The sequence below is a fragment of the Macaca nemestrina genome, chromosome 9, assembly GCF_043159975.1.
Source record: "Macaca nemestrina isolate mMacNem1 chromosome 9, mMacNem.hap1, whole genome shotgun sequence".
NCBI classification, from domain to species: Eukaryota; Metazoa; Chordata; class Mammalia; order Primates; family Cercopithecidae; genus Macaca; species Macaca nemestrina.
Genome location: NC_092133.1, coordinates 141,437,643 through 141,509,731, shown reverse-complemented (window position 1 = coordinate 141,509,731; position 72,089 = coordinate 141,437,643). Strand labels below are relative to the sequence as shown.

Here is a 72,089-nt window from a genome sequence, read left to right as displayed (position 1 = left end):
CAGTGAAGCCCTGTCTCCACTAAAAACACAAAAAATTAGCCGGGCGTGGTGGCGGCGCCTGTAGTCCCAGCTACTCAGGAGACTGAGGCAGGAGAACGGCGTGAACCCGGGAGGTGGGCTTGTAGTGAGCCGAGATGGCGCCACTGCACTCCAGCCTGGGCAACAGAGCGAGACTCCATCTCAAAAAAAAAAAAAGAAAAAAAAAAAGTAGAAATGTGAGGTTAACTTGTGATAAACACAATCAGAGTGCATCTGCAGAGACTGGGCTGTGTAGGCTCTACATACAGAAGGAGAAGGCTCTGTATGCAGTCTGGGCATGGAGAAAACTTAAACTCAGCTTTTCCTTGAAACTCAAAGACCTTCTTTTTTCCTATTTTATATTGAGATAATTTCTGCCATGTTACATTTTCCCAGAACTGAAATGACCATGACATTGTTTCATAAGTACACAATTTTGTTTATACATTTTTGACTTTTCCTTATGAGGTTGCCCATTACAAAAGTATCTTTTTTGGGGGTGAAGGTAGAGAGAGCTGGGTTCGGGCTTCCACCTCTGCACTTTTCTGACATGCCAAGAATATCTTTATTTGCCACGTTGGTCTGTAACTGTGTTCATCTCTGCAGTCGGCTGGAATGCTTGAAGGAGAAGGCTGTGACTCATCACACTGTCACTTTGGTACCTGGAATACTGTAACAGCTCAATAAATATTAATTGCTATTATAATGATTAGCATTGCTGTTACCAGTGTTATTCTTCTCCACTGTAGCATAATACTTGCTATGATCCAGATCAGGTTTTTGAAGCAACTTCACGCTTGGCATTTCAGGGACAGAATCATTTAGAAACAAACACATGTTTTAGCCTGCTTAAAAACAAAAGAAAAAGGGCATGCTTCTTCTGTGCTTGTCTGGAAGGCAAAAAACAATGAAGCTCCAAAGTTGTCTGAAGAAACAACTGCAGACAAAGACCTTGCTACAATCCGATTTGATTAGTGTCGACATTAGCTGGAGGGGAAGACCAAGGATGTGACCAGGGAGTGAAATACAAGTTTTCCTGGTGCTTCCCTAACTAATATGCAGTTAGAGCTATGTCCTATGAGGACCATTAAATAAGGCTTGGCTAAAAATACTTTCAGGTAGTACTTGCTTTCACACATTAAGGAAGCAAAAGGGCAACTACAATAATAATTATTATATATATATATACACATATACATATATATATATATATATATTTTTTTTTTTTTTTGAGACGGAGTCTCATTCTGTTGCCCAGGCTGGAGCACAATGGCACATCCTCAGCTCACTGCAACCTCCACCCAGGTTCAAGCAATTCTCCTGCCTCAGCCTCCCAAGTAGCTGGGATTACAGGTGCACACCACTATGCCTGGCCAATTTTTGTAATTTTTTTTTTTTTTTTTTTTTTTTTTTTAGTACAGATGGGGTTTCACCATGTTAGCCAGGCTGGTCTCAAATTCCTGACCTCATGCTCTGCAAGCTTTGGCCTCCCAAAGTGCTGGGATTACAGGCATGAGCCACCGTGCCCAGCCCAACAATTATATTTTTATTTTCATTGCCTAAAACTAGCAGTCCAGGTAGATTGTACTCATCTGCATCTAAGAGAGTCAGTATAAATACTTATTTATAAATTTCCTCCCCACTCTGAGGGGAGAGAACTTAAAGGATGGGTCAGGTGTAGCAAACCACCATGCACCCGTACACCTGTGTAACAAACCTGCACGTTCTGCACATGTACCCCGGAACTTAAAGTAAAATTAAAAAGAAAAAAAAAGAATAGCTTTTAGCTGGATTGCAGTGCCTAGACCAGGGCCTAGCATGCATAGTAGGGGCTTAATAACTATTTGTTGAATGAATGAATGGAAAAATTACATCCAATCTGAAAATTAAAAAAAAAAAAATTCACTCTGAAAATTAATTTTGAATGATATATAATCAAATAAGTTATAATCCCAGATGTATACTAAATTCAGAAAGAGTAGACAGCATTTTGTTATTAGAATTATTGAGTGTAAAACCAGTAGATTTTTTTAAATTAAAAACATGAAGATGAAAAGGCTGCTCCTTCTGGCATCAAGTATATTTGGAAGCAGTTATTAAGTGACTACAAGGTTGACAAAGAGAAAGGAAGTTAAGAAATAACTTATGTTTCTGCATCTTCCTTGCGTCAGTCTGCGTTTTACTCTGGCTCTGTGAAACCCTGAACCTAACGATTGGTTTCACTGCACTGACTGGATGCAGGATCCGGCAGGTGAGGCCGTGCTCCCAGCTAAAGCGCCCCCTCGGGATGTGCTGATGCATTCGGCTATCCATGATGGCACCACTTGCCATCCAGCCTAGTGTAGACTCAGAGTCCTTCTTCAGCCTCTGACACTCATTCATCTTGGGCCTAGAGTTGACATAAGGCATTTGGTTATGATTTTAGCCACAAAAGCTAGTACAGGAGAGGAAGCAGACAGTGTACTAAAATTTATTATGAAGTCACTACATATGTGTCAGGCACCTCTTAAATCCCAACCCCCCAGTGTTCATCCATAGTAACCCAGATGTCTACATTGTGGTACGTGCACACAACGGAATAGTATGAAGTGGTGAGCGTGAATACTCTGCCGCTTCCTGGGCGCGGAGAATGACACTCACAGGAGGGACCAGACAAACCAGCGCAGAAGGCTGCATCCTGTAGGCTCATTTACAAAAACAGGAATAGGGACGCCGTTACTCCATCTGTTAGATTTTAGGCAGTGGTGAGGTGTCCTTGTGGTGGGCATGGCTGGAAAGGGATGTAAGAAATGCTTTTTGGCTGATAATAATCTCTGTCTTGTTCTAGGGGCTGGTTAGAAGTGCTGTTCGTTTGTGAAAGTTCTTTACGTGATACACTAAAAAAATGGTACTGTTGAATTCTGTCAATTAGATCCCAGGATTTTGGTGGATTTTATTATTTTCCTCTCCTCTTGTCTACCTAATAGGGCCATCTGTCCCTTTCTTGATCCTGTGGTTCACTTGCTGCCTTTAGGAGAGAAGATCTGCCACACGAATGCAGCACTTGGGCCACATGACTGGTTTGACCACTGGAACAGGGTCAGGTATTATCTAAATTCTGCCCATGTAGAAGATGCCCACATGATGGCCTGGCTTGCTTGGCCTCTCTCCTCTTCTGCCTCCCTGCCACAAGGTGGGTGAGATTCAGATCAGAATGCAACTTCCTTCGAGTGCCAGAGTCCCACGAGAGCTGGGAACAGACCCACAATTTAGAGCAATCCACCAGTGAGCCTGGGCAGAGCCTCTGTCTGAAGCAGACCCATAGCCAACCCATGGCCCCCTTGTAAAGCGAGTGAGAAATACATATAGATGTTGTCGAATGCCACTAAGATTTAGGCGTTGTTTGATACCAGAGTAAAGCAACCTAATGTAAAAAATTGGTAATACGAATAGGATACTGATAAAACAAAGAAGCTACAATGTTGAGATTGGCTTCAGGGTCAGACAAAAGGTGGCAAAGAAACTATTATTAGAACCTAAACACTGACAACCCGGCAACAGAAAAATATTTGGTAAAATTGTCATGGGTGCTAACCAGAAAGGTAGACACTGTACCCAATTGACTTATGGATTTGGTTGAAGATATTTTAAAAACAGAATATTATTGCTATAATTGGTCAATATCAGCCACAGTAGTTAAGGTACTCCAAGATATATGAACTCAGAAAAGAAGAAGCCTATTTGCAAGAAGAGATACATGGAAAACCAATTAGACTACTTAGAAACACTGGGAATTTCATAATTGGAAAATGAAATTATCTCTAATAAGAAAATAAAATTAAATGAAATAGGGAATTCTTTGAGTCAAAAAGTCTGGCTAAGATTCAAATACAAACACAAGATTAAAGCAAAGAGCAATTCAAGGGTCTAGCTCTTGTATCTTTGTTTAACCATCTTTGTTTGAGGTGGTCCTCAGGAAGTACTTTCAACTGGAAAAAAGCAGCTCAAGCATTACAGTCTTATGCAAGTCTGATAAAGTCAAGAAAACTATAATTAAAATAAGAGAGATAGAGAGAGACAGAAAGAATTATTGGAAAGAATTGTGATGGCAGACATTACACATAAAGCTGACTAGAATTGAACTAATTGAAAGACCGAGAGAGTCGCGCTGTCAAAAACCTGGTTGTCCTTGATTAAATCACACTGCTGCTGTCTGAGCTCTAAATCAGGTGAATAAATCCTCTCAGCAACCACATAATCAGTGCTGTTAACACGTCTACACCCAGTGCTGTTCCTGCACGCCTGCCTCAGTGAAGGATGAGCCCTGAGTGAGCCTGGAACAGGTGGTAAGTGGAATGCGGCAGGAATGAGATATGCGGGATTAAACTGTATAGACGATTTTCGATTTCCTCTCTTACTGGCCCTGAGGGTTGCTGCGTGTCCTGGGACACTGCCATTTTCTGGGAGTAGCTATACCACAGCAACAGCGGTCCACAAGCCACTTTAATACAGTTCTTGAAAAATCACGAAGCAGCAACCAATAAATCAGTCCATTTGCCCCATAGAACTGCCCTGTGAAATACAAAAATCTATTATTATTGTACTTGTCCTACACTACCTTCCAGATGAGATTCTTGATTAGCTGAATTCATGCAGTATGTGGTAGACAAATCACAGGGCCAGGCTTGCTGACCCTAAATATCACAGCGATTCAGCCACACCTTTCTGTGAACAAAGTTGAGGCTGGACGAACATGTCCGACCTCCAGCAAAATCCCCAGAAACTGCTTTTCAGACTTTCTAATATTCAGTCAATGACAATTATTTATTGAGAGCATACTCTATGCCAGTGACTGCTCTAATAAGCAAACAGACAAAACCCCTTCCTTCAGAGAGTTCACAGCCTTAGGAGGAAGCAGAAACCCAGTTAGATAAATAAGTAATATAAATACCATATTAAATGTGACACATATTCCATATGAAAACAGTACATAGTGAGATGATTGAGTTTATAGTCACGAGTAACTTTTTCCTAGCTACCTAGTGTGTGCATGTGAATGTGCATTATGTAGACAAATGTAAATGCATATTTATCTATCTCCCAGAGTCCAGTAACCATGGAGATCTGATGACTAGGATTCCAGTTCAGGGGATTTTTTTCATACTGTAAATACTTGTACACAACTGATATATAAATCAAAGTCTTAGACAAATCTGAACAACTAATTTCTTAACATTTTCTGGTCCTGGAAGAAGAGATGCATGTAAACTTTAGTTCATTTTTTATTGCAACCACAGCTCTGACTCAGGTAAGAAATGCCCATCATTACAATATTCACCAGCATGAATTGCTCATTTCCTGTAAAATGCTCTACAGTCAGGCCAGCCACATTATTCACACATTTCTGTTTCCACTTGAATACGATAAAAAGGGATTCCTCCTACAAGATCTAGAAAAAGTTGAGCAATTAAAATTCTTTTTATTTTATTTTATTTTACTTTAAGTTCTGGGATACATGTGCAGAACGTGCAGGTTTGTTACATAGGTATACATGTGCCATGGTGGTTTGCTGCACCTGTCAACCCATCATCTAGGTTTTAAGCCCCGCATATATTAGCTATTTGTCCTAATGCTCTCCCTCCCCTTGCCCCCCACCTCCCAACAGACCCCAGTGTGTGATGTTCCCCTCCCTGTGTCCATGTGTTCTCATTGTTCAACTCCAACTTCTAAGTGAGAACATGCAGTGTTTGGTTTTCTGTTCCTGTGTTAGTTTGCTGAGAATGATGGCTTCCAGCTTTATCCATGTCACTGCAAAAGACATGAACTCATTCTTTTTTATGGATGCATAGTATTCCATGGTGTATATGTACCACATTTTCTTTTTCCAGTCTATCGCTGATGGGCATTTGGGTTAGTTCCAAGCCTTTGCTATTGTAAATAGTGCTGCAATAAATATACATGCTCATGTGTCTTTATAGTAGAATGATTTATAATCTTTTGGGTATATAAACAGTAATGGAATTGCTGGGTCGAATGGTATTTCTTAGTCTAGATCCTTGAGGAATCACCACACTGTCTTCCACAATGGTTGAAATAATTTACACTCACACCAACAGTGTAAGAAGATACCATACATCTCCAGAGTAGAGTATAGCAGATGAATTATCCATAAAGCATAGCAAATGCTTATAGCCTCAAAAAGTGAAACAGAAACTCTGCTGTGGGTGTAAGGAACTTCAGTTAAGTCAATCCTCTCTTTTCTCCTCTTTTTTGTTAGGTTTTTATGGGACAGTGTTTGTGAAGAGAATACTGAGTGTTTCCAAGAGACAGAACTCTATCTTTATTTCACACAGAAGAGCAACGCTGGACTTTGTCTACACATAAAAATTACCTTGGAAGCTTTAAAAATTGCCAGGCAGGCAGATTCAACTCCATAATCCCCAGTTGAGAATTAGACAGCTGTGGCCTTCTAAGCTCTCCAGGTTGAGAGTCACTGACTTAAACCAGGGGAATGATCATTTCCAATAGCATGTAAAAGCTGGGTATTGCCCACAAAGCAGACACATGATTCAGATTTCTTTATCATCTTGAGCATTTATGTATATCCCATTTGGATTCCACTGGAGGTATGGAATGTGTGGCAATGGAAATTACCAGAGTAACTAGAATAGAAGATTGTTAGTAACCTCAGTTACCCCAGAGGCAGAGTGCACATATATTCTATGTTCATATTCATAGAAGGCATATGTGGGTGTCTTTGTTCATGTAAAGTATATGTTCTATATGGGCCTTATATTCTAAAACAACTTTGATTTCAAGTCATATGCTCTATTACCCCCTTACAACCACCAATCACCCTGTATTTAATGTAGTTAATATTTTTCTTCCATATTATTTCTTTTATCACAAAATAAGCACAAAAATCCTGCTCTGGTCAGACCAGCTTCTTAATTTGGGGTGCAGAAAGCACGATTACCACAACTAACCATCTTTATGAGGATGCATGAGTGAAGAAGAAATTTCAGACATTTTTGAAGGATGTAAGTTGAGATGGATTCAAGTTCTTTTTCATGGATATGAGAGCTCTTCTCTTTTTATTCCACAATCCAGGAAGGTCATGATTCACCATCACGTGCTGAAAGTGGTGCAGAATGAAGTCAGCCTTGCTGTAGTGGCAGCGATAGCTGTTAGTAATTTACAGCAGAGAAATCTAACCGGAGAGTTTCCTCTGAATGCTGTGGAGCTTACTATTTGGAGAATTGAGGAGTCTGAGTCTAGGACCCTTGGCTCCAAGTGGCTAGACTGCATTGCTTTGACACTAAAGCCCAACAGGAACGTCTTGGTTCTGCAAAGAAAAGGGGCAGGGATCAGATCACCTAAAAGCACTGATCTTATCATGCAGCTATCAACCATGTGAACCATATCCTAAAGGTCAGACAACACCAGAGGACCTCTGGGCTGTGATCTGACTAGAACTTGCATGCAAAACTTGAAACAAAATTTGAGATAGTATAACTGCATCTCTGCTCGGGAAAGGTCAAAGTCACAGAATATCAACCCTGCAAGAGACTGCAGAGATGACCTTTCCAGTCCCTACTTTCTTTTTTTTCTTCTTTATTGATACATAATAATTGCACATATCAAAGGCTGCATTTGATATTTCCATATTGTGATAAAATGTGAATCAAATTAGCATATTTAGAGTATCCATCATCTCAAACATCATTTCTTTGTGTTACAATCATTTCAAATGTTATCTTCTGGATATTTTGAAGTACACAGTAAATTACTGTTAACTATGGTCACCCTACTATGCTGTTGTACCCCAGAACGTATTCCTTCCATCTAACCGAATGTTTGTACCCATTCACCAGCTTCTACTTGTCTCTGACCCCACCCTTACCAGCGTCTGGTAACCACCATTCTGTTCACTATTTCCTTGAGATCAACTTTTTTAGTTCTCACATATGAGTGAGGACATGAGATATTTGTGTTTCTGCAGCTAGCTTATTTTAACATAATGACCTCCTGGTTCACCCATGTTGCTTTAAATGACAGAATTTCGTTGTGTTTTTATGGCTGAATAGTAATTCATTATCTATTTATGCCACATTTTCCTCATTCATTCATTTATTCATGGACACTTGGGTTGATTCTGCATTTTCACGACTGGGAATACTGCTGTGATAAAAGCACAAGTGCAGGTATCGTTTTAGCAGAATGATTTCTTTTCCTTTGGGTAGATTCCAAGTAGTGGGATTGCTGGATTGAATGGTAGTTCTATTTAAGTTCTTTGAGAAATCTCCACAGTTTCAGATCCACAAAGTGTTTGGAAAATATCAGCTTTGAAGCCTTTGAAGCAGCAGTTTGGTCTTTCTGTTCAAGAAGCAAGCTGATTTTCCTTCATCAATATCTTAGGTGGTGCCTTTGCAAGGGGCAATGAGAAGTGGACCTAGAAGATATCAAGGGTCCCTCCCAGTTTTTTTCTTTTCTTTTTCTTTTCTTTTTTCTTTTTTTTTTTTTTTTTTTTGAGACAGGGTCTCACTCTGTCCCAGGCTGGAGTGCAAGATATGATCTCGGCTCACTGCAACTTCCACCTCCCAGGTTCAAGTGATTCTCCTGCCTCAGTCTCCTGAGTAGCTGGGATTACAGGCATGCGCCACCACGCCCGGCTAATTTTTGCATTGTTAGTAGAGACGGGGTTTCATCGTGTTGGTCAGACTGATCTCGAACTCCTGACCTCGTGATCCGCCTGCCTCGGCCTCCTAGATTCCCTCCCAATTTTAAGATCTTTAATTAGTTTTTGTCATAAATATTTAGAAGAGCTCATGGATCGTATGCTTGGTCCTCTTAGCAAGTAAACCTCTCTGCAAATGGTCATATACTTACCAGCAAAGCTCCCTGAGCCAAGAGAGTTCTCTTCCCAACGACACTTCACTAAAGTAGAAAATGTTGCAGTCGCTTACAACGAGACTTATTTTTCCTTGGGTTTTAATCATATGACAAATTAGGTTGAATTTGCATTTACACAGCATTTTATGATGTAAGCTTTCTAATAACGCTGCAGCCGGCACGGCAGTGAATTGCATTATCCCTAATGGTTCATCAGTTCTGAGATTTAGTATTTGATCTTGTTTTATTATCTTCTCCAGCTATATTCTATACCTATTTTTTCCCTGAAATGAACATTATTGATTTACTTATTAAATATTGTCTGCCTACTGTGAATTTTTCACATAAGCAGCATGATGAATCCTTCTTAAAAATAATGATTATCTGCAACACAATGCTAGAAATGCTGGTTTTATAAGGAAGGTTTGAATGAAGTTGAACTAAATACAGAGAATGAAAACCTTCCTGGGCTTTCTTAGATAAAGGCTTATACACTGATTCTATCTCCCTGAGAAAAAGAGTAATCAATAAGTGATTATATTCTTAAAATAAATTACATTTCGGGTTTGTTCTGTCCGGAGCAGTTAAGAAGTGATGATTACCATAGGTTAAGCCTGAGGGCAAAAAAGGGAACTTTATGAGTTATTTGTAAGGAAATGCTTCAGAATAATAATAAAGTCAGGAGTAAAATTAGCTTTACCTTGGTTCAAGGTATGTTCTTCCCTGAAGTATGCTTCTAGCTAAATCTAACCCTAAGTGAAATTGGAAAAAGAAGTCTGTTCAGCATCTTACCTGCTCCACACTCGTGCCTGTCCCCTCAAAGCTTGGACTAATCTGGGGGTCTCCTGACGTCCCCAGAGGTCCAGGGCCTTGTCCGCCACCCTCCCTCCCCTGAGACACATCTGTCACCTCCTCCCTCCTTTCCTCCTCCAGGATTGCATCCCCTCTCAGTCCGCTATTGCTGGCCCATGGACCACCCTTAAACCCAAGAGTCTAAAACACTCACAAGCGCCTTTCTCCCAGTCTACAGACAGACTGACTGGCCGATTGTAAGACCAAAAAAGGCACCTGCTCACTTGGCCTCTTTGACATATTCCAGGGATAGAAAAATCAAGCTACCTGGTTCATTTCAGAAAGATAATACAAGCCTAATATTACCCCTGGTCACAGGGTATAAAAGAAAAGTAGACATTTATTTTATCCACTCTCCCTGGCAACTACCTGTCCCTGGAGAGGAGTCGAAAAACCTAGGCAGCTGTAGCCAGGGCCCGATGGCATCTAATCCTGGACCAACAGGCAGTGCACACCCATTGAGATTTTGCACCTATGACCGTGAGTGTGTGTGTGCATGTGTGTGCATGCGTGTATGTGCATGTGTGTGTACATGAGTGTGTGTGTGCATATGTGTATGCACGTGTGTGTGCGCGCAGTTTGTGTGTGCATGTGAGTGTGTGTCCCCATCAATTAGAAACTCAGCCAAGATGCTGCAACTTAATCACAAACAACAACAAGCAAGTTGGGAGGCAAGAAGTACAGACCGGGTGGGCTTATTTGCAGCAAATGCATAAAAAAGAATTAAGCATCATAACGTATAAAGTGCTCCCACAAAACAAAGGAAAAAAGGGTAAAAAAGAGAGAAAATAGTCAAAGTCTAAAAAGCATAATGAGAAAAAGAAATACCAACAGCCAATAAATACATGAAAGATGATCCAGGTCACCAATACAAAGGGGATTACAAAATGAAACAAAATTGAGATTTTTTTGCAAATCTTATTGTCAGAAATTGGGAGGACTAATAGATTCTGGTGGCACCAAAGCTGAGAACCTGGAGGCTGGACCACTGACGGTTCTGGGCAAGGCAACTTGGCTATCAGTACCAACATTTCTAAGTATATGTCTAAACCGTGGGATTCTACGTTGGTGCCTCCATCTGACAACAGTCTGCCTCCGCTTAAAGACGTGTTTGTGGAGGAGCTCCTTACAATAGTCAAAGAAAAAAATCAGAGACCACACACTGTCCACCAGCAGCAGATGAAATAACTCCAGCTGTGGTACAATAGCACACACCCACGCATACCCAGTGATCACATACGAACAAAACAACACATCCACATCAGCACTAAGAACGGGGAGGGCAGGGCAACAAGAACGGGACTCAGCAGATTTCTGAAGCACAGAAGTCAGATAAGGCCAGGGCAGTAACTCATGCCTGTAATCCCAGCACTTGGGAGGCTGAGGCGAGAAAATGGGTTTAGCCCAGGAGTTCAAAACCAGCCTGGGCAGTATAATGAGACCCCATCTCTACTAAAAATAAAATGTTTTTAAAAACCTAGCCAGGAATGGTGGTGCAAACCAGTAGTCCCAGTTACTTGGGAGGCTGAGGTTGGAGGATCCCTTGAGCCCAGGAGGTCAAGGCTGCAGTGAGCTGAGATTGCACCATTGCACTGCACTCCAGCCTGGGGAATAGAGTGAGACCCTGTCTTCTCTTACAAAAATGGATGATATGAGATAAACTGGTGCTGAGAAGGCGGTGCATTGTCCTGGAGTTGGCAGGAGGAAGGACTCTGGCATCCGCCAAGGGTCTGCCCTGGAGCAGAGAGGGCGCATTGAGGCCTCAGGACAAAGTCACAGGATGCGGCTGGAGCGTAGGGAGGGGCGTAGGTCTGATGCCAAGCGCTGGAGGAAAGAATTTCCGCTGTCATTCTTTCTATTTTCCAGTGAAATGGGAAGTATGGGTGTCAGTGGAGGGGGGGCTCAGGAAACAGGAAATGGAGGTACAGAAAGCCAAGGTGTAGAACTCCCCTAGGAAAGTGGAAATGCATGGGGCTGGGAAATGCACCGCTTTGGGGGTGACGGTCACTTGAGGTTGACACAACTGATGTTCAACCTAACCTGTAGGTTGGCTGTGTGTTCCCCTCAGGCTGGTTGGCCCCAGGAGGAGTCTGAGCTGAGTCTCACTCAGGCAGGTGAGGGGAAGGAGCATGGCTCCAGGAGGGTGAAAGGCCTGCAAAGGTGTGGTTGTCTCAAGGGAACTTCTAGGTCGCTGGGCAAGGAAGGAAGGAAGGGTGTGAGCATTGGGAAGGAGGGTGATCTCACTCTTGGTCTTCTCTTTGCCCAGAAATCTTTTCTCCCTCAAGATAACTCCTTGTTTGCCTTGGAAATATTATAATGCAAATGATGCTGAAATGTCGTCTTTTCTCATTTTTGGAAATGACATAATTTTATATTAATATATATCTTTATTAGCACTTCACACACTGCATTTGGATTTTTTATGGTTTCCTGAAGATTTTTTTTATATTGATGGCTTCCTTAAGATGTGAAACATGTTAAGTCACTTCTGTACCTTAATGTGGTGTCCATCATTGGATGGGCATTCAGGAAATGTCAGTTAAGAGAATGGGTGGATGCTAAGAAGGAAGGTAAGAAACCAATATCCATCATCTCCAAATGAGAGAAATAGAGGAAGAAAGGAAGGCCGGAGGAAGGGGGGAAGGAGAGAGAGAGACAAGGATGGCCAGAGGAGAGAAGTACCACCCACAGAGCTGTTTTTGGATAATGTAGACAAAGCCATCTACTTTCTTTGCACCCTGCTTGCAGCAACATGCTGTCCCCCATATCCACATTTTTATTCAGAATGTGATAGGTTATCTTGTTGTTTCAAAGGTAGCAAATTAACCCGGAGATCTCAGTGATTTACAAGAAAGGCATATTTCATGTTTACAGCTTGTCTCCAGTGGGAGTTGATGAGGAGGGCTCTGCTCCACACACTCTTGCAGGGATCCAGGCTGATGGGGATGCCACTGCCCAGTCAAGCCCGTGAGAGTGTCTCTACTCTGTCCTATGCACATTTCTGCTCAAGCCCACTGGCCAGAATTAGTCACAGTGTCCCGCAAAAGTGCAAGGTGACTGGAGCTGGGTGTGGGGGGAGGCATGGGCATCCAGTCAGCACTGGGCGGTTCTTCCATGACTAAGTTCCTGGCACTCAGTTGGCTGCTCCACTAACCATTGCTGAGGCCTGGGCTGTCAGCCAGGAGAGCTTTAGTGTAAAACACAGCTCTCCCAGCGGTCATTCACATGCTACAAGTGGGCCTGTGATGAAGAAAGCAAAACAAAACTACAGCTCCAATGGCCGGGCGCGGTGGCTCAAGCCTGTAATCCCAACACTTTGGGAGGCCGAGACGGGTGGATCACGAGGTCAGGAGATCAAGACCATCCTGGCTAACACGGTGAAACCCCGTCTCTACTAAAAAATACAAAAAAAAAAAAAAACTAGCTGGGCGAGGTGGCGGGCGCCTGTAGTCCCAGCTACTCGGGAGGCTGAGGCAGGAGAATGGCGTGAACCCGGGAGGCGGAGCTTGCAGTGAGCTGAGATCCGGCCACTGCACTCCAGCCTGGGCGACAGAGCGAGACCCCGTCTCAAAAAAAAAAAAAACAAAAAAAAACAAAAACAAAAACTACAGCTCCAAATAACAAGACGCCTGATGAAGGAATGGCAGGATGTAGGGGTGCAGATCTGGGAGATCAAACTGCTTCTCTTTAAGTCTCAACACCCAAGCTGACTGCACCCGTGCCCACCTGTAAGTCCAGCTGTTCGTGTTTACGTGAGACCACGAATGTGACAGGAATACTAAGGTGACAAAGGGGCACAGATCGAGCTGTGATGCGAATTCTAAACGAAAACTCCATTTTATACTACCTTGTACCGAGGACTGCATCCTTTCATGGACATTAACCAATTAACTTGCTTGGCACCTCTATAAGATATCAATTATTAAGAGCTAAGCAATTAGTGTGCAGGAGAAGGAAGGCATTCAGCAAAAGCCCAGGCAGCGTGAAATTAAGGACCAGAGTAGAAGAGAACGTAATCCCTAATCCTTTCAAGAGAGCACTGAGGAAAAACACCCGAGCTATCAAAGACTAGGAAGAGATGCAGCTAATCTCCAAGCAATTCCACGACATGAAAGTGTATTTTAAGTTTAGAGATCATCAGAGAGGAAAGACTATCTTTTGAGAACAGAATGGGATGTATCCTGTGCTTTTTCCACACCTTTCTCCGAGGTTGGAGCATCACCTACCAGTCTACATTCAGAGCCTGCTGGGAACATAGCACTATTTCCAGGAAGGACCAGCCCTTGGGAGCCACACATCCGGGGAAGACTTTCCACTCAGCACCCACACCTTTGTGAACTCACCTCCGCCCCTTCCTGTCCCTTCATCCCAGCCCGTCTCCTGCTTCCTGAAGGCCCCCAGTTTACTGAACTCTTCCTAGTGTCCTGCCACCCCCAGCATCACTCCCCACTTGAGGAAAGCAACATCCCAGAGAGAGACAGACGTCCCCACAGAGGGCCATGGAAGACTCCCGGGCATAGTGAGGACACCCAGAGGGCAGTGGTTACACCTGGCTGAGGGTGACCAGTACCAAAGGGGTTTGAGTTTTATTCTGTAAATAGGGGAGTCTGTAGGCATCACCTGCCCTCAGGTAGGAAAGCAATAACCTCAGTTTACCTGCCAAGGGTCACTCTCTGAAGCTGGGAGGGACCTGGCGCCTCTGAGACCCACCAGGGGACTGAGGTGCCAGCCTCAGAGGGGTGGGGCAGCCCTGGAGGGTCCACTGTGCATGAGGCCTGTGATGGACATGGGAAGCAGGACCCTGGAAAGGGGGGCTCCGGGGTGAAGCATGCACAGAGGGGCTTCGAGAACAATCCAAGGCGTTTTCTGGGACAATTAGAAATAGCGGGCACTAATGAAAGAGAAAAGGCTGGGCACGATTTCCACTTCCTCTACTGCATTGGCCTGCACTTTACCCTCTGGCCTCTTTAGACCTCCTCTCCTTTCCCAGCTCTACGCTGGTGCCACCGTGCCAGGATCTCTCTCAGTTCCCTGGAATTGGCGTCTGTTTTTACATATCCAGCTCCAGCAGAACATTAAAATTCTACCTGTCATTTTTATTCCACACTCTCACCACGGCACCGAGCGTGGGCCTCAACCAGCCTCCCTGAGAAATGACGTGAGTGGACTTCGCCTGACAGCCTGGATTTTGGGGGTCAAGAAGAGTCATCGGGTACGGGTGAGGAACGTTCCAGGACCTGACCCACTTGGTTGAAGACATTGATCTACAACCCTTAGTTATAGGAAACCGTTTGGAAATTATTCTGAGATAACATTTTACGCATTTGCACACTGATGATGTGTATAGTTACGTGTATAGCTTGTAACTGTTAGTTACTTTCGTTGCTGCCTGTGGTGTGAACATACATTATGTTTGTACACCCACAGTGATTGATGTTTTGGTTTGGAAAACAATCTGAAGTTTCGGTGGATAAAAATGCAATTTTCTAATTAGGACTGAGCATTGCAATAGAGCCACCTCCATTACGGTACTTATTTTACTGTGCAAAAATATATGTTTGCAGTCCTATTGTGAATTTAAAATAAGAATGGCAAATCGATATTCTAAAAACCCACACACTGAGATATCCTGCATACTATTTTTATGCACATATGCAATATAAAGAGTTTCTTCAAATTGTCTTGAAGATCTCCACGCTTTTTGTTTCCAGAGACAAGGTTAAACACAACTTAGTTATTGTTACTGGTCGTTTACAAAATGAGCCATTTAATTAAATGATCTAGGCAAATCCTTGTGGCTTACAGCTTCCCTGCAAAAAAAAAAAAAAAAAAAAAAAATCACTAAATGATGTGTAAAATGGAGGCCATATTATGTAATCAAAGAGAAATTAAAAGTGCATTGAATCTGTAAATAAAATGCAAGCTATTAGCCCATCAGGTACAGTTCTTGCTTTCAGGGAACTGCTACCTTCTGCAAAAAGCAAACCCTCCTCTCTGCGCCATCCATCTCTCAGCACAACGAAGCTGTCACAGGACGTTTCTCCTCCACCGTGGTACTCAGGGCCGTCTGTGTGGCTGACCCAGAGCCGCCGTGAGTAATTTTAAAAAGGCTTATCATTATCCTGACAAAATGCTATGTAGGTGTGCGTGATTCATTTTTTAATAGTGCAGTCAGGAAATAAAGAGCGGAGCCAGGGCGGACGATAACACCGGCCCCCGCGTCCCTGTGATATTAATTACTCAAGACACGTGCATGACATGCTGCTCATTTGTTCCTCACCGCCAGCTATCTTATCTCCACTGACGACCGCTGATGAGTGCGGGCAGCCTCCAGACATCCTCAGACAGCCTTCGATCCTTCATTGTTTGTTGCATTGATGGAAAATAGCAGAGGTTGCTTTTCCCCATGATGGCCTGCATGCTAAAAACACAGTTGTGCTCTTTCGCCCTTGTTTTTGCTCTCCCTCCTTTTGTGTGTGTGTGTCTCTCTCTGTGTGAGTCTGTCTCTGTCTTTCTTTCTTCTTGTTCTCTTTCTCCCGTGTCCTTTCCTGAATGTCCATCCGTGGAACTGCGACTCAGGGTGGATCTTAGGAGGGCCCTTTCTTTGAGGGTTCTGCCTTTCTCCTTCCTGTAAGATGACCTCAAAAGCCTTGCCTGTGGCCCATTACGGGGCCACAGGTAATGCTGGAAGTTGCTATTTTAAAAGATCTCCAGTCCCTTCATTTCTTCTCCAGAGAATAATATTTTCTTTGTAGTGTGTTCTGAGGATTTAAAGCAATGTGTGTGAAACACTGAACACAAAACCTTAGTGTCAGAAGCACTCAGCACCTGAGAATCATTATTAGCTGTTATCATTGAAAATTATCTGATTATGTGAAAATGTGTTCGTCCAAGTGACCTGTGTGTGATCATCAGTTTAACAGATGACCCATGTAGAAGCCCAGCTCCATGAAGAGAAACTGACAATGGATTGTGGAGCCGTGCAATAAATGGACAAAAACCACTATTTGCCTCCCAATATTTGTGATAAATTCTAGACAATGTCCCGACATGCAGTGAATTGGTGCTGCTTACTTTTCTTGCCAGACTCTGGAGCCAGGCTGCTGGGGTTCAAATCCTGATCTCGCACTTAACTTTGGGAGAAACAATCATTTTGTGCCTCCATATCTCATCTACGCAATGGAGACGGCAATGGTGCCCAACCCTGCAGGATGATTCGAGGATTAAGCGGCTCGATAGGATCGATGCGTGAGAGTGCAGAGGGAAGAACGGGTGTGATCGCTGTGGCTGTTATTATTTCTGCTCGAAAGAAGTCCTAAACAACAGTGGCCTCCAAGGCTGTGGTGTTCAGGCTGTGTGTGGAACTCATTCTCCTTCCCTATTTGTGCAATTTCTCCCATTTCACAGGGAAAGCAAGGAAAAATGGCAGTGGGCCTGCTGCTCTCCAACTGCCTGTCTCTTATCTTTTTCCTCTAGAATAATACAGCAGTGAGGCCAGACATGGTGGCTCATGCCTGTAATCCCAGCACTTTGGGAGGTCGAGGCAGACAGATCACCTGAGGTCAGGAGTTCGAGACAAGCCCGGCCAACACGGTGAAACCCCGTCTCTACTTATAATACAAAAGTTAGCTGGGCATGGTGGCATGCACCTGTAATCCCAGCTACTCGGGAGGCTGAGGCAAGAGAATTGCTTGAGCCTGGGAGGCGGAGGTTGCAGTGAGCTGAGATCACTCCACTGCCCTCCAGCCTGGTGGACAAGAGCTAGACTTTGTCTGGAAAAAAAAAAAAAGAAGAATACAGCAGTGAAGACAGGAAAATGAAGTGAGAGAAAGGGCTATTAACTAATGCTACAACTCTGTACTAGCCCAAAGTTCATAAATCAGTGGCACACTCTTTATCTGGGTTGTATTGTTATTCAGGAATCCAGGAAGTTAGCTACTTACGGAGCTGCTTGTGTACAGTTGAGCAGGTTGTGGCCTGTCCAAGGACACCTGGCTGAAGGAGGGAGTGGCTATGAAATTCCTTTCTGCAACTGACTGATGGAGGAGCACGGACCTGTAGCTGACTGGAGGAAGAGCGGCCTGAGGAAATGAGGCAGCCCCCAAACCTGATCTGAAGTAGAGAAGACGCTGACCCTGGGACCAACAACCAGTTCCAGTGTGCACAGTCATGTAACTCAGCAGCTGACCCTGGGACCAACAACCAGTTCCAGTGTGCACAGTCATGTAACTCAGCAGCTCAGTGTGGGTCAGAATTTGTAAGAAGTGCAGCAAAAAAAATGGTAATAAGTAAAGCAAAGATGTTTGAATATGAAAGCTATATGATATAAGGGATACAATGAAATTTTAAAAGGAAAAGAAAGGAAAAAGAAAAAAAAGAAAAGAAATTAAATCAGCAAAACCGAGGAGAAAGAGAGCACTGTAAGCAAGGACTCACATCTTTGAAGGATAAACAATCTTTTTGTTAATGTGCACTAAATAATTACAATAAATATATTGTGTAGAATAATTGGCAGAAATATTAGAAAACACAGCAATATCTATTAGATCTAATATGGCCTATACCTTTTGAAATTCCCATGATTACTAGGGTAAAATTCCAAAATTCCTTTTTTAATGAGCTAGGAAACTACACAGCTACGAGAAAAGGTATTAACAATATTCAGAAGAAAAAATCAAATGGCCAACACACGTAGGAAAAGTAGTCATTACTCACTGTTTCTCAAATAAACAAAAACTGAAGTTAATATTTAGAGATAATTTTTCACTGAAAAAAGTCACAGAAGTATTATAAAAGTCATGAGATTCATTAGAGACAAGGTTATAACCAAAATTGTACTCTCATACTTGACACCTGACATGGCGACGGGGAAAATTGGTGTAACCTTTCAGGAAAGTCACGTGAGGACAGCTATTATAAATAGAAGTAGACTGATCCCTTGACTCAACCATCCAACTTTTAGTAGACTCTTGCACAGAAAAACAAAACAAAACAAAAGAAAACAAAAAGCTACAGGTATAAGGACACATGGGTGCTCATTATACCATTATTTTTAACAGCAAACAAAACAAAAACAAAACCAGAAATGTCTATCAATAGAGAGGGAGTACAATAATCTGAAACTTCCATATTGTAAAAATTATTACATAGGTATTTCAAAATGAATTGTATATTAATTACATGGGGAAAGGTAAGTAGGTGGACGGGTGGATAGATATGGACTGATGGATGGATGGAAGGAAGCTGTAGTTAAGTGAAAAACAGAGTGAAGAATAATCTGTACATTCTCTCATTTGCAAAACCAACAGTAATAAAAGCTGTGTATGTGTGTGTGTGTGTTTGTATATTTATGTTTAATGAAGGGTAAATATTTGGAGTATAAAAAGCAGGTTGGCAAACTTGGCTACGTTGGAAGACTAAAACTCATAAAAGTTACTCTTATATAATAATCTTTTGCATTTTTTCTATAGTTCATGATTCTATTCTAATTAAAATTTTAAGACTAACTCATTTAAAAAAAATGAAAGTTGCAAGTTCTTTTGTTTTCAGAAGTTACATTGTCAATTCTCAATTTTCAACCACGGCTCCATCAAGAGCTGGGCTGTGGGCTGCCTGCTGGATTAAACTTTTCCTGAATGCTGTGAGCCTCCTCACAGCTGGAGCTGCACAGCCCTCTGAAGACCCCTGAAATCACAGCTCCTAGAATGGAATTCCAGAGGCAGCAACGGAGTGAAACAAAGAGCTGCATGGCGATTTCTTTTCCTTCAGTTACTGAAACCAGTAGTCACAAATTAGAAATCATTAACTATTGAATCTTAAAACAATGGCAATGAATACATTGTTTCTGTTTTCTTTTAAATATAGAAAGTGGAAGGTTATCTGCAGCTCTGGGATACAGTCTCATCGGATGTTGTCAAGCATCTCCCATACTCTCATATTATAGAGGACTGATATTTGACAGCACCCCACCCTTTATCACACCTTCCCTAACACACCGCAGTGTGCAAAGACCAGGTGGAACGAGTGGAGAAGGTGCTTGGAATGATCCCAAGGTGGATACAAAGAGAAAAAGTTGAATATGAAAACCAAAACAATGTTCCTAAATTTACATAGGCAAACCCATTTTCTTTCTGGTGAAACAGCTACAACAAAGACACTTAAGAAGAAATGCAAGGGCTTCTGGAAGGGATTGACTTAGCCCCATACTCTTCCCCATGCAGGATCATCCAACATGATCCACCCAGGGATCATGAAGCTGCACCAGCACCTTTTGGAAAACGCAAGTGTTCTTGAAGGTGACATATTAAATCAGTGTCAACCATTAACATCTTAATGTGGATTAATAGTTTGACAGGGGAGCCCATTCTGTGATAAATTGCCCTCTGCAAGACAGTAGAGGGAGACATGTGTGATGGGGGCCTTGGTGGAACTGAGAGCCCCAAGCACTGTCACAGAGGAAGGACATGGCTGGAGAGAGCGGGGAAACACACAACACAGGGTGCTCACAACACTTGCCTCCTGGAAGGCAAGAACGTTGCTTGACAGCCCTGTTATGTCCCTCACCTCTCCAAGCCTAATCTTACACCCATAGCAGGTGCCCAGTAAATGCTTGTGGACGAACCCATCGATTATTGGTGATTCTGTTTTGCTAACTTCTCTTGACAAGGATTGTACTACCAGTTAAAAATTGGTCCTATGTTTTGTTTCTTTTTTGTTTCGTTTTGTTGTTTGAGACAGAGCCTCCTTCTGTCACCCAGGCTGCAGGGCACTGGCACGATCTCAGTTCACTGCAGCCTCGACCTTCTGGGCTCAAGAGATCCTCTTACCTCAGCCTCCTGAATAGCTGGGACTGCAGGCACATACCACGACACCCAGCTAATTTTTGTATTTTCTGTAGAGATGGGGTTTCACCATGTTGCCTAGGCTGATCTCAAACTCCTGGGCTCAAGCGATCCCCCTACCTCAGCTGCCTATGTCATTACAAGATAATTTAGACAATATATTTTCAAACATAATCGATTTTTACTATATTAATATTTCAAAATTAAAATATATTTTTCTTATTGGGACTTCTATTCAGATGTGTTGTTTAGAGGCCACAAACAGGAAGCTAGAATTCATGTAAAACCTAAAGACAAGTTTGTTTAACATGCATGTGTTTTACAAAATAAAGCCAGCAATTTTCATTTTTATGCAGAAAACCTAAATGTCTGGCTTCTCTTTAGAAATTGAGTCTGACCAAAGGAAACCATTCCTTCATGGTTGAAGTCTGCAGGGGTTGATTGACTGACCAGGTGGGATGAGCCTCCTGGCGTCTCAGCTCCCAGCCGCACATGATTTCTGCAGGGGCGCTGGTTTCCGACTTCATTTCTCATGTCGCCTTTGAGGCTGGCTGTGCTGGACACAGAACAACTCTCTGAATAGTCAAGTGTGCCTTTTACTCTGCACCTCACTCTCCAAAACTGTTCTGTGCATGCATTTTACATATACAATAGTCCTTGAAAATGGCCACATTAAATAATTTCAAAATATTTTTAATTTATCCTCTTCTGAATGTGAGTAGTGAGATTACAAGTTCTTTATTAGTCTGGCATATATCTAAGTGGCTACTTAATAAAATAGTACAAGTTCCTCAAAGATCCTGGCAGGATTACGATTGTAATTTAGTCGGAATTCACAGCCTCCTGTGATTTTCTGTGATATTTCCAAAGTATTCTCACACAGTAATATGCAGTAGATGGCATCACATTGCAGTACAATTTGCAATTTAAGACTTAGGGTACAATAAGAATTCCGCCTGGAAGATCTACGCAAATGCTTTAGAATAGTAGTCTGTCAACTTTCAGTGAGAAAACACATCTTAGAAGACTCTGACAAATAAAAATCAACCAATATATTTCCAAGGTTTTTAATTCAGTTTTTCCTGACACATCTCTGCTTTTTCGAAACCTAAGATGTGAAACATGTGTGATTAAATACTTTTCTGTGACAACAAAGCCGTATTATTTTGTGAGTGTGTATTCACATTTATATGTAAGGGAGGAAGAAAAAAAGAGATATTTGTGAGCTTATTTTAAGGAAAGAAACAACTTGAGGTAACAATTAGCATTTGACAGTTTATGTTCTATTGGAGAGATAGATCACCCGCTGAAAAAAACTCATGAAAATAATTTATAGCCTTATTTTGAAATTCACATATTTCCCAGTATGCTCATAAGACTAACAAGGGGGAATGTTTGTGACGTTTAATCATTACTCAAGTACCCAGTCATTACGGAGAAATGTTTATGAAAAATGGATGCAAAGAGGTTCAGCGCGTTGCCTCCAGCAACAATATTTATAAAGGACAGGTAGAAGAAAAAGCATAAAATAATGTATCCAGGACCCTTTAGCATACAGCAGGATGAAGGGACGTTTTTGTTGTTGTTATCGATCTGAATACATCCTATTTTTTGAAATTACTCTTGTAAATATCATTGTTAGTTCTACAAATGGCATTCTTTTAAACTGGCCAAGAAACAGACTGGAAGCTAATAAATATGAAAAAGGAATAATTGTTAGAAAATATATAAATTAGGTTCACATACAGATGACCATCATGGGCTGATACATTCTTTTAAAATATATTTTAATTTAATTTGTATATATTTATGGAGTACAAGTGCAATTTTTTTACATGCATAGATTGTGTAATGCTGAAGTGAGGGCTTTTAGGATAGCCTTCACCCAAATTATGCAAATTGTGCCTATTAAGTCCTTTCTGGTCATCCACCCCTCCACCCCCTCATCTTCCCATGTCTCCATTGCTTATGATTCTGCACTCTACATTCATGTGCACACATTATTTAGCTCCCAGTTACAAGTGAGAACATGCAATACTTGTGATATGGTTTAGTTCTATGTCCTGTGTCCCCACATAAATCTCATCTCAACTTGTAATCCCCACATGTCAAGCGAGGAGGATGATTGGATCATGGAGGTAGTTATCCCCATGCTGTCCTCATGATAGTGAGTGAGTTCTCACAAGATTCACTGGTTTTAATAAGGGACTCTTCTACTTCAGCTTCTCTCTCTCTCCTGCCGCCATGTAAGATGTGCCTGCTTCCCAGTCCACCATGATTGTAAGTTTCCTGAGGCCTCCCCAGCCATGTGGAACTGTGAGTCTATTCAGTCTCTTTCCTTTATAAATTACCCAATCTCCAGTAGTATCTTTATAGCAGTGTGAAAATATACTAATACAATTTGCCTTTCTGTGTCTGTCTTGTTTCACTTAAAATAACAACCTCCAGTTTCATCCACGTTGTTACAAAAGGTGTTATTTCATTCTTTTTTATGGAGAACTAGTATTCTACAGTGTAAATATACCACATTTTCTTTATTCATTCATTCATGGACACTTAGGTTGAGTCCCTATCTTTGCTATTGTGAATAGTGCTGTGGTAAACATACAAATGGCTAGTGTCTTTTTGATAGAATGATTTCTTTTCCTTTGGGTAGATACCCATCAATGAGATTGCTGGATTGAATGGTAGCTCTATTTAAGGCTCCTTGAGAAATTGCCATGCTGTTTACCATAGAGGCTAAACTAAATGACATCCCCACAAACAGCGTGTAAGTGTTCCCTCTTCTCTGCACTCTCTCCAACATGTTTCTTTTTGACTTTTTTTTTTTTTGAGACAGGGTCTCACTCTGTTGCCCAGGCTGAAGTGCAGTGGCTCAATCATAGTGCACCACAGCCTTGATCTGCTGGGTTCAAGTGATTGTCCCTCCTCAGCGTCTCAAGTAGCTGGGACTACAGGCATGTGCCACCACACCTGGCTAATTTTTAAATTTTTTGTAGAGATGGAGTCTCATCATGTTGCCTATGCTTTTTTTTTATTTTTAGTAGTTGGACTGAGAAATTATTTATCTACAATCAGTATTCTTGAACTGTAGAAATATATGTGATTTACAGATAACACCATTTTCTTCTGAAATGGTGTTTTGTATTTTGTTTGTTTGCTTGTTCCTTGGGGAAGATTATAAAGGAGAGTGTCCTTATAACACCATTATCTACTAAATGAAAGCATCCTGGTTTCTCTCTAGAAATGGTTGTGCTCCTAAAAACGATGATGGCTCTCAATTTTAAAAACATGTAAAAATAAAATGTAATAACACTTCAAAATTACCTTCATGAAGAAAGCTGGAATTATTTTGTAAAATCATTTCCTAAACCAGCACTTAATAAAATGTGAACAACTATGTGGACTACTAATTTGGAAGAAAAAATATTTCTTTAAGAAGCTAAAGTAATGCCCCGACTTCCTAGTCATTTGATCTGAGAGAGTGAAGTTCCTTAGGGAAGATCTGGAGAATACAGGACAATGAGCAATGCTCATATCTTTTATTATTTCTCTCAAAGACTCAAAGTGTTTATCAGGCTCTTGACAGAAGATAGTTAGCTAAATAGTTAAGTCAAAGTTATGGAAGAAACTATGCATGACAAATATTTGATATTTCCAGTCAATAGCAAGTTTTCAATTTTGATTATCTAGGACTTGCCAGACAATTCTCTTGCCCTCACCGAGGGCAGAGCTGTCTTGTGTGGACACCGGCTACAGCAGAACCTATAGACAACGCTGAGGCGTTCATGAGGAAATCGCTCCCATTCTATTCTCAGGCCTGAATCCCATTTGTAACCCATTCTTAAGCCTATTTAGTACTTTGACCTGGAAATACCTCCTCTTTAAACTACCAAAAACTGATTATTAGACTAATTAATGCTTCAAATAATTGCAAAAGTTTCTTAGCCATAGTCCCAATTTTTAAAAAATAATGTGGTAATAATAAAGAATAGGAAAGGTTTTACTAAATATTTTCTGTTTCTATATAGGTTATTTAACAAAGAACTGTCATTATTTAGAATACAGCTGGATTGACTGGGCATGGACGGTGGCTTATGCCTGTAATCTTAGCACTTTGAGAGGCTGGGGCAAGAGAATGGCTTGAGTCCAGGAGTTCGAGACCAACCTAGGCAACACAGGGAGACCATGTCTCAATAAATAAAGTAATAAAATTTAAAAATTTTAAAAATGTTTATTTTTTATTTTTATATTTTATTTTTTTGCGATAGAGTCTCACTCTGTCACCCAGGCTGGAGTGCAGTGGCGCAATCACCACTCACTGCAGCCTTGACCTCTGGGCTCATGCCATCCTCCTACCTCAGCCTCCTAAGTAGCTGGGACCACAGGCATGTGCCACCATACCCAGCTAATTTTTGTACTTTTTGTAGAGACAGGGTGTTGCCGTGTTGCCCAGACTGGTCTTGAATTCCTGGGCCCAAGAAATCCGCCCAAATCAACCTCTCAAAGTGTTGGGATTACAGGAGTGAGCCACTGCGCCCAGTCGAATTTTTTTTTTTTTTAAGAATAAATCTGGCTTAAAATGTGAGGAAACAATGGCATATTATCTATAATTCTGCATCACAAAAGAGGAGCATTGTTAAAATGTATGTCCACCTTGGGAATATATTTTGAGGATTTTGAAAAAATGATTTTATGAGTTGGGGCTCATCTTTCAGAGTATTAATTGAATCGTTTCTCACCAAAAGGCATTTTCTGAGGTGTTTTCAGGAATGTGATTTAATCACAGGCTAACATAAGGTTGCTGGGTCACACGGAGTTTTCTGAAGCCTTTAACTGTGTTTCAAAGCCTATTAAATTTAAGAGGCAAATTCCCTAATCACGAAAGTCTCCGTCATTCCTTTCTCTGAAAACTTGCTGTGTCTAATTTGCCAAAATGATCAAAGTATTCTTATTCATGATAGATGCTAGAACCCACCGTTTCATTCGGATCTCTATTTTTAAGTGCTCATCAAATATTTTACAAATTTAGATTTTTCAGTGGGATGTAAATTATTACCTGTACCAGAAATAACTGGTTGAACATAATGAATGCGCCCTACATGTACTCCAAACCATTCAAATGCAAGCTTTGCTTTCATTTGCTTTACGCAAGTATGTCATGAAACCAGCCTTGAAATCAAGGCTCTCCATAGCCTTATAAAATACGTGAGATGAAGTAATTTACAACACATAATTTATTACCATTCTTCTTATTTTGTATTTTGTTTGGAATTATTTATTGGTCAGAAAATAAGTGCCTGACATAGAGCAGGCAGTTGAGTAAGCGTTAGCGGGTTGAAAACAGTACACATGTCTGAGTTAATACTGCTGCTTGTCAAGTTCACAGAAAAACACCAATGATATTCGATTCCTTCCCAAACCAGAAGCCTCTGGAGTGAAAGCTGTCCTTCCAAGAGGGTACCTGGAGCAGTGGCGAGAAAACAGTGACTTGTCAGAGGAGTGGCGGAAAAAGTCTCTTCCAGTTGGCTGGGATTCTGGACTTGGGAGTAATTTCCATCGATTACATGTGTAGGAAACACACAGGCAGATATCCTGCTTTCAACAGTTCTCACTAAAGAAACTTGACTTACACATGCAGAGCAATTGCTGAAGCCATGGTTTTAAAAATCACCTACTAAACCCGGATGTGTTTTTGTGGGTTTTTTTGTTTGTTTGTTTGTTTGTTTGTTTGTTTTTCGACGGAGTCTCACTGTGTCGCCAGGCTGGAGTGCAATGGCAAGATCTCTGATCACTGCAACCTCCGACTCCCTGGTTCAAGCGATTCTCCTGCCTCAGCCTTCTGAGTATCTAGGATTACAGGCATGTGCCACCACACTCAGCTAATTTTTGTATTTTTAGTGGAGACAGGGTTTCGCCATATTATCCAGGATGCTCTCAATCTCCTGACCTTGTGATCCGCCTGCCTTGGCGCCCCAAAGTGCTGGGATTACAGGCGTGAGTCACCGCGCCTGGCCATGATGTGTATTTTTAATATTAACTATACTTTTTTTTATTAACTCACTAAAAAATATCCCAGCCTGAAATTTGCTGTTTTAATATTTTTAAGAAAACCCAAACCAGAAAATGCAGAGTGGACCACTCGTTTAAAAACTATCAATATGTTCTGTAATCGACTGCATCAGGAAGAAATAGAGATACGTACCTTGCTTGTTTTCCTGACATCCACTGTACAAACAACACAGCTAAATCTCTGACAGAGTGTCACTTAGAATACTTTTTCCTTAAAGATGACAGCCTTCTCCTTATGTGTCATTGTGCACACACTGAAGTTCTTCCCGCTTAGCCAAAAACTAGCATGACACGCAGCTACCTCGGCGATTTTCCACAGATGGTTATTTGAAATGGTTTAAGACGCTGAAGCTCATTGAGAATTTTAATAAACTTCCTAGGCAGGACTTGACCCCCTGGACTGTTTGTTCTTGACATGAAAAATGTTGCCTTCCATCAATAGCTGACCTTTCTCTCTTTGTTCTTTTTTATTCATTTTCCTCTGCTGCTTTATGGAAACTTTTTCCTGAAATTATTTCCTTATAATAGAGATGTCAACTCTCAAGATCAAACACAGCTAACGTCTACCCAATGGTAGAACAAATGGAAGATTACTCTGCTTCTGTTGATGATACTTCTAAGACTATTAATTTATAGAAGGTTATTTGCCTTTTATTCTCCTCTTTTGCAATGGTGATGTTACTGCTAACATTAATAACCAGCACGCATTCGGCTTCTGCCAAGTCAGGTGATGTTCTTAATGCTTCATGGGAATTAGCCCCCTGAATCCTCAGAAGGACTCTCCAAGGTGAGTAATGTGACCACCCACATTTTATAACTGAGGAAACTAAGGCATGGTGGATTTCCACAAATATCTTTCTTTATATATTTCTTTATATACATAGGGCCAGGCTACTGGGACATTCAGTCATCCAAGAGAAGCAGGTTGCATTCCTGGAAATGGTTTATCTATTGACCCGAGTTTGCAAAGATCAGCAGCTCCCTGCTGTCCACGTTCAGGGATGAAGGTTGGAGATTCCTTTCGTTTGCAAATATTGGGCCTGGAAGAGAGGGAGTCTTGAGAACACAGCCGTTCTCGTTCTCACCATTCCATGAACACAGTCGGTGTGTGCGCATTCGTCTTAACAGTGTGACTCCTGATGACATCATCCTATGCACATATTGTTCTCGTTTCACTTCAATGATAGATCTTACTGGAGTATTGGTGATCTCCCTTTTTAGAAAGTTTTCTTTCAATTTCATTGTCTTGACTTCTTTTAATATGGTTTTTATATGGTTTACTTTTTGCGTTATTTAAAGCTCAGAAACCAGGGACTGGTCTCTCTGCAATGCAGGTCTGAGTGCATTACCCCGGGTTTGGTCATTTAGTCCCCACATGTCTCAGCCCATCCTACATCACTCCTCACAGCCTCTGCTCTCTCTGCTCTGATGATAGGCTCCTACCGTGTGACCAGGCCTTGCAGTCCCTCTGAGGGAGGAGCCACATTCACTCCATCTCCATGTCTCTGACATTTCCTCTTGTACTGGGAACACCTACTTCCCCTCTCAACCTAGATAGTGCCTTCATCTGTTGACATTCAGATGAATTATTGCCTCCTTGGAAAAGTCTTTCCTGACGTCGAGCCAGGTGACCCCATCTGTTTCTGTAGAAAGATGTTCCTATTTCTACTAGAGTACTCTTTCCTCCTCACTAGACTGAGGTTGCATTGGGGGAAAGGATTCTTCTTCTCTTCTATTATTCCCAGTACAGAAGATTATTATGAAGATTCGAAGATATCTGAGCATGTAATCATTTAGTATTACATATCTGAATACATTTATTCAATACATCTTTGAATGTGTATTGAATAAATAAAACACCATGTTGAAGAGAAGCAACTCTCTAATACTCAGAGATCTCTCATGTAAGGACTGAGATGATGCGTGTCCATTGTCCAGTCCGTAAGGACCGTGGGGAGAGTTAATAGACTCAGACCTAGAATCGTCACCTGAAGTAATGCTGAATTATCAGAACTAAAAGGAGCAATAAAATAAAACCACAGCCTCAAGATCAGCTCAAGAAAAATCCAGAAATGAGGTCATTTTGTCACACCTCATGTTTAATACGAAGGTAGTAAAGAATTAAAGCCATAGTGTTCAATAAACATGTCTTTGAGCACTGATAAACCTTTCCCATTTCAGAGGTGAGAACAAGAGATATGAGAAAACACTCATGCACATTTCCAGTTGCAACTTCATTATAATTTAATATTAACTAGGATTGCAATGTTCATTTTTACATTCTACAAATAATTTATAAGGCTTTTCTATTTCTATGTATTTCTATAAGGTTTCTGAGAAGGAAACACAAAACCTCTATATTCTGCTGTTTCTATAATAAATCATCTATGTCTTTTGTGAGATGGAGTCTCGCTCTGTCACCAGGCTGGAGCGCAGTGGAGCGATCTCAGCTTACTGCAACCTCCACCTCCTGGGTTCAAGCGATTCTCATGCTTCAGTCTCCCAAGTAACTGGGATTGCAGGCATGCACCACCACATCCAGCTAATTTTTGTATTTTTAGTAGAGACGGATTTCACCACGTTGGCCAGGATGTTCTCGATCTCTTGACTTCGTGATCCACCTGCCTCGGCCTCCCAAAGAGCTGGGATTACAGGAGTGAGCCATTGCGCCTGGCCAAATCATCTGTATCTATACCTATACCTATATTTATCTCAATCAGGGCAACGTTTTTAGAATTCTCTTATTGCGCAATACTTCTCAATCAGTTTCACTTACGCAATTAGCCAGAGAAAATATGAAGAATTTAGCCAGAGTCAACTTTACCTCCAGCACTTCCTAAAGTGGCCAATGCCAAGCCCAGTTTTCTAAGGGATTAAATCACTATTTTAATAGTCATTCTTTCCTGTGCCCAGGTAGGAAAGCAAAACACACAATCCCTCTCATTAGGACATCCTTTCGTGATTTCTTTTTTGGTTTTTTGTTTTTGTTTTCTGAGACGGAGTCTTGCTGTCTTGCCCAGCCTGGAGTGCAGTGGTGCAATCTTGACTCACTGCAAGCTCCGCCTCTGGGGTTCACGCCATTCTCCTGCCTCAGCCTCCCGAGTAGCCGGGACTACAGGTGCCCACCACCATGCCAGCTAATTTTTTTTGTATTTTTAGGAGAGACAGGGTTTCACCGTGTTAGCTAGGATGGTCTCGATCTCCTGACCTTGTGATCCACCCGCCTCGGCCTCCCAAAGTTCTGGGATTACAAGTGTGAGCCACCGCGCCCAGCCAGGACATCCTTTTGTGATTTCAACATTTTATTTAAAAGGATATTCCATTAAAAATGAATGATTATTGTTTAGAACTGTTTAAAGGATGGGAGGAAGAGCCAAGACAAGGTACTTCTTCAAGTCACGCCTCCAACGTAGAATAGTATAAGGGACACCAAACTGATTGTAAAGAGATAAATAGGATTTGGCCAGGCAAAGTTACTGAGTCTCAGAATCTTGAGGTATGAATTTCCCAGTTGAAATTAGAGAGCGGTTAAATCATTGCTCAGTCTTACATTTAGAATTAATGACTTCATGGAAGCAGGAGTCCTTTGCACCTAGAAAACATTTCCCAAACTAGCCAATGACAGCTGCGCAAAATTGCAATCTACCTTTCCTGATAAAGTGTTCACTCTTCAAATAGGAAAATAATTTCACATTTTCTTTTCTGACAAGCTTTTCAAACTTTAAATATTAATGTGGATTAGGAACCTACAAAATTAAGATATAACATATTTTTCCCAATTTATACCTGATCACAGACCACTTTTCACAAGGCATGTTGAAGGATGAATTGAGGAAAGGGACAACACAGTTTAGGAAGCTTGGGGATTGAAGACGTAAGATGTTTGAGTTTTTGAAAACTATTTATTTATGTATTTACGTATTTGTAGAGATGGGGTCTCACTATGTTGTCCAGCCTATTCACAGATGCTATCATAGTGCATCACAGGCTTGAATTCCTGTGGTCTCAAGCAATCCTCCCACCTCAGTCTCTCAAACCACTGGGACTATAAGCTCATAAATATAGGAGGAAACTAAGTGTAGGAAATTGAATAAGGATAAATTAAAAATTGCTACCTAGGGCTGGTCACAGTGGCTCACACCTGCAATCCCAACACTTTGGGAGGCCTAGGTTGGTGGATCACTTGAGGTCAGGAGTTCAAGACCAGCCTGACCAACATGGTGAAATCCCATGTCTACTAAAAATACAAAATTAGCCGGATATGGTGGCACATGCCTGTAGCCCCACCTACTTGGGAGGCTGAGGCAGGAGAATTACTTGAACCCAGAAGGTGGAGGCTGCAGTGAGCTGAGATCATGCCATTGCACTCCAGCCTGAGCAACAAGAACAAAACTCCACCTCAAAAAAAAAAAAAAAGAAAATGCTACCTAAAAATTTAAAGAATGTTCTTAGTGGCCGGGCATGATGGCTCTCTCCTGTAATCCTAGCACATTGGGAGGCCGAGGAGGGCTGATCACTTGAGGTTAGGAGTTTGAAACCAGCCTGGCCAACATGGTGTAACCTGTCTCTACTAAAAATACAAAAAATTAGCCAGGTGTGGTGGTGAGCACCTGTAATGCCAGCTACTTGGGAGGCTGAGGAAGAAGAATTGCTTGAACCCGGGAGGCAGAGCTTACAGTAAGATGAGATAGTGCCACTGCACTCCAGGCTGGGTGACAGAGTGAGACTCCATCTCAAAAAAAAATGTTCTTAGAACTGCATTTTTTGTGGCTCCTCCATGTGTGATATTTTGTAAGCCGAGTCAATTTCTTTTCAGGGGAATAAAATATTCTAGTAGCTTCAGACTGAAACGTGTCTTTATAAAATTTAGATGTGCACCAGTCAGAGGTAGCCTGTGTATCACCCTTTGCTTCATTTGTAGAAAGGCATAAATGAAAGTAAGAAAAACGAAGTCAGACACCTATAGCTGTACATTTTACACAGAAACCCCTGACCTAAGAGAAAATTCAGTGGACGGTTTTATGGCATAGCCTTACATTTATAATTTGTGGTATTGCCATGTCTGTCTTCATCTTGTTTCCTTGTCAAAAATTAATTAGAAAATAATACAGGGAAATTGTTAAGTCCTTAAGGAATTTTTTGCAATCGCCTGCTGCTAAGGGGAAATGAAGAATCGTGGTATAAATGTTCACAGCTGCGTCTATGAGCAAGTATAGTTGAGGTGTTAAGAACAATTTTTCCCATAACTATAGATTTTTCCATAGTAAGACATTTTTATTGTACCAATTCAAGACACTATAGATATACACAGATATTCTTTAATTCAGTCTGCTACTACTGCTGCTGCTGTGAAGTTGCTAATCTTCACTTAACCTATTTGTGAAATGAGCAAAGTGTAAATTCAATTCAATTCAATTCGATTAATATTTATTGAGAACCCACGGTGGGGTAGAACTGCACAAAGAACTGTGAGGTCAGTTGATGAATCAGACACAGACTTTCTGACAAGCTTTATGTCTTCCATCTCTGGGGAACATTTACTCTGGCTTCGAAAAATATGAACAATCAAAATTAGAGACATGTCAGAAAAGAATACCAGTGCATAAAATCAGGTCAGAATGACCTGAAATCATTTACGTACAAAAGGAATAGAACGGTACCCATTCCAGGAGCACTGGGCCCTTATTCTATAGCACACACTGAGCTCAGAAGTGGACTGAGGAGTTAGGCAACAAAAAACTGCAATTGAAGGATATTCCATGGTCTCCCCAAATGCTTTTCTCCAATGACCAGGTGCATGGTATGAAATTAAACAATTCTTTTGACTCTTGAAGTTTTCTGGATCCTCAAAGACACCTATTAAAATACAAATAGTTGAAGAGTCTTGGTTTTTGCATCAATCTGTTTCTTCCCAGAGAATGAGAGAGGAGCTAGAATACCAAAACCTTATATCCACCGGCAGCAGCTTCAACAGAGCTAAGTGTCAAACCCCAATTACAGCCAATGGAGAGAGCAGCAACCTCAAATCCTGCAAGGTTTAGCAACTGTGTCGAGAAGGCAGAGGAGGCTCCGGGCGTCAGATGAACCTGGCAGCCCCCAGATGCCCCCGTGGAAGCCATGGCAGCCACCTTAAGAATAAGAGCCGAAAATGTATCGGTTTTCAAACTCCAACAGCAGCTGTGCACAGAGTATCCCAGGATGGCTGGAAAAGGCTGGGGCTGTCCGTGTCTCATAGAGACACAAAATCAGATCTTCTGCTTTTGACTACAATGTATTGGAGCTGTCACAGCAGCCCTTGGCACAAAAAAAAAAAAAAAAAAAAAAAAAAAAAAAAAAAAAGGTGGATGCATTAAAAATCAATGACTTTCTTGGACTCATCAGAAAACTGAGGTCTCAGAGCCATTCCCCACCTGGAAATCAAGAGACAGCCTGTACCTGCTCACCTGGAGCAGAAGACTCTGGGCCATCACAGGCAGAGACCCTCGAGCGGGCACTTTGATGGATTGCTGGAGGCTGAGTGTGGACTAGCTCCAGCGTGAGAAACTCCAGGGCTGCTGTTTTAGGGGAAGCTTCACTTTCACAAGCTGTACCTCCAGGAACCCCAGCAGGTGTTTCCGTGGTAAAGATCTGAGAAAGATCTCTCATTTTGAAAGCTTCCAGAGCCGACTCTGTGGCAGAGGCCAGATCTCTAGGTAAAGACTACCAGAGCCTTACCCCAGCTGGGCAGGAGCACTGGTGTGCCCCCCACTACCCCCAGGCTTCCCGGGTGTCCTAAGGAAGGAGAAACCACAGTCAACAGGCCCAAGGCTTCGTGCCCTGATTGGAACAGAGCAGCCAGGAAGAAAGCAGAGAGTAGAAGGAAAGAAATTCTACCACTGGAGAAGTATTTGTGAGGGTCACATCCCCAAGACACGGACCCAATGAAACACCAAGATCTGCTCAGAAAAGTCTGCGAGGCTGCCCTCCCGACAGCTGAGCGCCAAGCTGACAGGGTCCCAGTAGAATGGCAGGGCTCTACAGCTGATCACACTGCAAGACAGACTCTCTCAGAGGAGGAAGACTAAGGATGCCCAAAATCAAGACGGGAGACAAATGGGGACTCGAGGAAAATGGAGCCCCGGGCACCTGTAACTAGAGTTAACAAGAGTCAGAGTCCACTCCTGGCCATAAATCCTTACACTAAATGCCCATTTCTCTCAGTTCCTATCACCTGATATAGGATGTTTGACTTTTCTCAAAAAATTACCAGGTGTGATGAAAGACAAGAAATAGCACAGCTTGAAGAGACCCAACCCTTGGACGTGATGCCCACGGTGAGGCAGTCAGATGGGATTGGGAGTGGGAAATGGAAGCTCAGAGACAGAAACTCTGGGAAAGAAAGAGAAGACAATTCTACACATGGATTCCCAAAATTAATCCATCTAACTCATTTCCGGGACAGAGCTCCAAATTCAAAAAAACTCTATCTGAAGAGAACTGAAATTGTGCAGGGCATCGATAGAGACACAGTAAGAAAGCATTTGGCCGAAAGCAGGGTCACAGAAACAGAGCTCAGCCCGGGACCGGGCAAAGCCGGCCGCCACGTTTTTTGAAAGCAGACAAACACACAGGGAAGTCAACAGCCATGAAGGAAGAGCAGGCATCCTGAGTCTTAAGCCCTTCAGAAGTTCAGAAAACATCCTGTTAGGTGAAATAAGCAGCAGAAAACGACGGAGCATGAATCCTATGAGGCATTCCTAAATGAAGAAAGAGTGAAAGCCAAAAAGATGTCCTGTTGTCACCAAAAGCACACTAGAAAGGCATGCCTACAAAATAAATAAAATGTGTAACCTACTGTTTCAAAACAAAAAAGGGAGACATTAAGAGAATAGTATAAGATTTGATATAATAATATAAACCAGAATCAGAAATAATCAGGAATAAAATGATAGAGTGAGGAAAGAACTAGACATGTAGAAAGAAATTACTTCAGAAGTATTGACTCACTAAAAGGAACACAAGAGGAAATAAATAAACAGATAATGTCTTGAAATAACTCAGAGATTAAAAATGAAATTAAAAAGAATCAAAGGAAGAGACTTAAAAATTTCAAGAGCAAATTACTCACTTAATTGATAAAAGTTTCAACATGCCTGTAATAGGAATCTCCAATATCCAAAACAAAATAAAACAAAAAATAGAACAAAAATTAAAACCTGGCCAGGTGTGGTGGCTCACGCCATAATCCCAGCACTTTGTGAGGCCGAGGTGGGTGGATCACCTGAGGTCAGGAGTTCAAGACCAGCCTGGGCAACATGGTGAAACCTTGTCTCTACTAAAAACACAAAAATTAGCCAGGTGTGGTGACATGCACCTGTAATCCCAGCTACTTGTGAGGCTGAGGCACAGAATTGCTTGAACCGAGGAGGAAGAGGTTTCAGTGAACCAAGATGGTGCCAATGCACTCCAACCTGAGCAACAGAGTGAGACTCCGTCTCAGAAAAAAACAAACAAAAAACCTGTCAATCTTTTCTAAAGTAATCATAATAAAAATGAAACTGTTGAAGGGACACAAAGAATGCGTGAGACACTTGGCTTAGAATTACCAACACAGCAAGATACTGTAGTAAAATTGTGGAGGTTTAAAGAAAAAATAAATCTGTGAAAAGTCACACAAAAAGACTAAGTTACTCAAAGGGAAAAGAAAATCAGATTGCTATCAGACTTTTAAAGGCATTCTTTTAAGCTAGAGAAAAATTAAGAAATCTTTTTAAAAATATTCTGGTAAGAAAGCGTGAGCCTGAGATACCTGGCTATCTACAGCACCATCCGGGCCTGTGTCTGTCCCCCTCTCCCTGGGGGCGCTTCCCAGACACATCATGTTTTTACCTTGTTCCGCCACAATCTAACCTGGTGCCCAGCAAAAAGAAGAGGCTGAAATGACATCAGTTGAATTCGTGAGTGAATTCAGTTCAGCTGATTGGGTCATTCACAGGTGACTTTTCTAGCTTTCTACAGGAATCTAACTCTCCCTCCCCATTTCCCATCTTCATCCTCATTATACCCCTAAATACTTATCTCATCCTGTTTTCTTGCATCTCAGAAAGCACCTGTCCCTTGATGCCCACCAAATCAAGCCAGAATATATATAATATAGAATAAAATAATGATGTAATTATTTTTAAATAATATATAATAACATAATTATATAATTATGTTAAAATAATATATAATAAAATAATTATATAATTATGTTAAAATAATATATAATAAAATAATGATGTAATTATTTTTAAATAATATATAATAAAATAATTATATAATTATGTTAAAATAATATATAATAAAATAATGATGTAATTATTTTTAAATAATATATAATAAAATAATTATATAATTATGTTAAAATAATATATAATAAAATAATTATATAATTATGTTAAAATAATATATAATAAAATAATGATGTAATTATTTTTAAATAATATATAATAAAATAATTATATAATTATGTTAAAATAATATATAATAAAATAATTATATAATTATGTTAAAATAATATATAATATTTTTATAAAATAAATATATATTATATATTTTAAAATATGTAATATATAATATATTATATATAATTAGATATAAAATATAATATAAAATAAATATATAATAAAAATAATGATATATAATATAAAATATATATTATAAAATAATTATATAGTTATTTTAATTAATTAGCTATTAATAAAATTACATATTTTATATATATAGTCTTCCACCTATTTTTCCAACCCTCTGTCTGGTATTTGTATCAATTTTTCTTATTTTCAGTCTTCTTTCATGACTTCTTTCTTTCTTCGCCCCAGCTGCTGCCTGTGATGTTCATCTACCCAATTGCACCTCGTCTGAATCCTGTTCATGGCTCAAAGTCTCACTAAACATCCCCCTACTGACATGCTTTCTGTATTTCCTACCCACCAACAGGATATTTTTTTCATGCTGCATGTATTATGTGTCCTTCCTGAATTATAAACTCCCTGACCTTTATGTCACTCTTCCCGAGACCTCAAATATCTTGAGATCCTGTATGCCGTGCATGTCAAAGTCCTTGAGTTACTATTTGTTGTATCTGACACCCATTTCCTGTATGACAGCTTCAACATCTGCATCACCTTGGAGTACTTGGTGTCTTCTGGCTGGGTGTTTTCTTGCCTTTGAGCAAGCCTGTGCTAAAATAATGCTCAAAGGAGGGAAAATAAAATCTTAATAGATCTTAATTTTTATCAGGTCAAGAATCTATATAGATTTTATGAAACGTATGGTCCCTTTTATCAAGAAAAATACACACTCAAACACACACACACACAGAGGCAATGTTTTTGATATAATGACAAGATGGTCACATTTGTCCCTAAACCTAAGTGAGTATTTTCTTTGGGGTAGATCCATGGTTTCCCATGTAACTGCTCTAACTAAAGCAACGGCCGGGTGTGCAGGGAGCCAGACCCCACAATAACTCCTGCCCTCTACACATTGTCCAGAGGATGCTGCCCCTCCCCCACCTCCCTCCCACCACCCGACACACAGCTCATGGTATATTTTAGCCCTGGGAAAAGGAGAAAAGTTTTAGCACTAACTTCTCATCTATATTCCTGCCTTCCATCATCAATCACCCAATCACAGTTACCAAGTAGAGAGTGGAAGAGATAATATCTAAAATATGAGAAAGCATTGGATTCTCCAGGTGAGTGTCATTGCTTCAACTTTCATTATTTTCCCATTTTATCTCATTTTTGAAAAAAAATCAATACTTCTATTTTATGGACCCAGAAAATCTAAGTATGTGTTGCTTAAACACAGGAGCTGTGTGGGATAATTTCCAGATTTGGTACCAGAAAACCTCAACTTCCTTTGTTGTTTTTGCTTTTTATACCAACTAAACTAACTAATTTGTGAGGGTATCTGAGATGCTTCTTCATTTATAAAAATAAACGATCTTTTCGATCTCAAAATAATTAGAAAATAAAACAAAATAGTATAAAAGAGAATGTTTTGTGTTAAGTGTTATACAAAACTTAGATGCTAAAATCAGGCACATGAATCTAGTAGCTGGATATCGTCAGCCATCGACAGTCCCCAACTGTGGCTTTTGTTTTCACTCACTGTTTTCAGTCACTTAGAAGTGACTTTTAATAAGCAGAAGTTCTTAATTTTGATAAATTACAATTTGTTTTTGTTTTTTATTGTGTGTCCGCTTAGTGTTGCATTTAAGAAACTGAAACCTCATCCTCCTTGGTTCAAGCAATTCTGTGCCTCAGCCACAGAAGTAGCTGGGACTACAGGTGCATGCCACCACACCTGGCTAATTTTTGTGTTTTTAGTAGAGACAAGGTTTCACCATGTTGCCCAGGCCGATCTCGAACTCCTGACCTCAGACGATCCACCCACCTCGGCCTCACAAAGTGCTGGGATTATAGGCATGAGCCAGCCACCACAACTGACCAGGTTTTAATTTTTGTTCTATTTCTTTGTTTTATTTTGTTTTGGATATTGGTGATTCCTATTACAGGCATGTTGAAACTTTTATCAGTTAAGTGAGTAATTTGCTCTTGAAATTTTTTAATCTCTTCCTTTGATTCTTTTTAATTTCAATGTATCAATTTTTACAATAACTGTTTTGTGTTTGATTTATTTTATGATTTTTAAAATTTTTTTCAGAGACAGGGTCTTGCTCTGTCACAAAGACTTGAGTGCAGTTGCACAGTCATAGCTCGCTGCTTCCTCCATGTCCTGGGCATGTGGTCCTCCTGCCTCAATATCCTGAGTAGGTGGGACTATAGGCACACACCATGATGACTGGCATATATATACACACACACACACACACACACACACACACACACACATATACATATATGCCCAGGCTCATCTCAAACTCCTAGCCTCAAACAATCCTCTCATCTCAGCCTCCAAAATGCTACTATTAAAGGCATGAGCCATCATGCTCAGCCTATTTGATTTTGCACATTGTTTTCTATATTATTACTTGTGATTTTATCCTTATTTTATTTTACATATTTTGGGTTATAGTTCCTTTTTAAATTTGCTTTGTTAAATGGAATATTAGGTCATTAGTTTGAGACCTTTCTACTTTCCTAATGCAGACATTTAGTGCTATAAGTATCCCTCTAAGTCCCATTGCAGCTATATCCCATAAATCTGATATCTGCATTTATGTTCATTCTGCTTAAAACACTTCCTGATTTGCTTTTTGTCTTAGATCACGGGTTGGTTAGAGACGCTTCATTTCTTACATACTCTAACATGGCAAAGGTGGCTGGAATAGTGGCCTTGAGGAAGATCAGAAGTCTAGTGTTGGATGTGTTATGTTTGAGGTGTCTATGCAACATCCAGGAGATCTGCAAATTTCTATAACTTCCATGTCAGATGAGCACAGCAGATTGTACTCAGCATGTTACGTATTTCAATGAGGAGTTGGGGTTTTCATTCAGCCGTAATACCAGAAATGAAGTGTTTCTGTGACTTCTTTAAGGTGTCCTCATATAATGTTTATTCTCTCTTTTAGTAACCATCAGTGCTGTCCTTTAAACCTTTTCTAATCTCCAACATCCATTTTAAGATAGAAAGAACAAAACTGGAATCAGTACTCCAATAAATTTCCGGGCTTTAACAAAGACAGCAAGAGGACTCCTGGGAGTTTCCAAACATGATGTCTTTAGAAGGCTGACACTATAGTTAAAGCAAATAATCCTAAATGAAGCAGTAAAAAGAGTGAGGCATTTTGCAGAATGTTTCTTTACAAAGTAAAAACATTCTGAATGAGGTGCCTGAAGTTCAGCATGAAGACACTAGAAGCAGTAACAATGTATTCTACTACGTTGCACTTCAGTCTTTGGGGTCTTGATTTAGATCTGGCTACTCAGCCTTTGCAGAGGTCACAAACATGCAACAATATTGGCAAACAAATACACCAACCCTGTGGCAGCCCTGCAGGCATTTCAACTTTATTAAGTTGACCTAATGCATCATGGATGAATCACATTAGGAAAAACGGGGAAGTTTTGAACTAATGAAGACCCATCTGAACAGCTTGCCAGGTAATACCAAATTTGACATTCTGGTACTCAGAGATCCACAGTAGCTTTTATGGCATCTCCTCCCAAAATTATCCTAATTGATTATGTTATTAGAAGCAATTTTTAAAAATATTTGCTTCAGTTTCTTATTAAATACAATTTTCATGCCTGTTTCCTTTTTTAAATTTTTTAATTTTTTGAGTCAGGGTTTCCACTCCTGTCACCCAGACTGGAGTACAATGGTGCAATCTCGGCTCACTGTAACCTCTGCCTTTTGGGCTCAAGTGATTCTCCTACCTCAGCCTCCCAAGTAGCTGTGACTACAGGTGTACACCACTGCACCTGGCTACTTTTTGTATTTTTAGTAGAGATGGGGTTTCACCATGTTGGCCAGGCTGATCTCAAACTCCCAAGCTCAAGTGATCCACCCGCCTCGGCCTCCCAGAGTGCTGGGATTACAGGCGTGAGCCACCATGCCCAGCCTCCATGCCTGTTTCTTAAAGCCCTCTTTTTCTCCTTCTCATCATTTGGAGTATAAATGCTAAGTCCTAATTACCAAGCATTTCAGAGATTCCTTTCTCACATTCCTAAGGGGGGTGTAATATCATGCTGAATAGATAAGAATGCTTCCTGAGTGATGCTGACACAGCATGGCAAAGTAATTGGGGCCTATAACACAGATGGGGACAAGTATGTTGGAATTCTCATTTCCCCTATACAAAGAAAGTTGTTCTTAACTGAAAATCCATAACATGACTGATGCTCCTGTTTAATAACCAAAAGGTTTTAGAGATAAGAAAAACAGGGCTAAGGGACAACCTAATAACTGTCTGTTTTGCCTCTGAGTTTTTTGCTGTTGCTACCATACATTTGGCTTGTAAGATTTAACCTCACAAATATTTTTATTACTTTTGCTTAACACGTTATATTTTAAAGAGATTAAAAGAATAAATTTTATATTTGCCTCATATTTGCCATTCTTTTGCTCTTTATTCTATTGCTTGAGTTCTGTTTTCCACCTGGCAACAGTTTTCTTCTGCATAAAACATTTTAATATTCCTTAATTTTTAAATATCTTACTTCCTTTATCATCTTTTGATATTTTTTTCCGGTTTTGGTATAGCTAAAAAAAATTTACCTTTTATTTAAAAATAGACTTTTAATTTTAGGATAGATTACATTTAGAAAAACATTGTAAAGGTAGTGCGGAAAATGTCTTTATATATTACATCCTGTATTCTCTATATTAATATCACATACGAGCATGTCACATTTGTCACAATTAACAAATATTAATGTATTACTTTTCACTACATTTCATACTGTATTTTGATTTAATAATTTTTGTCTTGTTTTATTATCTGATCCCGAATACCGTATTATATTTCGTTGTCATGAACGTGAATGCTCTTTCTAGGATGACTGCAAAAATGCAAAAACAGCAGTAAAAAGCAATGTTGCAAAGAATCACAGGACGGACTCAATCAGCCCTATGATTTATTGTGCTCAGGATGAAATAGTTAATCACTCAACAGATACTCATGAAGCTCCTCTATGTAACCAACATTTAATAATGCATTTTCCTCTACTCGCATATGAAAACATATAATTTTAGTTTCCCTACCAAGCAGAAAACTGTGTGTTTCTTGATCCCTGTTTGTCAAAGATAAAACCAAAAGCAATAAAAAATTATAAATGATGAAATTCACAGAACTTATGAAGCACTCTTCCAATCAGTTATTATGTTTAGAGTTAATTCTATTGTCCAGCATGATATTTTCTAGTCAATAGCTTCTTAGAATCATTCCAAATTGTCAATCCTATTTCTTTTTCTCAATCATCATTATTAATGTTATTTTCAGTAGTTGTAATAATTTTTCCCAAAACATACACTGCTGAAGCCCTAAATACACCAATGAGTAAAAATAATAAATATATAATATTTGAGTTATACATTTGATATTGTAGCAAACAAAAGAAATATGCCTTGTTAGCTGTTTCAATTGCTATCTGTTAATTCTGAGGCTACTTATTTCTTGTTTGTTTATCTGTTTATCTGGAACAGATAAAGATCTATAAAGCAACTGAGGACAGGATTGCCCCAAACAAAGTTATTGGTACAATTATGAATTCATGTGAAATGCCTTTCTTAACTCCCATTTTGGGCTATTCTTGGCAGGATTAAAGGATTTCAATCTGGATTAAAGGATTAGATAACTCATAAACTAGTGTTTCATTTTAGAAAAGAAGGAAACATATTCATTTAGATTCTTTTTGTCAAGGGATGAATGACTATTCTTTGCAACATACTTTTTTTCTATTTAAGCTGAGACAACAATACATTTATGTTTTTCCTAGTCCTTTGCTGTGTTGATTCCCTGTTCATTTTTTACACTGAATGCTTGAATATGCCTTCAGGACTATAAAAAGAACATTACAATAAGGTTAAGCATTACCACTTTTGGATGATAATGTTAGGCAATCATTGCTTTAATTTACAATGAATATGATATAGTAAAAATAGAAAAAAATGAATATTAGTGTAAAGAAATACTCTCTACATGCTTTGATTTCCAGGGAAAAGAAAAGACAGAAAATCATTTTTGGATACTTGCATTTTCAGCATAAAGACTTTTCTAAAGCTTAGATTTACAAAGATTATTCCCATAAGTGAGTCATCAAATAACTCACTCACTTGAATGGTGTTCATTCATCTTTTATTTCTAATGAGCAGACCTCTGATATGATAACTGAAGTCATAACCATAGCCTTGGTTAGCTACTTTATTGGGCAATAGTGTTGAGCTACCAAACATCTCAGTCTAAGGGGATTCCTGCAAAGTGAAACTTCTTGCTCCTTTCATCATATTCTTATTGGAAACAATCCCAAAAACCTGGCCGATTCCATGTGAGAATATGACTCTTCCTGGCAAAAAAACGCTATAGGGAGCACAGGATAAACCAGAGCCTCATAAAACTACATAGCAGCTTATGTGTGAAAAGTCATACTAGATTCATACATTTTTGAAAAGTATTATTGATGCATTTCTCATTGTTAATTCAAATCATTCTGCCTTCTTTTGTCTTTTTCTTCTCATAATTAGAGTTACCTCTTCCCAAAACATGCAGAAGATTTTAAAACTATCCATCTGTTATCTCATATTTCCCCCAGTCCTTCCTATTAGTTCATTTTAAATTTCGACTCCAAAAGACCACACTGGCAGCTTACCTATCTGTCTATGGCCTCCAAAAGGCTGCTAGCTTATCCTCACATTTATCTTTCCATCTGGAAAAAAATTATTCTGCCATAGAGAAGAAACCCTATTGATAGCTGAAGTCATAATAAAACATTTCTGATAAATATTTTCTCATACCTTTTATTGCCACAGAAGCTTCTCATTAAGCAGTAGTAATTCAAAACAGATAAGAGCATGGACACAGGAGCCGGACAGTTTGATACATGTGGTTTGACCAATTTCTATATTTGTGATCTTGGACAAATTGCTCAACTGCTCTGTCCTTCAGGTTTTTTCTTTTTTTTAAGTGAACACTAGCATAGTGCTTAGCAAAGTAGCTGTCTCATAGTAACTACTATAAAAATGATAGTATTTTTATTTGCAGAGAAACAAAATACCATCATCATTAAGGCATGGATCAGACATCTTCTCCACTGAGTTATTTCAGGTTCTCAGGGAAAATCTGGTTGATTAGGAAGATTCCTGGTAATGTGTCTTTCAGAAAAAAAACAATTTAATTTACATATATACCTTAATTTTGGGTACTAAACAATTTTAAAATTTCCATGGATGTATGTGTTTTGGAAATATATTATGGTAGTGTTTCTAAGATGTTTAGGAGTTAATTAGCCAAGCGTTGTGGTGCATGCCTGAAGGCCCAGCTACTAAGGAGGCTGAGGTGGGAGGATCACCTGGTCTCCTTGGGAGGTCAAGGCTGCAGTGGGTTGTGATCTTGCTACTGCACTCCAGGCTGGATGAGAAAAAAAAGATCATGAAAAAAAAGAAAGAAAGAAAGAAAGAAAGAAAGAGAGAGAGAGAGAGAGAGAAAGAAAGAAAGAAAGAAAGAAAGAAAGAAAGAAAGAAAGAAAGAAAGAAGGAAAGAAAGAAAGAAAGAAAAAGAGAAAGAAAGAAAGAAAGAAAGAAAGAAAGAAAGAAAGAAAGAAAGAAAGAAAGAAAAGAAAGAAAACAATGCCCACCCAGTGGTTTTATATTTTCTTCTTTGGATTTTTGTTCGTTTGCTTTGTTTTGCTTATGCTTTTGATTTTAGGGGGCAGCAGCTTCCCTAAAATGCTAGAAGCCCACAGCAGATTCAGATCAACCAAATATAGTTTCGTTTTCTTCTACTGTTTTGCTTTGGAAAAACGTTGAAAGATATTGAATACTTATATACTGTGCTGGTTTTTGTTTAGTTAATATTTCCTATCTCATATTTTAGATATAAATAAAAATTACAATACTACTTGATATCTTTCTAATCCCAAGCATTCATTTTTACTTTCTATATTTTAAACATTACTGTTTCTTTAATTGCCATACTGTAAGTATTTACAGGTTTTGAATCATATGTGCAGCACATTTCTAAATATTTTAGGCAATTGTCAAGACAACACTGATAGTCAAAGGAAGATTCGTGGAGACATGAATCTTTCATGAATTCGTGGAGACACGAAAAGGGATTTCAGGTCAGAAAATCAGTATCTAAATAGATTTAAATAAGTGATTTTTTTTCAAATATAGGTCAATGGAATATAAATTTTATTATGTACATACTGCTATTACGTAAATTTTTATTATTTTTATGGCTACTATATAGCCGTAGGAAGAATATAACCATGACGAAGAAGAAAGTGAGGTATCAAAAAACTGTAATGAGAATAGAATCTTGGGGAAGTAAAAGTAAGCCTCAAGGAAAGGGGATTAATAAACAGCAGTTGCTTCTACTAATGTACTCTTGGAGATTGTAGGTGCAAACCAACATTAACACTTTTGATAGTGAATTTTGGAAAGCTTACAAAATCACTGCAACTTGTCTTCAGCCATAGGTCTGATTTCTTGGAAACTTATGGAAAATACATTGTACTGGATATATTAACTTTCAACAAACTAACATCTTGAGATGTCTAGAGCTTCCTTTTTAGTCAACATCTGCCAAAAATGATTTAGCCTTGGGAATCAAATCTAAAACCAACCAAATCTCTGAGATTCCTTTAGTGATCAAGAATATGGGTATTTTTTATGTGACTTGACTTGGGTCTAGGTTTCTGTTTAAACATGTGCTAGAATCTCTGTCTGTAACACAGGTCAACAGCACTACATCCCAAGAATAATGCTTGAAAATAATTAATCAGTTCATTTACTACTTATATGGTACTTTTCTGTGCCAGAAATTTGCCAGAATTTCTGAAAATGAGATAGTACAGAGAACGAGATGCAACTTTCTTATTAAATTTTTTAAAAATAGGTAATATAATGACTTTCACACAGATATAAATTACTTCATAAAATATCTTATTCATTAATTACTGAAGAAACCAGTAAGATATTACAATTGGATCAAAATAGATTTCAAAATGCAACATATTTTTAGTCAGAAAACCAATGCTGAAATGAATTTATAAATGAATAGAAAACCTAGTCAATATTCACAGAGTGATGATCAACTGCATTTTACTGGAAAATTTGTGTTTTTGAGACACAATTTGTCTGAAGCTGTAAAATGGTTAACAACAAGCAAAGGTAGAGACAATGAATGGTGAAGTTGGTCAGCATACTCATTACATGTCAAAGTCCCTCAGATTTTTCCTAAATTTACAACAAACTCATAGCTTAAAATCTAACGTAGAATGGAAAGTAGTCAGTTGGAAGCAAAAAAAGGATCTTCATTTGTAGACATGAGTAGGGTAGGGACTACATAGTGGGGATGATAACTAATCTAAGGAAGAATGGAAAATAAATAGCCAGCCCAAATAATGTGGATGGATGGAGAAGGGATGGTGTTCTTAGAAGTAAGTAAACAGGGCAACAGAGAACTTATATATTCATAAAGTGACCTGCTTCTCTTCAAAAGACATAGAGATAAGCTACTTTTAAAATATTTATTTGTTCCAGGAAATTAAAATACAGAAAACATCCACTTATTAAGGAATTGATCTGTGCCTTATTGGTAGATACTTATCCAGTGCTACTTGGCTTTGACAATACATAACATGAAGTGAAAAGGTCATACAATTCCACAGGTTCAGTTCTGCTAAGTGTAATCACCTAGACCATCCAGCTCTATATTGGAATACTAAGATAAAAGATCAGTGCAATCATTGGCCAAAACTAAATTCCACTGCAGATAGAATTGGGCATTGATTAGAATAGCTACAAAAGAAAAATTTATTCTTTTAAATTTCTCCCTCATTTAACTTGTCTACTTGGTAACTGTGGCAAGTTTCTTAACTCCTCTGTCCCTCAGTTTTCTCTGTAGTAAAGTGGACAACAGTAGTGCCTGGATCATAAAATCATGAATTTCAAAAGAGATAGCACATGCAATATACTCAGGACAGTGCCTAGTATGTAGTAAATCCTTAATAAATCTTAACTATTTTATTGCCAGTTTGAGATCACCATTACAAAGAAGACTGCCTTCATCAAATACAGCCAGGCTTTGGTAAGCTCAGATAATAGGGTTTATGTTTTAACACATAACATTCAAGGGTTCGAAGTTATGCAAAATATGCAAACTCATTTAAGACAAAGAGAAGAGTTGACTACAGTCCAATATGGAGTCCTGTGACCTGGTTATAGGTGTGGGCATGTGTTATGAGTATCTGAAAGCTACACAATCATCGTACAAGATAACCAAATGAAAGGGTGCATATGTTGAAGGACTAGTCCAAAATGACCACTCCAGAGAAGAGAGGGAGAGAAGAAACAGATCTGAAACTACAAATCATACATCAAAGATTTGAAAGTGTCTCCTAATAGGGGAGTTTCAGGCTTGAGTTTTTAGAAGACACTTGGTTCCAAAATCTTAGTTAATTTCACATATCTCCTTGCTCTCTCGTTTTGCACGTAGTATTAAAAATACGGCATCTTGCTTTCTAAGATTCCTGAGCGTTTCCTATTTTTGTCTTCTATTTTTAACTGGAACAATATTGTTTCTGGGTTTTCTCGTTTATTCATCTCTTGTTAGTACTTGTGCTTTTTTTTTTTTTTTTTTTGAGACGGAGTCTCGCTCTGTGGCCCAGGCTGGAGTGAGCGGCGCCATCTTGGCTCACTGCAAGCTCCGCCCCCGGGTTCCCGCCATTCTCCTGCCTCAGCCTCCGGAGTAGCTGGGACTACAGGCGCCGCCACCTCGCCCGGCTAGTTTTTTGTGTTTTTAGTAGAGACGGGGTTTCACCGTGTTCGCCAGGATGGTCTCGATCTCCTGACCTCGTGACCCGCCCGCCTCCGCCTCCCAAAGTGCTGGGATGACAGGCGTGAGGGGCCGCGCCCGGCAGTTCCATTCCTGTGGGATCCTCTCCTGAAAGGAGACGCTGGAGATCAGTTTGGAGAGTTCACAGAAGTCCTTTAGGGCTTTGCCACCCACTGCTTTTACTCTCCTGCCAGTCAAGTGGGAAATATTTCTTCCAGCTTCAACTGCCATTCTCAGGAGCAGGCATTCCTCACACCGGGTACCGGCTGGCTAACGTGAGTTCATCGGAAACGCCATTGCTTCTCTACTTCCTCCCTTACAGGTGCCTACAAGATACAGATGTTGATGGCAGTGTGTTTTGGGTTTGTGGTATTCCTTGCCACCTATTTTAGTTGGAAATATTTTACATGTATTGTTACTTTTGCCATCTAGGTGCTCTGTCTAATTTTACGTGAGAATTTTGGAAGTTCCAAAATTGTGCTGCCCCTTTTTCCTCTCTTTTCCTCAATTGCACATACAGATATTCCCATATATTTACTGCTAAAGTACTTATCTAATTAATAATGTTTAAACCTGAATAGGTAAAGGATAAGTAAGTTAATTATTTTTGTCCTGAAAGATGTGTTTTTAACCCCTACATGACACAGGAATCTCATAGAAAGCAAATAAGAATACTTCTGTTTTATTTTGAAAACCCCTATAGAAGGAAGTAGATCTGCAAAGTTTTAGCAAAGCCAAAGGAATGCGAAATCTTCATACAGCACCATGAGCTGATAGTTTTGTTTTTCAGTAATAACGTTATTTGAATTGATATTGAATAAAAGTATGATGTATTTCATTATCTCTGAATATTTAGTAGTCATCAGCTAGAACAAAAGTAGTGTATAAGAACCCTCAGTAGTCACATGTTTATAGTATTCAACATAATTTTATTCAGAAGCAGGGTGACTTTTAAAAAATGCAATTATATCACATATAACAAGTGCTTAGATATATTGTTTCTGGAAGGTTTTTCCCCATCTTCTAGATCATTGTAAATGCATTTACTATTCAATATCTGGTATTTCCTTTTCTGTAATAATACTGAGTTGGATAAAAATATTTCAAGTATACAGACCAGGCACGGTGGCTCACACCTATAATCCCAGTAATTTGGGTGGTCAAGGTGGGGGTATCATGTGATCCCAAGAGTTGGAGACTAGCCTGAGCAACATACTGAGACCGTGTCTCTACAAAAAAGAAAAACAAAAAAATTAGCTGGACATGGTCGTGTGTGCCTATATTCCCAGCTACTGAGTGGGTGAGTCAAGGGAGGATCTCTTGAGCCTGAGAGGTCTAGGTTGATTGTGCCACTGTACTCCAGCCTGTATGACAGAGGGAGACCCTGTCTCAAACAAACAAACAAACAAACAAACAAAAAACCAACTATACAAACCTCTCCCCTTTTAAAGAAAAAATGTATTATTGAAAAAACTTTGGAATTGGTGTTAGTTTCTGGGAAAACAAAACTAGGTGTATTTTTTTAATAGACAACATTTTCTCCTTTGACTTCTGTCATTGCATAGCTACATCAAAGCAATCAATAAAATGGCATTGATTTGAGTTGTATCTTGACCACACTACAATGAAGTGATTTGCTTACTAACACAGAGTGCATTTTAAAAACTTTTCCCCCAGAGGGAACTCATAATTCACATACATTCTAACTGCTTTTATATAAGGGTAGTAAAACTTAAAGAATGGACCGTAGTGACAGTTCCTTAGCATTATGAATGTAATTAATACCACTAAATTATCCACTTAAAAATGGCTAAGATGGTAAATGTTCTATTATGTGTGTTTTACCATAATTTTGAAAAAGTAGGAAAAAAGCTAAAGGACGCATTTGACTATCAACATTGAAATAACACTTGTCTGGCAGATATTGATAAAGACTAATCCTCCTTGCAAATAAAATGTTTTTTAAAGAAAGAAATGGCTGAATGACAAATACGTGGTTCTGAAAACAAAAAAATCCAAAGATAGCCTATAATCAGAGTGCAAGAGACATTCCATGAAATATTAGTCAATGCAACTAAATTGAGGGGAATAAACAACAACAAAGCTCTGGTGGTCTAGTAATACTTTATTTCACGAACTAGAAGAGTCCCTCCACTGAGAAAGGTGACAGGAATCCCTTATGTTCTCCCTTACTTTCTACCTCCTGGATCAGGGCACAGGGTTGCCATCTTTTCAATAACACCAGCTTTTCTTTGAGTTTGCAGAGTTTCAGTAATGGCTTAAGAAAATGTGTGTGTGTGTGTGTGTGTGTGTAGTTTTGTATATATTGATTTGACACATTTTAGGAACTCAACCAATAGTACATATGTAACTGTGATTTTGGTTTCCTCAGATATCAGCTGAGAAAGCCTTGTACATACTATAATGTTTAACTGCTTTGTGTGAAGTCCAGAGGTTAGTACCCTCCATTGGCTCCATGAACATTCTCTCATCATAGACATTTGGGAGCACTGAGTCACTTATTAAAGATATGGGGATAATTAACTAAGGGGTCGTTTAGGCAGCACTTAACCCTTCCTTCAGTACTTATTGGAAGCCATCAATGTTGGTACTCCACAAATCGTTAACTTCCTGCTTGGAAGCTAAATTAGAGAAATAATTAATTCATGAAATTAATAAAAATACATAGTAACCTTTAAAATATTGGAGAATCTACATAACCATAAATATTTTAATGAAATATTATGCTAACACTTGAAATTCATTTCTCAAAGAAGTTTAATGAAATGTGGATTTCTTTCTATAACATAATATTCAGAAGTTAAAACGGAATTGTGCAGATAAGGTATGAAAAGGCATTAAAAAAGGAAATAAAATGTTGTTTTCTATCTTTCTGTGTGTCTGAAATTTTCAAAAATTAGAGTACATTTCTCTACATATCAGAAAAAAAGTAAATATTATACACATGGGCTTGAGGATGTAGACAAACAACCAGTAAAATGGCCCAACAAATTTTTTTGGTTCGTTTTGTATCATAATGTAAAATATTGTCTTAAATCTTAAATAGTTCTTAATGTGAACTATAGGTTTTTTTGCTTCTTTAAAAATAGCAGACACTGATATTTCTGTGAATATTTAAGCTATTTTACTTTTTATAGTATGCATGATACATCTATATACACACATAATTGTATTTTGTTTTAACTATTTAAGCAATTATATAAAACCATGTATCAGAGTCATTTTTTTTCTCCTTTCCACTGTGTGTTTCAGTACAATACCTGTTTACTCAGACATAACATTTACAATCAACTTGGAAAATGTTTCTGACCATACTGACTTAGTCATTGCTTCTACATTTTGTGATGCATTATATGCGGTAGAAAATAGGGACACTGTTAACAATTTCGTAAGACTTACACTGCAAATTTGCTTTTTTTGTAATTTAAATTTGTAGTGCCTCTATATGAATGAGTTGTATCTAAACTTCTGAAACTAGATTAATTGCAATTTCTTCGTAGGAAACAGAGGATACAAACTAAGTTAATAATATTTTCTCATTTTCTCTATGAAATTGAAACTTTGCGATTTGCAAATATTGAGATTTAAGAGAGAAGTCAAAGGATTATTTTTTCTCTCTCTCTTCATAGTTGAATAGTCTGCAAAGAAGACCTCTGATAATGATGAATCTATTTTTTTAGGTGTAGAGAAAATTCCCATTTGTCAACCATGCTGTTTTGAATTGTTCTTCAGAGCAATTAATGAAATCTATAGTAATCTGAGGAATAACTACAAAAATATAAGTCCTAATATCATATAAAGGAATAACATGGCAAAATCACTCACAAATTCCCTGTTCTTAAGACTGAAGAAAAGTGGTAGAACACAAAAACGAAAATGTCTGCCCTGAAATAGAGCAGGGGCAGATGAAGACAGAACCCTCATTGATATTTCACTGTAACCTATTCAGTAGATTGATTTTAAATCATTGTCAGAAACATGAGAAAACAAATTAGGAAGAAAAAATCAGTTAAAAGTCTGTTCTATAAAAAATATATTTCTTTTCTTTCTTTCTTTTTTTTCTTTCTTTCTTTTTTTTCTTGAGACAGGGTCTTACTGTGTCACCCGGGTTGGAGTGCAGTGGTGTGAATCTCGGCTCACTACAGCCTGCCTCCCAAGTAGCTGGGACCAAAGGCATGTGCTGTCAGTCCTGGCTAATGTTTGTATTTTTTGTAGAGATGGGGTTTTGCCATGTTGCCCAGGCTGGTCTCAAGCTCCTGAGCTCAAACGATCTGCCTGCCTCATCCTAAAAACCATATTTCTATTTGTTCTGTAATTTTGATTCTTTATAGCCATAAGTATGTTATTCAATAGTATAGTCATTGAGAGGTAACAGTTCTAAGGTCATTAATGAATTCAAGGAATACCGAAAATGTTTGCTCACTGTATTCCTGGGGCTTAAGAGCTACTTCTAGAACCTATTCATGTTTGACTAATTAGCAACCATGTAATGCCATCTTATAACTGTTTTAATCTTACTTTCAATGTTAGCCTAATTTAGGTATAAGACTGGGAAACAGCTGATGTATTTTGGTAGAAATGTTACAGGAAAGGGGTCTGGATCCAAACCCCAAGAGAGGTGTCTGGATCTCGCACAGGAAAGAATTGAGGACGAGTCCACAGTGCAAAGCGAAAGCAAGTTTATTAAGAAAGTAAAGTGGTGAAAGAACAGCTACTCCAGAGACAGAGTAGGGTGTTCCTGAAAGTAAGAGGAGGAATGCGTCCACTCTAGGTACAGTACTTGTATATATATAATTTAAAAAAGATCACAGGGGATGTGCGTTGCTACAAGGGCTTGTGATAAAAGATTGATTTTCTTAATTACTACATTTTGCAAGAATCAATATTATTATCTTTAAAGAAAAATTAGGAATGTCTTTGTTCTCAAGATATTGGGATATCTGGACACTCCAAGTCTGGGTATGTTTAGTAAACATTATCAATCTGTTCCCTTAGCCATAAACGTCTAGAGGCTAAGAATACCTAACTTTCTGGGAATGCAGCCTAGCAAGTCGCAGCCTCAATTTCCTAGCCTACCTCACTCAAGATGGAGTCACTCTTACCGGAACACTTCTTACAGAAAGAGTTCTGAACTGGACATTTGGAGCCCTGGACTTGTTCTAGTCTACCATTAACTGACCACATTTATAAATTTATTTCTGGCACTTTTTTTTTGTTAAATACTTACAGAGGAATAAAACAGATATTCCCTAATTTCTTGTCAACATCCACATTTTCTATGAAGTTTGATGTTTCCTTAAGCGTGTGAAAACACCCACAGTCTATCTAATTTTGTGGGTCAACTTATTTACTTCTTGGAAAAATCCAGAGCAAGAAGTGGGTTCCACAGAGACAATATTATTTAGGACATTTCCCTAGTGTACTACCCTGGACTTCTAGAGTAGTTTTAGACACTGTTTTATTTCCCAGAAGTGAATGAGAGGCGGAACACATGTGCTTTTTAGATCGTGAGTACACATTTTGCTTGTGAGTTACAGGCTTAATTCTTGTCTTGATTTCTGCACCACACTGCTGGATACGTAGTAGGTACTCAGTAAATATTCATTAATTGAACTTCTCCATTTTCCAGTTAACCAAATATTTAGCAATTAGCATCTATGTAAGGAAGCCCTAGAATGACTAAGGTTATTTAATTGTTATAATACTGCTTATCAGGAACTCGGTAGGTGTTCAGTAGTTCTATTGTAATGATGGATGATGCCTATTTTTATGCAAGACTTGCCTTTCTGTAGTTGTTTGTCATTGCCTTTGATAATACCTCTTTTGCATAAAATATCTTAGGGCTTCCAGACCAAGGTCCTTATTTTTGTAAGATTATTGAGATGTTCCAAGATGATTATCACACCGTTTACAATTCCAAAATCTGGATAACTTAACAAGAACACCATGTACAATTGGGCTAAACATGCTAAAAAGTAATATAAAAGCAAATATCAATAATTTCCTCAAATAAAACATCACTTTTCTTTCTAATTTACCACATGGCAATGGGTTTTAGACATTGCATTCGCAACATAAGAAGTTAATAGCAGCTAGAAGTTATAGATGGCCGAAGACTTAATTGATAGTCTGTAGAAGAAAAATTGAATGTGAATATTTAGAGCTCTTACATAAAAATATGTCAAGGTAACTTTTTAAATGTAATGATTTAATGCCAATGGTTATGCAATAATTTTGTGTACTAATAATTACAGATATGCTATATGCTATATCTTACATTTATTCAAATACTTCTTTACACTGAGAATCTATTAGTTAGAGCTTTGGCCTTTGCTTTCAAAAACATTTACAACTATTCTTCTTACTGGTTCTCTCAAGTACTTTCTTCTTAAATTTCCCAAGCTGTGTAGCTTATTTAGGAACACTGAATATGAAGCAAACAATGATAAAAATATCAGCTAAAGAGCTAAATACACACATTCACTCGAGAGATTTGTGTGACCACTTAGAGTACTGACTTTATTTACTCACTTGTTTATTTACTTTTTATAAACATTAGTTTATATTCTATGCATGATAGAAACTTAATGTACATAAACAGGATGTTGCTAGTTAAAAACTTAATAGATCAACCCCACACCAAAACTTTGATTATTAACCTGTGTTTAACTCTAATAATGGGTTCTGCATGCACCAGGACCTCTTAATATATCAAAACCTTCTTGTTGAGCCAAGCTAAATTATGTACTCCTTATGTTTTTCCAAGACTAATTGTTTTTTAGTACCTTCATATGTGACATAAGCCCTTGAAGAAACTGACTATATCAGTTAAGTAAATAAATGTTCTGGGAACACAGAGACAAAACATAAAGTACTCACTTGTTGATTGTTTATAAATATCAGGTTATGAAGTGATGTTAACTAGGTAGGACACATAAATATGCATTTATGAATAAAACAACTCACTACAGACAACATCCATTTCAGTGTATGACCATCAGTTTTCCCAATATTACTAGAATTCATTAATTATGAACACATACTAACTCAATTTAAAATAAATTTAAAAGATTCTGCTCAATGAAGAGTTTCATAATTAATTTAAAAACTACATTTACACTAATTTATTTCTTGATTTTCAGACTTGGAGCTAAGTTATATAGTTGAAGGGTTAAAAAACAGGCCAGACGCAGTGGCTCATGCCTGTAATCCCAATACTTTGGGAGGCGAGGTGGGTGGATCACCTGCGGTCAGGAATTCGAGACCAGCCTGACCAACATGGTAAAACCCCATCTCTACTAAAAAATGCAAAAATTAGCTGGGCATGCTAGCGGGTGCCTGTAATCCCAGCTACTTGGGAGACTGAGACAGGAGAATCACTTGAACCCGGGAGGCAGAGGTTGCAGTGAGCCGAGATTGTGCCTTTGCACTCCAGCCTGGGTGACAGAGCAAGACTTCGTCTCAAAAAAAAAAAAAAAAGGAGAAATTTCCGATGTTCATATTATATAGTCTAAATATCTCAGTGAATAATGAAAGTGATCATAAATATTATCAAACTACAGCCAAGACATCCAAAAGAATAAACTACTGAAAATGCAAAAATTGAGGAAGGAAACCGAACATTGGGCAAAGAAAGGAAATATCCAAGGAGACTCATTTTTCTCTTTGCACTGTTTTTCTCAGCCCTCATTAAGTTTTTCACTGTAAAAAAATTAGAATCTCAGTCAGTCGTTCTGTCAAGAAGAGATATTTGGATTAGAGAGAATTCATTTTATATTTTTGCTTTTTACATTAGCAATCTAATGAAAAATGATAATTACTGAGCTGACAGTGAAATTCACAAAAATTATAGAATCCCGAATTTACTAGTCAATTCCACATTTGGTAAACTCTAACTGTACGAGTTATCATCACCACTTGTTTAACTCAGTGTGCATCTACTATGAGATAGGCATGATCTAGGTATTGCAGACATATCGGGGAATAACAAAGATGTGGTCTCTGTCCCCTTTCAGCCTATAGTGAAAATAGAGATTTAAACCAGTGAATCGAAATCTGATGATCATGCTGAAAGAGAAACACATCATGTTTAGAAGAGTGTCAAAAGCATTTGCTGAAGGATTTCTGTTAAGGTTTATAGAAGAAACAAGAATTCAAAAGTGTTGGAATAACTGGAAACTCATATATATCTGTGCATGTTTGGTTAGTATTAGGAAGTCTCAGATCTGAAAAGAGCAAACAGAAACACAGGTGGCAGTATAATAAATAGAGGCATAGGAAAAGTACTGGCCTTTCTTCTAATAGTTTTAAAGTTCGAGTTGAAAATAAAATGCTTTTCAAGACAAAGGTGAACAGAACTGTCTTAAAATGTAAGTTCATTATAGGATTTTCAAAGCATTGAGTTGGTTAAAATAATGTTGAATATTAATATAAGTATTGTAATTGAAAATTAATTAAGTAAATAGGTATATTAGTCTGTTCTCACGCTGCCAATAAAGACATACCTGAGACTAGGTAATTTATAAAGAAAAAGAGGTTTAATGGACTCAGAGTTCCACATGGCTGGGGAGGCCTCACAATCATGACAGAAGGCAAAGGAGGAGCAAAGGCAAGCTTTGCAGGATGACAGGCAAGACAGAGCTCGTGTAGGGGAACTCCCATTCATAAAACCATCAGATCTCATGAGCCTTATTCACTACCTTAAGAACAGTATGAAGGAAACTACCCCATGATTCAATTACCTTCACCTGGCCCTGCCCTTGACATGTTGGCATTATTACAATTCGAGGTGAGATTTGGGTAGAGACATAGCCAAATCATATAATTGTGCCCCTGGCCCCACCCAAATCTCATGTTCTCACATTTCAAAACCAATCATGCCCTCCCAACAGTCCCCCAAAATCTTAACTCATTTCAGCATGAACTCAGAAGTCCATAGTCCAAAGTTTCATCTGAGACAAGGCAAGTCCCTTCCACCTATGAGCTTGTACAATAAAAAGCAAGTTAGTTACTTCCTAGATAGAATGGGGATCCAGGCATTGAGTAAATACACTCTTTTTAAATGGGAGAAATTAGCCAAAACAAAGGGGCTACAGACCCCATGCAAGTCTGAAATCAAGTGGGGCAGCCAAATGTTAGAGCTCCAAAATGATCTCTTTTCACTCCGTGTCACAAATCCAGGTTACACTGTTATAAGAGGTGGGCTCCCATGGCCACGGGCAGCTCTGTCCCTGTGTCTTTGCAGCATACAGCCCCAGCTTCTGGTTACTTTCATGAGCTGACACTGATTGTCTGCAGCTTTTTTAGGTGCACTGTATAAACTGTTGATGGATCTACTGTTCTGGGGTCTGGAAGACAATAGCCCTCTTCTCACAGCTCCACTAGGCAGTGCCTCATTGGGGACTCTGTGTGTGGGCTCCAACCCCACAGTTTCCTTTTGCACTGCCCTAGCAGAAGTTCTCCACGGGGGTCCCACCCCTGCAGCAAACTTCTGCTTAGACATCCAGGGATTTCCACACAGCCTCTGAAATCTAGGCAGAGGTTTGCAAACCTCAATTCTTGACTTCAGTGCACCAGCAGACTCAATATCACATGGAAGCTGCAAAGGCTGGGACTTACACCCCGAAGCCATGGCAGGAGCTGTACCTTGGTCCCTTTTAGCTATGGCTGGAGTGGCTGAGACACAGGACACCAAGTTCCTAGGATGCAGAGAGCAGGGCCTGACCTACTGATCCCTGGACCTGATCCACAAAACCAATTTTTCCTCCTGTGCCTCTGAGCCTATAATGGAAGGGGTTGACATGAAGATCTCTGACATGCCCTGGAAACGTTTTCCCCATTGTCTTGGGGATTAACATTTGGATCCTTGTTACTTATGCAAATTTCTGCAGCCTGCTTGAAGTTTTTCCACAGACAATGGGTTTTTCTTTTCTATCACATCATCAGGCTGAAAATTTTTCAAACTTCTATGCTCTGCTTTCCTTTTTAACGTACGTTCCAATTCAAAACCATATATTTGTGAATACATAAAATGAAATGCTTTTCATAGCACCGTAGTCACCTCTTTAACACTTTGCTACTTAGAAATTTCTTCCGGCTCACGCCCTAAATCATCTCTCTCAAGTTCGAAGTTTCACAAATCTATAGGGCAGGGGCAAAATGACACCAGTCTCTTTGCTAAAATATGACAAGAGTCATCTTTGCTCCAGGTCCCAACAAGTTCCTCATCTCCATCTGAGACCATCTCAGTCTTGATTGTATTGCCTATATCACTATCATCATTTTGGTCAAAGCCATTCAACAAGTCTCCAGGAAGTCCCAAACTTTTCCACATCTTCTTGTCTTCTTCTGAGTCCTCCTCACTGTTCCAACCTCTGCCTGTTACCCAGTTGCAAAGTTGCTTCCACATTTTCAGGTATCTTTACTGCAGCATCCCACTCTACCAGTACCAATTAGTCTGTTCTCATGCTGCTAATAAATAGATACCCAAGACTAGGTGATTTATAAAGAAGAAGAGGTTTAATGGACTCACAATTCCACATGGTTGGGGAGGCCTCACCATCATGGTGGAAGACAAAGGAGGAACAAAGGCACGTCTTACGTCATGGCAGGCAAAAGACAACTTGTGCAGCAGAATTCCCATTTATAAAACCATCAGATCAGGAGTGGTGAGAGAGGGCAACGTTGTGCCAGTTTTCAAAGGGAATGCTTCCAGTTTTCACCCATTCAGTATGATACTGGCTGTGGGTTTGTCATAAAGAGCTCTTATTATTCTGAGATATGTTCCATCAATACGTAGTTTATTGAGAGTTTTTAGCATGAAGGACTGTTGAATTTTGTCAAAGGCCTTTTCTGCATCTATTGAGATAATCATGTGGTTTTTGTCATTGGTTCTGGAAGTTCTGGCCAGGGCAATCAAAGAGAAAGAAATAAAGGGTATTCAATTAGGAAAAGAGGAAGTCAAATTGTCTCTGTTTGCAGATGACATAATTGTATATTTAGAAAACCCATCATCTCAGTCCCAAATTTCCTCGAGCAGATAAGCAACTTCAGCAGTCTCAGGGTACAAAATCAATGTGCAAAAATCACAAGCATTCCTATACACCAATAACAGAAAAAGAGAGAGCCAAATCGTGAGTGAACTCCCATTGACAACTGCTACAAAGAGAGTAAAATAAAATACCTAGGAATCTAGTTTACAAGGGAAGGACGTCTTCAAGGAGAACTACAAACCACTGCTCAACGAAATAAAAGAAGACACAAGCAAATGGAAGAACATTCCATGCTCACGGATAGGAAGAATCAAAATCATGAAAATGGCCATACTGCCCAAGGTAATTAATTTATAGATTCAATACCATCCCCACCAAACTACCAATGACTTTCTTCACAGAATTGGAAAAAACTACTTTAAAGTTCATATGAAACCAAAAATAGCCTACATTGCCAAGACAATTCTAAACAAAAAGAACAAAGCTGGAGGCATCATGCTACCTGACTTCAAACTATACTACAAGGCTACAGTAACAAAAAACAGCATGGTACTGGTACCAAAACAGAGATATAGACCAATGGAACGGAACAGAGGCCTCAGAAATAACACCACATGTCTACGACCATCTGATCTTTGACAAACCTGATAAAAACAGGAAATAGGAAAAGGATTCCCTATTTAATAAATGGTGCTGGGAAAACTGGCTAGCCGTAAGTAGAAAACTGAAACTGGATCCCTTTCTTACACCTTATACAAAAATTAATTCAAGATGGATTAAAGACTTAAATGTTAGACCTAAAACCATAGAAACCCTAGAAGAAAACCTAGGCAATACCATTCAGGACATAGGCATGAGTAATGACTTCATGACTAAAACACCAAAAGCAATGGCAACAAAAGCCAAAATAGACAAATGGGATCTAATTAAACTAAAGAGCTTCTGCATGGCAAAAGAAACTACCATCAGAGTGAACAGGCAACCTGCAGAATGGGAGATAATTTTTGCAATCTACTCATCTGACAAAAGGCTAATATCCAGAATCCACAAAGAACTTAAACAAATTTACAAGAAAAAAACAAACAATGTCATCTAAAAGTGAGCAAAGGATATGAACAGACACTTCTCAAAAGAAGACATTTGTACAGCCAACAGACACATGAAAAAATGCTCATCATCACTGGTCATCAGAGAAATGCAAATCAAAACCACAATGAGACACCATCTCACACTGGTTAGAATGGTGATCATTAAAAAGTCAGGAAACAAATGCTGGAGAGGATTTGGAGAAATAGGAACACTTTTACACTGTTGGTGGGAGTGTAAATTAGTTCTACCATTGTGGAAGGCAGTGTGGAGATTCCTCAAGGATGTAGAACCAACAATCCCATTACTGGGTATATACCCAAAGGATTATAAATCATTCTACTGTAAAGACACATGCACACATATGTTTATTGTGGCATTGTTCACGATAGCAAAGACTTGGAACCAACCAAAATGTTCATCAATGATAGACTGGATTAAGAAATTGTGGCACATATACACCATAGAATACTATGCAACCATAAAAAAGGATGAGTTCATGTGCTTTGCAGGGATGTGGATGAAGATGGAAACCATCATTCTCAGCAAACTATCACAAGGACGGAAAATCAAACACCACATGTTCTCACTCATAGATGGGAAATGAACAATGAGCACACTTGGACACAGGGCGGGGAACATCACACACCAGGGCCTGTCAGAGGGTGGGGGCTGGAGGAGGGATAGCATTAGGAGAAAAACCTAATGTAAATGATGAGTTGATGGGTGCAGCAAACCAACATGGCAGATGTATACCTATGTAACAAACTTGCATGCTGTGCACATGTACCCTAGAACTTAAAGTATAATAAAAAATAAAAATAAATAAAGCCATCAGATCTCATGAGCCTTACTCACTGTCATAAGACTAGTATGGAGGAAACTGCCCCCATTATTCAGTTATCTCCACCTGGCCCCCTGCTTGACACATGGGGGTTCTTACAATTCAAGGTGAGATTTGGGTGAGGACACAGCCAACCCATATCAATACAACAGATCTTGAATTTTTAAACATGTTTGTCATTAGATAGTTATGCTGTATCTTACATTTATATTTTCAGGATTTTGGAAATAAAATATTAATTTATGATTAGCAAGTTTTATTGTTTTATTCTCTTATATTTAAGAAATTCCTTTCAGAGACATATGTTTAACATTGTCATTGAAAATCAATCGGCCTTTAAGAATTTCCAGGTTACACAATAAGAATTTTAATGTGTTTGATGATATAACAATAGTGTTATATAAAAATATGTGCTTCTTCGCATCTAGTTCAGGACAATATACTTCTTGGGTTACAATCAAATTATCTTACTTGATGATGATAAATTAATTCTACATACTCAATTTTGTTATTATTAGCACTTACCAGATAATGAAATTTAGAAAAAAGGTAGCTACACTACTTGCAAAAGATACAGCTGTAATATTCTTAATTTTTAAATGTAGGATTTAACTGAAAAAAGTTGTTGCTATGTAGTAATATAATATATTGCATTAGTACATGTTCAGACTCATTATATTTATTTCAGTTATTTTCTTTCTATTTTTCATAATTTCACTGTTTTGTATTCTGATTCAAATACATATGCAGGCCAAATACTAGATTCAATTTAGAATAAAATTAGTGATAATCACAGAGTTTTAATTGACAGAAAACTGCTACTATTTGTAGATTATTCCAAAAACTATATTATAACTACATAGAAGAAGAAACTATAGTAAAAATAACATTTTATGTGACAGACCCATAACCTGTTCAGAAGATAGAACAGGCAGCCCGAAAAATATTATTGTAGCTGCATTAATTTAAAATGGAATTAGATTGTTATAAATTGGAAATAAAAAATAAAGTATGAAATAGAAATCTTTCTTTTGCTCCACTCAAACAGAAATTACAGGGCAATTTCAGCTAAGAGGATTTCCTGTTTTATTCAACTTGAGGTCATTCTATATAGTTTGTGTGTCTTTTTTTCTTTTTTTCCCCTTCTGTATTTACTCAGACAAGGTCAACAGTCTATCTGGTGTATTCTGCAGTCACCCATTTATTTTAAAGAACCTTCCCTAGTGTTAAAATCCTTCCTATGCCATTTGTGAGATATTATCTGGCCTTCCTTTTTGTTACCTGTTGTGTCTATGCATCCAAATAACAGACAGTCTATTTCCTCTAACCCTTCCATGAGTCAGCAGGCTATGATAGGTCAATTGATATAGTATTATTTTTGACTTTCAAAATATATGCTTAATCTTTTCACTATTAACTGGATGACTAAACTATGAAAAGTATTTTCTGACCCAGGCTCAAATAATTTACTGTATTATGTGGGTAATGCAAAATAGAATCTTTGGCCATTGCTAGTATTTTTCACTGCTAAGTAGTGAAACATTGCAGATAATATATTCTTACTGGAATTTAGCATCTAGACATAGTTTAATAAGAGAGTAAGGACTATAAAACTGATTTGTGAATGAGGGGAAATATGGAGGAATTAAAATTTTGTATAGAGCAGAGCACTTTACTTTTTTTATGAAACATAAAAAATGAAAATCTAATTGAAGTTTCCTTAAGTGATAAAACATTCCAGACATAAGTAAGTTATTCAAAAGATAGCACCATGTGGCCTTTTGGCATTACCTACCAGTCTTGAATAAGGTATTTTTTTTTAAAAACTAAATATCTTCACAGCAATTTTGTCCCAGCCTCTCTCTTGATTCTAATTATTTTGAGGTTAGCAGTTGCAACTTATTCACCTTTGTGTCCTTTATTTGTTTAGCACTGTGCTATTGCTGAGGATAAGATGATGTATTCTGAGGTATTCTGTAGAACACCCATGCTAGTTTCAGTCACATGCAGTTCTTAGAGTTGTTTTCCCTTCAAAAACATGTATCTCCTCTGGGTCTGTTCAGGAGTCATGAAACCAAGAATTATATCAGATATATAGTAGGAACTACAAAAGCAAACACTGACTATTTGCTTAAGGCGTAATTTTAGAGTAGCCAAAGGAGAACATGTTCAAGAGCAACATGTGTATTCAAAGATACAATTTCTGGAAAAATATGTACTTAAACCAAAGAATCTAGAGATTTATTAATGACCGGTTTATTCTTATTCTTAGTCAATTATCTCAGCTAGGGAGTGGCTTATCTCAGCTGCGGACAGATCAGTAACTCTGATCATGTCATTTTTCTATTTAAATCCTTTGATGACAAACAATGTCCTTCAAGGTAAAGTCTAAATTCCCAGTAAGTGTTGGTGTATTTCAGGGTTCTGTCCTCAACAGTCTTTTCCACTACTGTTTATTTTTTCATAATGAAAAGTAGTAAAATTACATCTACTTCCATGACTTTGGTGAACATCCACTTATACCACCTATGTACACTTCAATTTTGAGAAACTAACTCCATAAATCTGACAACTGCCAATGTAATCACCTACATTTAATTTCTCAAATCTATTCCTAATCTCATCATCTAACCCACAAATCTTGCTGCTTTTAATTAAATTTTATTCCATCATCACTTTAGTATTATCCAGGTAAGGTTATAATAGAAAACAATAATAACAAAAAAAAATCTCAAAACAAACACAAATTCAGTGGTTTAATAAGAGAGTAGGAACTGTAAAACTGATTTGTGAATGAGGGGAAAGGTGAAGGAATTAATATGTTGTATACAGTAGAGCACTTTACTTTTTTTATGAAACATAAAAAATAAAAATCGAATTGAAGTTTCCTTAAGTGATGAAACATTCCAGATGTAAGTATGTTATTCAAAAGATAGCATGGCTGGGGTGCTATGGCTGGGGATTTTGCTTTTTATAGTTTGTATTCAAGTACCCAGGCTATGGGAGCAGCCACTATGACATTATTAGGTACTGTGCGGCAAAGGGAAAGAGAGTGTGGACAATCACACTCTGGCTTCTAAAGCTTCCGCTTGGAAGTAGACATGTCAATTCCTGAACGTCATTGGCTAAAGTCAGTCATGTGGCCACACCTTCCCACAAATGACAGCCTCTGTTGTTCTCGGAGGAACACCACAGATACTGTAACATAACAGTAAGGGAGGAGACCACCCCTCATATCGTCTTATGCCCAATTTCTGCCTCCAAAGAAAGAAGAAGTAAAAACTAAAAGGCAGAAATGAAATCCACAGGTAGACAGCCCGGCGCCGCACCCTGGGCCTGGTAGTTAAAGATCGATCCCTGACCTAATTGGTTCTGTTTTCTATAGATTACAGACATTGTATAGAAATGCACTGTGAAAATCCCTATCTTGTTTTGTTCCGATCTAATTACCGGTGCATGCAGCCCCCACTCAGGTACCCCCTGCTTGCTCAATCATGACCCTCTCACACGCACCCCCTTAGAGTTGTGAGCCCTTAAAAGGGACAGGAATTGCTCACTGGGGGGCTCCGCTCTTGAGACAGAAGTTCTGCCAATGCCCCCAGCCAAATAAACCCGTTCCTTCTTTAACTTGGTGTCTGAGGAGTTTTGTCTGCTGCTCATCCTGCTACATTTCTTGGTTCCCTGACCAGGAAGCGAGGTGATTGGCGGATGGTTGAAGCAGCTCCTTAGGTGGCTTAAGCCTGCCCTGTGGAACATCCCTGCGGGGGACTCCGACCAGCCCCAGCGACATGGATCCTGAGAGCGCTCCAGGGTAAGCATTTGCCCTGGTGGGACTCCTCGCCAGAGCAGTGTGTGGCAGGCCCCGTGGCTGAACACTGGGAAGGAACAGGCACTTGGAATCTGGACATCTAAAACTTGGTAAGACTAGTCTTTGAAACTTGCCCACTCCGTTTGAGTGGAAGCGTGGCCTGATCACCCATGGTGTGCCTTTATTGGCACTTTGGTTTTGACTTGGTTTGAATTTCTTGACAGGACCGGTCTTGGGAACTTGGGTACTCCATTTGAGTGGAAGTGTGGCCTGATCACCCACGGTGTGCCTGTACTGGCACTTTGGTTTTTGTTTTTGACTTGACTTGGATTGCTTGATACTTTGGTTTTGGTTTTGACCTGGCTAGGATTTCTGGATACTCTGATTTTGGTTTTGATTTTGGTTTGGTGTAAACTACAAAAGTGTGTGTGTGCTCTTTTTACCTGTTCTTTGTTTTGTGGTGTGCGTGTGGTGTAAGCGTGGTGTTTTGTCTAGAGGAAACATGGGTGAGGCACAAAGTAAGCCCACCCCACTAGGAACTATGTTGAAAATTTTCAGAAAAAGGATTTAAGGGAGACTATGGAGTACTGTGACACCAGGAAATCTTAAAACTTTGTGTAAAATAGACTGGCCAGGATTAGAGGTAGGTTGATCATTAGAAGGAAGCCTGGACAGGTCCCTTATTTCAAAGGTATAGCACAAGGTGACATACAAGCCAGGGAACCCAGACCAGTTCCCCTACACAGACACTTGGTTACAGCCGGTTTTAGACCCCCAGCGCCAACACACAGTGGTTGAGAGAACAGCAGCATAAGCGGCTGGCAGAGAAAGACCAGCAGAGAGAGAGAAAGGAAAGAGACAGAGAGGAAAAGAGGCAAAGAGAGAGAGGAAGAGACAGACAAAGAGGGAGTCAAGAAGAGAGAGAGAAAGAAAGAGAGAGGCAGAGAGAGAGAAGAAGAGACAGAGGCAAAAGGAAAGTCAAAGAGAGACAGACAAAGAGAGAGAGAAAGAGAGATATACAAGTAGTTAAAAAATAAAAAGTGTACCCTATTCTTTTAAAAGCCAAGGTAAATTTAAAACCTGTAATTGATAATTGAAGTTGATAATTTCCGTAACTCTCTAACACTCCAACACCACTTTGTTGTCAGTGTAAACAAGGGCGTATCCTGAAAGCCCTGAGGTCTTCCTATCAAAAAAAAAGTCCTTAACCTAGTAACCCAAGGATGGCCCAAATGCATTCAATCTGTAGTGGCAACTGCTTTACTAACAACGACAACAACAAAAAAAAAGTAAAAAAAAATAATAATAATGATAAGTAACTTTTAGAGGAAACCTCATTGTGAGCACAACTCACCAGTTCAGAAGTATCCTAAGGGGGGGGAGAAAAAAAAAGGGGGGGCAGAATTTATATAAAAAGAGTGTTACATGGTAAATTCTTGTCCTGAAATAAATTAACTGGTTGTTTAAAGAAACAAATGTTTGTAATAAGTCAGAAAGTTAAGGCATGTAAAAAAAAAAATTGCCTGTAAAAGTCGTGAAAGAAAAAATAAAAGGTTATAAAAAAGTGTGTGCCAATAAAGGAGAATTTATGCAAAAAAAGTTGTATAATTTAAAAGTAACTAGGCCTCCTGAATGTAAAACTATTGAAAAAAAAAATCAGTTTATGTGCGAGGTGTATAAGAAAAGCAAAATATACCTTTGGTAAAAGGATTATAAGGAGGCATAAGAATGTACATTTTTATCTACATTAAAAAGTTAAAAATTACTGTTTTGAAGGTTTAAGCAAGGTTTAAAATGTTAATTGTAAAGAACATTCTGTGTGTAAACATATTAGCTAAAGTTAAAGAAGTATCATCCAGTTTTTCTGTGAACTGGACATTAAAGTAAAAGCATAACAGGTTTTTCTTAAAGCACCAACCTCCTCTTTAGCAAAAATTATAAAAGGTTAAAAAGAGTCTATAAAATCTTACCTTAAGGTCAAACATTAAAAATTAAATACATCTATAAGGTTTTATTAAAATTAGGTTTAACATTAATAACACACTAATATAAAGATAACATTTAGCTTATCTGGTATAAAAATCATACGAGAAGCATTGTTAAATGTAAAATGGTGTTTGGTTTTCTTCGGTTTAAAAACTAATAAAAATAGGTGCTGAAGGAAATTTCTCAGTAAAAAGGCACTAAGGACTATAAAGTTCACTGCCAAGATCCCCACATTTAAAACAAAAGGTCTTAAAAATTATATACTTGGTTTATCTTCCATTTTCCTTTCTTGCAAAGGAAAAAAAACCCAAAAAACTAAAAGTCTTTTAGCACATGTACCACCCCTAGAATTTCCAGTAAACCAGCACCAGCCTGAAGATCATGTTCTCATCGAAAGGTGGAAAGAAGAAAAACTTGAGCCAGCCTGGGAAGGACCCTACCTTGTGCTGCTAACCACCAAGACTGCTGTTCGTACAGCAAAAAAAGGGATGGACTCATCACACCCGAGTCAAGAAAACGCCACCCCCTCCAGAGTCGTGGGCCATAGTCCCAGGGAAAACCTTACCAAACTAAAGCTAAGAAAAATTTAACTCTTTTCATCTATTCTATTACTCTTTCTTCTTTCCCCGTTCTGTTGCTGACCATCTAGTTATTAATATAACCAAGTCAATTTTGCCTCAAACTATTGCATTTAGTGCTTGCCTTGTTATACCCTGTGAGGACTTGCCAAGTCAAAGACAGCTCTCTACTTCAGAAAAGTACTTCTCTCCCTCCTGACTCTCCTCAGACTAGACATTGGTAAACTAGGACCATTTAATCTGGGGAGATTTCGATAAAGACCCCAGTGCCCACCAGGAGTGTTGCCCCCTGATGTAGAGCTTTCATGCCATAGTTGGCCCAACGTTCTGTGGACCACTAAAGAGCAAGAATGGACTGTCCCAACTGGTTTTTGTAATTTCCCTAAAACCATACAATCATTTTACTAGAGGATCATAGAAGTTAAAGCCTTAAAACAAACCTTAGCAATGAAGACAGGATACCAAGATGCAAATGCCTGGTTAAAATGGATCAAATATTCCATCTGCACATTAAACAAAAGCAATTGTTATGCTTGTGCACATGGCAGGCCAGAGGCCCAGATTGTCCCCCTTCCACTAAGGTGGTCCTCCAGTCGACCAGGCATAGGCTGCATGGTAGCTCTTTTCCAGGATTCTACAGCCTGGAGTAATAAGTCATGCCAAGCTCTCTCTGCTATATCCCAAAGTCCCTGCGGGTCAGCCCCCGAGGGCCATCCAGCTTCTGTCTCCCAACACTAAGTTCACTTCGTGTCTCTCACGGCAGGGAGGAAACTTAGCATTCCTTGGAGACCTGAAAGGATGCAGTGAGCTTCAGAATTTTCAAGAGCTTATCAATCAGTCAGTCCTTTTTCATCCCTGAGCGGATGTGTGGTGGTATTGTGGTGGACCTTCACTGTGCACTCTGCTGAATAGCTGGAGTGGCACTTGTACTTTAGTCCAATCGGCTATCCCTTTCACCCTGGCATTTCATCAACCAGAAGGGGAAAAAAAATAATAAGACATCATAACGCGAGAGATGCCCCTTATGGGTCTTTCGACTCGCATGTCTACTTAGACGCAGTTGGAGTCCCACGAGGAATACCAGATCAATTTAAAGCTTGAAATCAAATAGCTGCAGGATTTGAGTCAATATTTTAGTAGGTGACGGTTAATAAAAATATAGCTTAGATAAACTACATCTATTATAACCAACAGCAATGAGCTTTTCATGAGTTAAAAGAAAAACTCGGCCGGGCGCGGTGGCTCAAGCCTGTAATCCCAGCACTTTGGGAGGCCGAGACGGGCGGATCATGAGGTCAGGAGATCGAGACCATCCTGGCTAACACGGTGAAACCCCGTCTCTACTAAAAATACAAGAAAATTAGCTGGGCGAGGTGGCGGGCGCCTGTAGTCCCAGCTACTTGGGAGGCTGAGGCAGGAGAATGGCGTGAACCCGGGGAAGCGGAGCTTGCAGTGAGCCGAGATCGCGCCACTGCACTCCAGCCTGGGGCACAGAGCAAGACTCCGCGTCAAAAAAAAAAAAAAAAAGAAAAACTCATGTTGGCCCCAGCCCTGAGGCTACCTGACCTGACAAAACTCTTTACACTCTATGTGTCAGAAAGAGAAAAAATGGCAGCTGGAGTTTTAACCCAGACTGTGGGGCCTGGCCAAGGATGATGATACTACTCCCAATATCAAAGAAGGCATGCAACCCCTTGTGACATTATTCCCAATATCCACGTTGGGAGACGATGACATGATGCCCAATATCGCAGGGGATGTACTCCCACCCTGGATTATTGTTCCTTATGTCGAGAGCGGGAGAGGATGATATTACTCTCAATATTGCAGGGGCTGTACAGCCCTTCTGTGATATTGTTCTGAGTATCCTAGGGAAGAGAGGATGATACTACACCCAATATCGCAGCGGGTGTACACCCCCCCAGTGAGTGATCCTGTTCTTAAGGTACTCCACCTCCCCCGACCAGGGATATTGTTCCTCATATCCAGGGGAAGAGAGGATAACATTATGCCCAACATCGCGGGGGTTGTACACACCCTCTGTGATGTTGTTCCTAGTATCCAAAGGTAGACACGATGACATTACTGGCCATATCGCAGGGGGTGTACACCCTGCTGTGATATTCTTTTTGATATTCAGGGGAGGGGAGAGGATAACATTGATCCCAATATCGCAGAAAGTGTACAGACCCCTGTGATATAGTTCCTAAGGTACAGAGAAAAGAGAATAATATTATTCTCAATGTCGCAGGAGGTGCACACACACCTGTGATATAGTTCCTAATATCCAGCGGGAAGGAGGCTGATATTACTCTGGATCTCACAGTGGGTGCACACCCCCAACCCCCCGTGGTATTGTTCCTAATATCCAGGTGCGAAGAGGATGATGATATTGCTGACGATATGGAAGGGGGTGTACAACTCTTCTGTGATGTGGTTCCTGATATCCAGGGGCTGAGTGGATGATATTACTCCCAATAACGGAGGAAGTGTACACCACCCTGTGATTTAGTCCTTAATAGCCACAGGGGAGAGGTGATATTACTCCCAATATAGCAAGGGGTGTACCCTTGCTATATGTGTGATATATTCATATCACACATACCCCGCGTGTGACATGAATTGTAAAATCGAGAAGAAGAGTGAATGACTTTGCTTCCAAAATACACGGGGTGTACACCCACTCTGTGATATCGTTCCTATCATCTAAAGGAAGAGATGATGATATTACTCCCAATACGGCAGAAGGTATACACCCCCCCTGTGATATTGCTCCTTACAACTCGTGGGGGAGAGCATGATAGTACTTGAGATATGACGGTGGCTCTACACCCCATCTGTGATATAGCTCCTAATTTCCAGTAGCTAACATAGGATGTGCCTCCCAACAGAGTAGCGGGTGGACACCCGCCCTGTGATATTTCCCCGAATACTCAGGGAAACCAAGGATGACATTACCCCAAATCTCGCAAAAAGTGTACACCCATGGTGTGATATGGTTTCTAACCTGCGGAGGTGCAGAGGATACTATTAGTTTTCACATCGCAGGCTGTGTACACACACCCTGGGAAATTGTCACTGATACCAGAAAAAAAGAGAATGGTGATAATGGACACAGAACGCAGGAGGGTGAGGCACGCCCCGCGATATGGGGAGTAAGAGCCACCCCATTCTTCCCCCTCTGGCTCTTACGATCCACATCGCAGGGGGGTGAGGCACGGATGATTGCCGTCTGTGTGCGGTCGGCTGCATACGGACACCTGATTCCCGTCAGGCAGAGTCCCCTGAGACTTCGCTACGAATTTCCGTTGCTCCTGAGATGGATTTGACTCCATCTCAGGAGCAACGGAGTTGGGTTGCATCTCTGCTGGCCAAGGTTGAGACCTGCATCTTGAATCGGATCTTCTGTTTATAGTTTTGCTGCAGGTGCCCACCTCGGTTTCCCAGAATCCCTACCCCCTCCGCCAGCTCTGCATCTCAGAAACAAACCAAGCATTTTTATCTCAGAGACAAAGAGCAGCATTTGGAGAATTTTTAGCATGTTTAATGCAAAATTGATTCCAACACTATGTTTCCATGAAACAATGGTGCTCTGCATTTCACATTTTCTGAAATGTTACATATTTTAAAACCAGGTAGTTTTCCAGCTTATTGAGAAAAATTATTGTTCATATACAATTATTTTTCAGTTTTAAGTTTTTCTCCCATGATATGTCTTGGGAAAAACGATATATACTATATATAGTTATATATACTATACGTATAGTATATATAGTTATATACACTATATATACGTATAGTATATATAGTTATATATACGTATAGTATATATAGTTATACTACTATACATATACACATTATATATGTGTGTATATGTATATATGTATATATACACATATATATTACACATTATATATATACACACAGAACATATATAGTGTGTTAGATACACACAGACATATGTAATGTGTTATGTATATATAGATAAAATGTGTTACGTATATGTGTGTCACATACACACACACACACACATACACGCAGTCATCCTTTGGTATCCAAAATCTGTGGATGCTCAATTCCCTGGTATAAAATGGTATAGTATTTGCTCATAACCTATCCAATTCTCCCCTATACCTTAAGTCCATTGCTGGACTTATAATACCTAATGAAATGTACATGGTATGTAAGTAGTTGTTACATTGTATTATTTGAGGAAATAATAACAAGAAAGAAAAAATGTGTATGTGTTTAGTATAGGCAATTATTTTTCAATATTTTTGATCCTTAGATGTTTGTTATTTTACTTTTTGTAAGCTGCTAACAATTCAAAGAAAAGTGAATATTTTACATATAATATATTAATAGTAATAGAAAGCATCATTGGTCATTTGTCTGACTAATTCTCCACTCTGAATAGTATTAGTTCATATTATCTATTTTTATTCTACCAAAATATGTCATGGTTTTAACATTTTATTTGGTTTTAAAAATAATAACGAGGGTAAAGCAGAGTAGAAGGGGAAAAAGAGGAAAAAAGCCAAGAAAACAAAAGGAAAGAAAACGAAATTAAAATGCCTATACAAAAGCATATATTAAAAAAGGTTATAAGTGGAAAATAGAGACGTAACTTTAGGGGAAAAAAATGCGTATTTGTAGTAAAAGTCTTCCTAGAGAGTCACTGCATCCATTTCTAGCTTTGTTGTAGGAAGGATGTTCCACTTGGGATTGGACTGAGATGCTGCTGGAATTCCCCAAGATGATTAAGTATTTTCTTTTACTGATAATTCCTTTCCAAGGCCATTCAGAGAGAGGATCTGCACATTAATTATCCAGTAACAGGAGCAGTCCTTGTTGCTTCTGCAGAGAGACTCTGACCTTCCATTACCTGACATAAAAGTAACCCTAGAGCCCCAGGATTTGCTTTTCCAATACTACAAAGCAGCTACAAGCCCTGAGAGGAATAGCGCTGTCCTGGTAACGGGGCGTCCAGCAGAATTACAACAGGCTCACATCTCAGAAGACCAGTTGTCTTGCTGGGTTATGATGCCCTTTCCCAGGCAATAATTATAGACAAGCAAACTTATTTAAAGTCTTGGCAATATTGTTGCAGATTACAATGCTTAAGTTATTACAATCAAGAAATAGCGTCACTAATAGAACCAGAAATCTGAGCTAAGATGATTCCCATTAATACTATTATTTTCACCCAATAGGCAAGTACCTTTATGGAAATGTTTCCCTAAAAGTTTAAAAAATTATGTCCTTTTAAAAAATTTTAATAATAAAATTATTTTAAAAATTAAACTGTAAAAATAATCTGTTATTAACTACAAAAAGATAATTAATTTTGACATTTTATTGTCAAAATTATTCATACTTATTCTTTGGTAAAATAAATAGATTATTTTACAAAAATAAAATGATGTCTTGTTTATAAACCTAATTTCCTCATTCAATATATCATTTTCTCTTTTCAACGAATTTTGTACTTTCTGATGATCGTACTATTGTTTGGGAGCTTAGATAATATCTAGTGTTTTGTTGTCATAAGCAGCACTGCATAGAAAGGGTATGTCCCATTCTCAATTTTATAAATTATGATTTGCATATCTGCCTTTAGCTATTATTTC

At 39.1% G+C, this 72,089-nt stretch overlaps 1 long non-coding RNA gene across 1 annotated transcript; it reads left to right on the top strand.

Annotated features, from left to right (window-relative positions):
• Positions 1-47,040: 47,040 nt before the first annotated feature.
• Positions 47,041-66,829, top strand: LOC139356143 (uncharacterized). The gene is made up of 3 exons (XR_011607547.1): positions 47,041-47,420; positions 63,777-64,005; positions 66,279-66,829. It is a non-coding gene; the product is annotated as an uncharacterized lncRNA (long non-coding RNA).
• The last annotated feature ends 5,260 nt before the right edge of the window (positions 66,830-72,089 follow it).